Source organism: Adiantum capillus-veneris, chromosome 13 (assembly GCF_014529385.1).
Source record: "Adiantum capillus-veneris isolate H3 chromosome 13, ASM1452938v2, whole genome shotgun sequence".
Taxonomy (NCBI): Eukaryota; Viridiplantae; Streptophyta; class Polypodiopsida; order Polypodiales; family Pteridaceae; genus Adiantum; species Adiantum capillus-veneris.
Window position 1 is genome coordinate 21,034,194 of NC_140943.1, and position 72,089 is coordinate 21,106,282.

Here is a 72,089-nt window from a genome sequence, read left to right on the forward strand (position 1 = left end):
TGTGTGATGTTAGTCTTGCACCTGTGAACATCTGCAAGTACACTAGTACAAGTGGCCCGCCTTCCCTCGACATTTGATGGACGGGAATGGTCGTGCAGTGACTATTCCCTCAAATAAGGCCTCCATCGATCGGCCAGCCGGGTCATGCGGGCAAGCACTCAAAATTTGAATCCATGAGAGCCCATCATTGCTTGCCATCATGCAAGCATGTGAAATGTGTGATGTTAGCCTTGCACCTGCGAACATCTGCAAATACATTGGTACAGGTGGCCAGCCTTCCTCCGACATTTTATGGACGGGAGTGGTCGTGTAGTGACCATTCCCTGGAATAACGCCTCTGTCGATCGCCAACCTGGTCATGCAGGCAACATGTCAGCACTCAAAATCCAAAGCCATGAGAGCCAATCATTGCTTGCCATGCAAGCACGTGGAATGTGTGTTGTTAGCCTTGCACCTGCGAACATCTGCAAGTACTCTACTTTAGGTGGCCCGCCTTCCCCCAACATTTGACGTACGGGAATGGTCGTGCAGTTACTATTCTCTGGAATAAGGCCTCCGTAGGTCGCCAACCTTGTCATCTTTATTCTAGGGAACGGTCAATGCACATCCATTCCCAACTCCATACCATTCATAGAGATGCAAATATCCCACATAATGTGGCCATTGCTATATTATAAAAGAGAGAAGCGTGTGTTATAGTCATGAAAAATTCAATGATAAGGGATTTTAAAAATACTCCCTTGAATGCATAAATTAGTATCACAAAGAGCTAAACAACCCGATGTCATTATGGTTCCTCTCTCTAATTGATTTGTTTTGATTGATTTTTGGATCGCTCAAAAAATTGGGCTCGGTCTTGGAGTTTCCTCCATGCAAGCTAGAGCTCCCATAATACATCAACGTACATAATGCATTTATTGTTGGTCTATTCCAAACAATGTGTTCTGAACAATCATAGCTACAATCTCTCAATTTTGTAAATGATGGCCTGCCATACAAGCCAAACACCATCCTAAATGGGGACTTGTTTACAGATTACAAATTGGTTCCAAAAAAACACTTGATAGTTTTTTTGCTACCTTGTAATAATCACAATCCTACGGACGGAGAGAGAGAGAGAGAGAGAGAGAGAGAGAGAGAGAGACCTCTTCCATGTGTTGCCGCATCGCCTCTACAGGATGCCTTTCCCTGTGCTCTTATCACGTTTCTTCTTCCATCCCATCTGATTACAAATTGGTTCCAAAAAAAAACACTTGATAGTTTACAAATTACAAATTGGTTCCAAAAAAACATGTCATAAAATCTAATATCTAACCAACCCAAATGAGTTTCTCATATTAAAATGATCATTTAATGTGGGAGAATAAAAGGGAACAAGGGTTAGACTATAGACATGTGCTTTTGGGTCTATCTCGACATGAGCCAATGGTAAAGGGGCCCAAATGAGTGATGATATGTCAAAGAGCAAGGTTAACTAATGGAGCTTAAAGACCTCAGGGTTAGCTTCATTAAAGACCTCCAATGGCTAGCGTTAAAAGTCCTTTTACATTAGGTAAGCTAGGTCTGTGCTTGAGATGGGAACCTGGCCCAAGCTTGAGGTGCTTGTCGTGCTTGCTAACTAAGGTGCTTGTTGTGCTTGTTGTGCTTTCCAACTAGGGATCTTGAGGTGCTTGTGGGAACACTACCCAAGCTTGAGGTGCTTTGTGGTGCTTGTTGACTAAGGTGCTTGTGTTCCACAAAGTCAAAGTATCCTTATACACAAGGGAAGGGGGGGGGGGGGGGGGGGGGGAGCCCTAAAGGTAGGGGGATGAGAGAGAACGCACACACACACACACACACACACACACACAAGGTAAGCCCGAGCTTCAAAAGGCAGCAAGGACACATGTCAGGCCCCTACCCATGTTACCCTAAAGCCTATTGGTTGGCCTCCCAAGGGATCCAATGATAAATTCATTAAATGTTTTCGCATTTATCAAGTACTCTCTCTCAAAGGGGAAAGGGGGACACTTGTCCCAAGCCTACCCTTGTTTCTTGATATGCCTCTTGCATGTGATTAGCTAGGCCTGGAAGGGTCCAATGAGCTTCAAGCATAAGCTACAAGGGGGGGGTCGACCAAAGCAAGAAGGGGGGTTGCTTGGGTGTTAGGAAATAAGACGTAGCTAAATAGATAATTGAGTAGATTACTTAATGGAGAGAGACAGATTTATATACACGAGATTATAGAGTAGAGAGAGAGAGAGAGAGAGAGAGTACACATGATATACGTGGTTCACCCAATGTGGGCTACGTCAACGGGAAAGCAGCCACTCAATGGCTTTAGTACTTCAAAACAAGAAGTAGTTTACAAAGGGATTATACCCTTAATGGAGCTCCCGCCTTGCTTCACTCTCACCACCTCACACTCACCTTGTTGCATCAACTTCACACTATGAAATGTGTGTAGAAATGGCCTCCTTTTATAGGCCAAAAGGGTTGCACTCTCTTATGAGAGACAGCCATGTGTAGTCGCCCTTGTGCGAATAAGTCCAAATCGGACCCTCCAATCCGCCCATGTGTGGCCGCCCTTGAGAAGACAAGTCCGCTTTTGAATTCGGCCACCGGCCATTGACTTCCGACCACCGGCCAACCGACCGGTTGTTAACACATAGCCAGTAGTGCTCCTTCGAGTATCTTTGTCACCTGCAATATCTGCATCAGCATACCCTTCTAGAAAAATATCAGTTCCTTCAAAATACAAAGCATTTGTTGTTGTCCCTTTTAGATACCTAAGTATCCACTTCACAGCTTGCCAATGCTCTTTACCTGGGTTGTCCATGAACCTACTCACAACTCCCACTGTATGTGCAATGTCTGGCCTTGTCCAGACCATAGCATACATTAGAGAACCTACCGCTGCAGCATATGGAACTTTAGACATATAGGCTATCTCCTCTTGTGTCTTTGGACACATATCCTTCGTTAGTTTAAAACGACCAGCCAAAGGTGTAGAAACTGGTTTTGCATTTTGCATTGCAAACCTTTCTAGTACCTTCTTGATGTAATCTTCTTGAGATAGCTTTATTGTCTTCTTCGTCCTATCCCTTGATATTTTCATACCCAGTATCCTCTTTGCAGCACCTAAATCTTTCATTGAAAAATATTTGGACAGCTCCTCTTTTAGGTCTTTGATGTCCTGCATGTTAGCACTTGCAATCAACATGTCATCAACATACAACATTAGGATGATGAATTTCCCATCTCCCAAATTCTCCGTGTAGACGTAGTGATCCGAGTTGCATCTTGTGAATCCATGATCCAACATCCATCGATCAAACTTCAAGTACCATTGTCTTGATGCTTGCTTTAAACCATACAAGCTCTTCTTTAATCTGCAAATCATTTTCTCCGTACCTTTTACTTCATACCCCTTTGGTTGAAGCATGTAGATTTCCTCCTCTAAGTCACCGTGAGGGAATGCCGTATTTACATCCATTTGCTCGAGATTTAGATCATGAGCAGCCACAAGGCTTAAGACAAGCCTAATTGAGTTCATTTTTACAACAGGAGAAAATATTTCATTGAAGTCAATACCTTTCTTTTGAGAAAAACCTTTTACCACAAGCCTAGACTTGTACCTTTTCTTCCCACCTTCTTCTTCCTTTAGCTTGTACACCCATTTGTTTTGAAGTGCCCGCTTACCTTTAGGCAACTCAACCAACTCCCATGTTTGGTTGCGATGTAGTGAGTCCATCTCCACTTGCATGCTCTTCGTCCATTCTTCTTTGGATTCATGTTGCATAGCTTCTTCATATGATTCCGACTCTCCAGAATCTGAGATCAAGAGATGGTTGAAGGAAGGAACAAACCTTTCTGGAGGTCTACTTGCTCTTGTAGATCTTCGGGGAATAGGTTGAGGGTCCTCATTTGGTTGACGTTGTTGCACATTGTCACCGTTTGCAGTCCTTGAGTCTTCACCATCCTCAAGCTCCATGTACTCATCACCTATTTCTTTTGTTTGTTTTCTTTCCAAGTAATCTTTGTACATATTTTGTTCTTTAAAAATTACATCCCTACTCCTTAAGATTTTACCATCTTCAGGATTCCATAGGCGATACCCAAAGTCTCCTTCTCCATAGCCAATGAAGAAACACGTTTTGGACTTTGCATCTAACTTTGATCTTAGGCTTCTATCTATGTGCATGAAAGCCTCACACCCAAACACTTTGAGAAATGCATAATTCATTGGTTTACCTGTCCATGCCTATTCTGGAACACCCCCATCCAATGCCGTTGAGGGTGACCGATTGATTAAGTACACAGACGTACTTACAGCTTCCGCCCAAACCTCAAACGATAGGCCTGCATGTAGCCGCATGCTTTGTGCTCATTCCATGATTGTCCTGTTCATCCTTTCCGAAATCCCATTTTGTTGAGGTGTCCTTGGGGTTGTCCTTTGCCTCCGAATGCCATTGCTAGCACAAAAGCTTTCAAAAGCTTGGCTGCAATATTCGCCTCCATTGTCGGATCTGAGGCATTTAACCTTGGTACCTGTTTCATTCTCCACAAAGGCTTTCCACCTTTGAAATATGGAAAATACATCGGATTTATTCTTCATGACATAAGCCCATGTTTTTCTAGTCGCATCGTCTATGAATGTTACATAGTACAATGAGCCACCAAGTCATGGTGTACTTGCAGGACCCCAAACATCAGAATGAACCAACTCAAGTTTTTTATTTTTTCTTTCATTTCCTGATTTTTGAAATTTTATCCTCTTTTGTTTACCATAAACACAATCTTCACAGAACTCTAAGTCCACTTCTTTCAAACCTGGTAGAAGCTTCTTTGTTTGAAGGATTTGCATTCCTTTGGCACTCATATGCCCAAGTCGGTAGTGCCACACCGCACTGTCAACTTCTGTAGTTGTTGCACAAGCTGAAGGTTGCGTGCTAACAGTACACAAGTGAAGTGTACCGACTTTTTCACCCTTGGCAACCACCAAAGATCCCTTTGAGATCTTCCACCGTTTGTTTCGGAATGCAATGTTGTGACCTTCATCGTCCAATTGTCTTGTAGAGATCAAATTTTTGCGAAGAGAAGGAACATGCCTAACATCTTTAAGCTTCCATTCATTTCCGTTAGCAGTTTTGACAGAAACTGTACCTTTTCCGACAATCTCACAAGCTTCATCATCTCCCAAGTATACATACCCAAAATTACCTTTGGTGTAGTCTTGGAAATTTTGCTTGTGTGGTGTCGCATGGAATGAAGCCCCGGAATCTACTATCCAGGAATTAGACACATTGTCTAAAGAGAGAATTAGAGCATCGTGCTCTACTTTACCTGCCACATTGGCCTCCGATGTTGGCTTGTTTTCTTGAGACTCTGTCTCCTTCTTCTTCTTGGACCAGCAATCCTTCTTGACGTGGCCCTTCTTGCCGAAGTTCCAACATTCAAGAACTGACTTTGTGTGTGACTTGCTCCGCCTTGAGCGATCACGACCCTTTTGGTTTTTGAAGCTCTCCTTAAGCCTTCCTCTTGTTTCCACTGATAGTGCAGCACTTGATGATTCTCTTGTGCTTCTCCTTCGCATTTCCTCGCTTAGGAGAACACCCACAACATCATCAAACTTAAGAGTATTTGTGCCAGAGATAGAATTACTTAGAGCCATCACAAGGCTGTCCCAACTATCCTGTAGAGATGATAGTTTAAGGAGAGCTCGCACTTCATCATCGAAATTGATTTTCACTGATCGAAGTTGACTTATGTTTGTGTTAAAGTCATTTAGGTGAGCGATGATAAATGAGGAACTACTTCTTTCTCCTATAAATGTTTCTTCTTCCTCTTCCCTACCCTCATTCTCCACTAGCTCTCTCCACCTTCGAAGGTGTTTGAGGCCTTGGGACTGAGGCTTGGGATAGTTACTTCTTTTTGCAAATTTTATGTTATGCTCGTGATGCATAAATCTTTCCATCTTCATTGCATCACCTAGGTAACAAGGAGCACAAAGATTGTATTGTACCAAGTCTCTCTTGATGGGAGAATCTATAATACAAATGCCTATTGGAGGGGGGACCGGCTCCACATAAATCCGGTCCTCAAACCAAGTCTATCCATGGGAATACGAGAATATGGACAATAGTCAACAGGTTTAGCAAGCAAGCACACTTTATTCATGTCAAAAAGACTATCAAGACACACCAAATGGCAACTCTCTTCATATCTCTGATTTTCAAACACCATAGATTGCCAATATCCATCGTGTCAAATAGAGATCCTAGAATGACCATTAATTTTTGGAAAGGTCTCTTTGAAAATCTAGGTACAGGATTGAATTTATCTTCGTTGTATCACCCACAAACGGATGGCCAAAGTGAGTACTTACCTCTTGTAGAGTATGCGTACAATACTATTGTCCATATTTCTACGGGAAAAGCACCTTTTGAAATCATTGAGAGAAGACCTAAAAGACTCTTGCTACTTAGAGTACATAGAAAGATCTTCGTTGCCAATGAGTATAGCCGTGACCTACAAGAATTCGAAAGATTAAAGAGGCTATATCCATATATAATGGAAATGAGAATAGTAAAATTGAGAGAATTAGAGACAACATTTTTGTGAGACTACTTTGAGAGCATAGAGGGTGAACTTAATTGACAGTAGCAACATAATCATAGTACTTAAATAGCTTGGCATGAACAATACTTTTGCAAAAGAGAGAGAGTTTAGAGAACATTAGGCATTTGTATTATAGATTCTCCCATCAAGAGAGACTTGGTACAATACAATCTTTGTGTTCCTTGTGACCTAGGTGATGGAATGAATATGGAAAGCTTCATGCATCATGAGAATAACATAAACTTTGCAAAAAGCATTAACTATCCCAAGCCTCAGTCCCAAGGCCTCAAACACCTTCGAAGGGGGAGAGAGCTAGCGGGCAATGAGGGTAGGGAAGAGGAAGAAGAAACATTTCATAGGAGAAAGAAGTAGTTCCTCACTTATCATCACTCTTCTTGCTAGCATACATAATAGCATAGTAATAAAGATGGAGAAAATGGCAAGCTTAATCATTGAAGCATGGCTCTTGGTTGAATTTGCATTCCATAGCCAAGAGTGTTGGTGTAGGCTCTCAACTTCTCTACTAGCTTCGAGAAGGAGATGGAGCTCTTGCACTTTGCACTTCATAGTGCACACAATGAGTGTGTGTGTGTGTGTGGGGGGGGGGGGGGGGGGGGGAGTATACCCCCCAAGCAACCCGCCTTCTTGCTTTAGTCGACCCCCCTTGTAGCTAATGCTTGATGCTCATTGGAACCTTCCAAGCCTAGCCAATCACATGCAAGAGGCATATCAAGCAACAAGGGTAGGCTTGGGACGAGTGTCCCCCTTTCCCCTTTGAGAGAGAGGACTTGATAAATGATAAAATAATTAATTAAATTAACTAGTTTATCATTGGACCCCGGGGAGGCCAACCAATAGGTTTTAGGCACACCATGAGGGCAACATGGGTAGGGACTTGACATGTGTCCTTGTTGCCTCTTGAAGCTTGGGCTTACATTGTGTGTGTTTATGTTTGATTATCTAACAATAGTTTGATTTAACAAACTATTGAACCATACAATGGGACTCGAGACCAGACAAGGTTTGCATGAAAAATTACATCTTTATAGTAAAAAATGACAGAGACAAGATTGTACAAATGACAAAATTTTAGACTGGATGTATTGTATATGTATACTTATCAGAGAAGTGTTTACAAGTACAAAACCAAACACTGGATGATCTCCAACTATTACTGCATTTCCCTTCGTAATCCCAAGGAAGGAACCTCTTACCTGCCACCATCCAAGAACACAAGCACGTCAGTACTGGCATTACTTGGGAAGACAGGTGTCAATGACCCCTTCCTCTTGTTATCGGTGTCCAAAATTACAAAGACGCTAACAGCTAAGCAGAGATTAAAATTATAGCAAAAAGAAAATGAGCCATATTTTTTATATTCTTAAGATTGTGTATGCTTAGCTTGCAGTCTATGAAAAATCTTCTTTCTTCTATGTTATGAGGTCTCCTTATAAGCCAAGGTACCCACAACTATCAAATGTCAAGAGTTTACTAACATTTATGCATCATTCTATCTTCTAGTTTACCAATTTCTATAAAGTAAAAATTTGGGCAACATCTCCTTTGTATCACGGAAAATATTTCAAATTTCCAGTCAAAAGCCATCTCTGTCAAGACCCTCACATGAGGTTTAAGGCTCTAGAAACCAATGCAAATGTGTTATTTTCAAGTCAAAAAATCCATCAAGCCAAACTTGGTTAGTAGAAGTTAATTATGTTATTCAATAAATATTGTCATCATTTACAGTAAGTCAATAAATTTTTCTATCCAACCAAGGTATGCAACAAGGTTCTAGTCTTTTCACAATGTCCTTTCATTTTAATGGCAAACATTTAATGAAGATACTTTTACAATTGCAAGAGATTTTGACAACATTTATCCTATTTTTCGACTATATTTACATTACTCAAAAGCAAGCCAATTGAGTGGATCCCCTCACAAGAGGATTTAAGGCCATTGATGGTAATCAAAGTTACTATCTAAAGAGTTACATCAACATCTAATCAACCAAAGGTTCATCCATACAATTGTGAATTCTCAACTTACGAGCCCTTCATTAACCAAGATCGAGAACAAGTAGCATCAAATTCCCATGTACTGTATGATAAATATCATTGTATGTGGTTTATGTGCATAAAAATAGTCATGCATTTGTGAATTTTTTTATCAAGATACACCAATAAATTTTAGGTGCAAACAATTCAGGCACACTTTAATCAATGTCATCATCTATCACTCGTTCACATATCTGTGATTATACGAAAGGCTGCCATCATCCTTCTTTCAGAGTCAGCTACTTATGACTTCATCTAAGGCTTCAAGGCATGTGAATGTAAAGCTACATAGTAATTCATGTGGTTTTTTTATAAATCCAAAGCAATATTACAGAGAAACATATATAAAGATCACATTTTCAAAAAAAATCCATTATTACCACCTCATCCAAGATCCTCAGCAGAGGCCCAAGGTATATCTGTCATATAAATTGAGCCAAATATGTAAAAAGAGGTTGATTGCGGTAAAGCCAAAAAACCTATCTACTAGTAGCCCCATGCAAATTCAAAACCATGTGTTGATCAAATATTGGGCTAGCCTAAGCCAGTTTTGCCCATGACCAACTATTATTACTTTATACTTATCAGCATCAAAAATCAAAACTCAAAATAAAACCCATACCGATCATGAAAATCAATATGAAAGATGCCATGTGACCTCTTAATACATGCTCAAGATTGTAAACCCATATGGTAATGTTCATATGTGTGAATCTAAAAGAATAAGATCACTCTAGACCATGTTAGAGATCATGAGTTCATTCCAGTGCTAGCCCGTAAGGTCAAAAGACGAAGAAGTCCAGTATTTTTCATTCACATACAGCAATTCTGAAGTCTATTAAAACCCTCTTTTGGATGGAGTAGACTAGCTATGTATGTTCAATTATCACTTAGACCAGTCTTGAATAGTCAAGACAGCCCAATCCTCACACCTATTATGCTAACGATAATCATAAAAGATCCATACATTTTTTCTTACTTTTTCCAAGTCTCAAGAGCAAGCAGATACCTCTGTTTTAAGCTAAGCAGTATTTATCAAAAATAATACAGCCGATGTTTAGGATTGATTAACTCCAAGTCTAAAGGGTACTAGACGTGAAGCATATCACTATGAAGAACGGTCGAAATAAACATTGAACACTCAATTACTACTCATCATAGAAATTATTTTTTTAGGAGACAAACTTGTATAATACATACAACTCAAAAATATGACTCAATAAGCCAGTAATTAAATTGACAAGGTAATTGTACTGAGTAGGTGCCGATGCACCTACCTGTGTTGAGGTGCTCTCCTTTGCATATTTTTCCATGCACAAAAAATGGAAGGTGGCCATACGCCAATGATCATATTCCGTCTGCTTCTATGAAACAGGGGTTGTATTGTAGTTGAGCAAAGGTCAGGTTCTTGATCAGCATCGGGTCCAACTTCGGAATCCCCGTTGTCGCTGTTTTGTTTGTGTGTGTGTGTGTGTGTGTGTGTGTGTGTGTGTGTGTGTGTGTGTGTGTGTGTGTGTGTGTGTGTGTGTGTGTGTGTGTGTGTGCGTGCGTGCGTGCGTGCGTGCGTGCGTGCGTGCGTGCGTGTGTGTGTGTGTGTGTGTGTGTGTGTGTGTGAGCGAGAGAGAGAGAGAGAGAGAGAGAGAGAGAGAGAAGCGAAAGCAAAAGCGTGTAAAGTAATCGCCGCACGCACAAGAAGAAATACTACATGGTGCTCTGGGAGAGGCGAAGCTCCTCAGGCGCAAAAACAAACAAAAAAAGGCCTGACGGGTGGGGGGTAGCGAGTAAGCTTTATGTGGGAGGGTGAGATATTATGGAAAATACAATGATGCCAGCACTGAGAAAAAGAGGTGGGGTAGCACCAAAAACCTTAAGAAGGGATAGAGAAAGTATATGGCTGCACATGCATGGCCAATTAAAGAGACGAATTGCTTACATAGTTAAGTCACCAAAATTGTTGCTGATGTGTGATAAATGCATAAGATATCGTTGGTAGGAGATAATGGTGGGAGAGGGAGTAGGTAGAACCAACATTTAAATCTGGGTAGCTGTAGGTGCTACAATATTGCATGTTCCAGCTTTGAAACTATGTGGTCTACCTACTGTCAGATGGATCCATCAATTCTCACAAGAGGTTCATCAAATTCCTTAACTGTCAACTTGTTTAATAATGTATGACATCTTGGTGATATAAAGTAAACATCCACTAACCAAGTCTTCAGAAAAGATTACGAGCCTGCATTCATGTGTGTGTAGACCCTTAGGTAATTACGAACACGCAAGTGGGGACACGGTTAAAGCCTTAACTAGAGAGCATAGTCATCAAACAGTTGTGAAAGATAGTGGCCCGTGTAGCTGTGTGGGTGTAAGTTATGTGTTCATGATAATTATCACTTCTCCTAGCTATACTAGTGTGTGTGTGTGTGTGTGTGTGTGTGTGTGTGTGTGTGTGTGTGTTCTCTCTTATCCCCCTAGCTTTAGGGCTCACCTCCCCCTTGTGTAGGGATACTTTGACTTTGTGGAACACAAGCACCTTAGTCAGCAAGCATGACAAAGCACCTCAAGCTTGGGTAGTGTTCCCACAAGCACCTCAAGCTCCCTAGTTGGCAAGCACGACAACCACCTCAAGCATCTTAGTCAGCAAGCATGACAAGCACCTCAAGCACATTAGTCAACAAGCACGACAAGCACCTCAAACTTAGGCCGGGTTCCCACGTGAAGCACAGCCCTAACTTACCTAAGTTCAAAGGACTTTTTACACTAGCCATTGGAGGTCTTTAATGAAGCTAACCCTAAGGTAATTAAGCTCCATTAGTTAACCTTGCTCTTTGATAGATCATCTCTCATTTGGGTCCCTTTACCATTGGCTGCGTGTCGAAATAGACCGGAAAGCACATGTCTATATTCTAACCCTTGTTCCCCTGTATTCTCCCACATCAAATGATCAGTTTAATATGAGAAAATCATTTGAGTTGGTTAGATATTAGATTTTATGACATTACCTCTCTCTTGAAATCATAGTCGTCCTCGACTATGAAGTAGAAGAGATAAAGCCTTAGTCATTAGTCAGTCTTTCTTAGCGGGCTTTAAGACCTTAGGGTTAGCTTCAATGAAGACCTCTAATGGCTAGCGTTAAAAGTCCTTTGACATTAGGTAAGTTAGGGTTGTGCTTGAGGTGAGAACCAGGCCCAAGCTTGAGATCCTTGTCGTGCTTGCTGACTAAGATGCTTGAGGTGCTTGTCGTGCTTGCCGAATAGGAAACTTGAGGTGCTTGTGGGAACACTACCCAAACTTGAGGTGCTTTGTCGTACTTGCTGACTAAGGTGCTTGTGTACCAAAGTCAACATACTCCCTACTCATGAGGGGGCGAGCCCTAAAGCTAGGGGGATGAGAGAGAACACACACACACACACACACACACACACACACAAGGTAAGCCCAAGCCTCAAGAGGCAACAAGGACACATGTATGGCCCCTACCCATGTTGCCCACATGGTGTGCTTAAATCCTATTAATTGGCCTCCCAAGGGGTTTAATGATAATTTAGTTGATTTAAATAATTGTTTTTGCATTTATCAAGTCCTCTCTCTCAAAGGGGAAAGGGAGACACTTGTCCCAAGACTACCCTTGTTACTTGATATGCCTCTTGCATGTGATTGGCTAGGCCTGGAGCAGGCCTGGAGGGGTCCAATGAGCTTCAAGCATGAGCTACAAGGGGAGGTTGACCAAAGCAAGAAGGGGGTTAGCTTGGGGGGTATACTCTCCCACACTCACACACAAGCTCTTTGTGTTAAGTGCAAAGTGCAAGAGCTCCATCTCCTTCTCCAAGCCAGTAGAGAAGTTGAGAGCCTACACCAACACTCTTGGCTATGGAATGCAAATCCAACCAAGAGCCATGCTTTAATGCTTAAGCTTGTTATTTTCTCCAGCTTCATTACTATGCAATTATGTATGCTAGCAAGAAGAGTGATGATAAGTGAGGAACTATTTCTTTCTCCTATGAATGTTTCTTCTTCCTCTTCCCTACCATCGTTCTCGCTAGCTCTCTCCACCTCGAAGGTGTTTGAGGCATTGGGATTGAAGCTTGGGATAGTTAATGCTTTGTACAAATTTTATGTTATGCTCGTGATGCATGAAGCTTTCCATCTTCATGGCATCACCTACGTCACAAAGAACACATACATTGTATTGTACCAAATCTCTCTTGATGGAAGAATTTATAATACAAATGCCTATTGGAGGGGGGACCAACTCTACATACATCCGGTCCTCAACTATTGTCAAGTTCTCTAAACTCTCTCTCTTTTGCAAAAGTATTGTTCATGCCAAGTTAATTAAGTACTATGTTTATGTTGCTACCACCAATGAAGTTTGCCCTCTATGCTCTCAAAGTAGTCCCACAAGAATGTTCTCTCTAATTCTCTAATTCCGTTATACTCAAAGTTCATATGCCATTTCCATTACAAACACTTTATAGTTTTTTGCTACCTTGCAATAATCACAATTGCCTTGTCCTAGTAATAATCCAACACAAGGTATGTTGAGGTGACATGTAGGTGTCGTACTCAATTGATCTAGAAAGTTAGAAATTAAGCCAACGTCCAATCTCTTGTGACTACCTTCTTATCTATCCCAACCTTGCCCAAAACCTCATCACTAAGTTGTCCGAGCCAAATGAGCAAAAGTTCCCCAAACTCAACACAAGAAGACCACCATTTCAATGTGGCTTGCTCTCACAAGAAGTTCGACATTTTCCAATGTGAGAAAGGAGCTCTTTTCTTCATGATTTTTCACTGTATCATTCAACATCATGAGCTATTGTGAGTGAGGTAGTGCTCTTTTCTCATGATTATTCATTGTAGCATGCAATATTATGAGCTGCAACGCAGGAGGGAGTACATGCCTAGTCACGTCCGGTCAGGGGCATGGGAGTGCTTGCGAGCGATGGAGTGTGTGCCTAACTAGGTGCAATTTGGGACAAGGACCCCAGGCCAGCAACTATCATTTCCCCAACCACACTTGGCTAAGCACGTGCTCCTCCCCCTCGCAACTAGTGATGTTGCCATAGTCTTCATTGTGAGAATTATGATGCACATTTGTCTAAAACTTCTTGCGCCAAACTATGGAGACAATACGATGTCTTCCTACATGCACAAGTCTTCATCACTACGACAAAAACTATTGGAGCTTGAAACATATCCTGAAAGGTTTAACACATGAAAGTAACAATGCTGATTGTAATTTGATTCTAAACCATTGCACACATTAACACAAAAAACACTACCAATCTCAACTCGACTATGAACCCAAAGTACAAAGCAAATGCCGAAAGGAGGAAGACAAAGCAATCAACATCCAAAACCTACATGAGGCGTGCGTTCAGCCGGAACATTTGCCATTTACAACATGAAAAATTGCATAGCACCTACCCAGCACACACATAAACAAGCAGGGATATGGCTGGACATAAGAAAGGCTCAAAGCTCAAGCCTAAGTCACCCAGCAAAGGAGGAAGACAAAGCAATCAACATCCAAAACCTACATGAGGTGTATGTTCGGCCGAACATTTGCCACTTACAACATGAAAAATTGCATAGCACCTACCCAGCAGACACATAAACAAGCAGGGATATGGCTGGACATAAGAAAGGCTCAAAGCTCAAGCCTTAGTTTGCAACGCACTAGGTGTGATGATTAAGTTGGTGGATTTTTCCCTCTTTCTACTATAAGATGAAACTTTTGAGCCCCACTCAACCAACTTGCTCTTTCCTGCTTAGTACCACTTTTCATGCATGTCGAGAGTAAAGCACCCATGGAAAATGTGATACTATGTAGCAATCTGTAGTAAACAAAACCAAGAGCACAACAACAGCGGGAGACTCTCTTTGGCAAGCCAGGACTTAAAGGGTGACCTTTGCTTGAGCCAGAACAAAAGGGTGCTTCAAGCAAAGGCCGTCTTATACATGGAAGCCAAGGGGGCTTCACAGTCTCCCTTGAGAACTACATAGCCACTACTCTCGACTGTTCTCACAGAGGTGTTGTAGATCACAAACTAACACATTCCTTACATAACAATCCTGAGCTATTCAATGCGGTATAGTCTTCAAAGGGCATGTCAGCTGCAGGCAAAATTCAGCCTTTTTGTGCATTTCAGGCACAAGTAGCAGACAAACATGATATAAATGCAAAATTACAAGATCAAAGAATCCAATCGCATTCATTAGCAAGGGAGTTGGTCGCATGCTGCCCACCCTGTCTTCTCCAGAACATGACTCCATTTGTGTGAAGTATTCGGAGAACTGGGCTGGCCTTTCTGGTTGAGAGCACCATTCTGCCAATCAACCGTCCGATGCACGTGGAACAGTGCTCCGAACCAGATAGTCCACTTCCACTACAAGTTCTACTGCCACATTAAGTCGTCCAGCACTAGTATCACTCCATGCTCGGCCTGCTTTGACCACAATACAAAACAGGAAGAGATGGAAGTCCCTCTGGTGCTTATTGAGTTGGGTGGCCCATCATCCTTTTTGCTAGAATAGCTGTCAAAACCCACAAGCCAAAACAGTTGACAAACATTCAACTTGAAGACACTACTGTAGGAAAAACATTCAGAATGAATTTCACCTTGTATGTCCCTCCATCGCTTGGGCGACGAAAGCCACCACTCTCAATGTAAGGAGAAGAAAATAATTTTGATGTTGGACCACCACCAACCTCTTTTCTCCATGAGCTAGGCGACCTAGGCCGCATCATTTTTCTGTCTTGATTCAACTCACTCTCACCAACAAGTCGTGACTCTACCTCTGGATAAGAAGTAGCCCCCTCACCGGGAGTCTTGTAGGTCCACGAGGACACGGACAAGGCCGAGGAAGGACGAGCAAGCTTTGAACCAGAATCCTCTTCTCCCCATGTTATATCACCATCTCTATCAGGAACAGGAGCCATACCTTCTAACTCATATTGAGCATCACTTGGTATCTGCTCCACATCCTCTTGCTTCAGACCAACTGGTTCCACAGAGGCTTCTTTGCCTTTCTCCTCAACCTCCTCTTTCCTAGCCTCTGCTGCCCTCCTAGCGATCCGCTCTTCCAGTTCCATCAACTTCTGCTTGGCAGCCTCCTTTCTTCTTTCATCCTCAAATTCCAGTTGTTTCTTTGTATCTTCTCGTGTAGACCTCTCGTCATCGAGTTTCCTGTTGATACTTGTTGGAAATGCTCTTGTTCCAAATCCTGATGTTGATTCCCGTTTTATAGCAGGCGATTGCGCAGCAAGACTGGATCCGTGCAGCTCACTGCCTGCTACTTTCACATCCATCACCTTATCCTCGTATTTAGCTTGTCTATCCTCCTCATAAATCCTCTGTGGCCTATCAGAGTGAACTTCATGCACTTCCTTGATTGGATCAAAAGAGCTACTGCTCAGAGCTGGACTTCTAACTCTCCTGGACCCGAACATCTCTGGGTTGCTACTGTATAATTCTGTGTGTAAACTGCGAGGCGCTTTAAGATCATTACCAGAGCGCGCTTCCCTAGAAAAAAATTGGTCTCCCATTCCTGGTGATCCATATTGCTTACCATAGTGAGAATCATAGACTGAACCTGGATTGTGGGAAGGTGAAATGCCTGCAGGACTAGCAACCCCCCTGACATATGGAGGATCTGCATGACTTGAATGGCCTCTCCATGAATTATCACCATTGTTACTACTTGCATAGCCATAACCTACTTGCTTGCTTATGGCTGGATCCTGACTGTACACCTCCTTCACATCTCGGGTGTATACATTCCGATAGTCTCGGTTGTATGCCTCCTTCACATCTAGCTCATAAGTGTCTCCACTATCCCTGAAAAAAATTTCCCTGTTGTCCCTGACATCTCTGCTGTATGAGTCCCCATTGTCCTTGCTACTAGATTCCCTGTAAACTCTAGTATTTCCTTCCCTGGAATCTCTGTTGTAAACCTCCTTCACAAAAGAACGTTGGCTGTGAAACCCCTCTATACGAGGAACACCATCATGCACCAAACTAGATGATCGACCGAAAACCCTAACATCAGAACTATCTCTGGCAAGCACCCCTTGCTCCATGTAAGCATCTCCTCGTGTAATTCCACTGGTACTACTCCCTTCTCGATAGGACGAAGAGTCTCTGCTAAAATAGTTTTCCTTGGCATAAAGTGCATTTCTCATCTCTGAGTCTATCCTTCCCGCCTCTTCACCGTTGTTTGTATGAATATCCCCAGAATACTTCGGGTGGTTTATGTCTCGAGGTGCAGACACAGAGTCCCGGCGAGATGAAGCTAGCCATGTAGACTCTGAATTGGCCTGGAAACCAGATTGCCGTGCCTCAATACTGGAGCTACTCTGGCTTGCTGGCAAAGGACTTCTGTATTGAGGTCTGAAACTATGACCAGATTCTTTTGCATCATCCACCTTGCTGACATTGCCATGGCTTGGCATACCTCCAGTAGGGGGCAGCCGAAGGGCGTTGCTACCCTTATTGTTGGCACTACTCTGGGCAGAAACCCCTGCAGGAGACGACCAAGAGGGAGATCCATCAGGATTGGCATTGCTATTCAGGCCACCATATTGAGAAGGCAGCGTGGTGTGATCTGGGCCAGTGCCTCCTACATTCACTTTCTGGTATGTGCTTTCTGATTTCCCAAGTGGCCGTAAGGAGAGGGTTGGAGGCTGAGATTGAAGATTACCATCGCTGGATGGCAAGGAGTCAACTTGGACTTGCTTGTGCCCTTGTGATTGGGAGAGCTGCTGCAGCTTCAGATGCTGTTCCTTGGCATCCTGCTGCTTCTCGCGCTGCTTTTGCTGCAGATCTTTCTGCCTTGGATGCTGAGGGGGTGTGGGGGGACGAGCTACAGCTGCCTGGAGTGTAGGAAACTCTTCACCGCGAATTATAGCTAATGGCTTCTCGATCAGTAGCGGGGAAGTTGGGGGAAGCACGCGAGAAGTGGATCCAGTCTGCAGAGCAGCAGCTCTCATTGCTGGAGGTGCATATACGTCTGGTTTGCCTGTGGAGATGACCTTCAAACTTTCTCCCGCCGTATCCAGCGATCTGCTAAGCGCAGCTTTCTGATGCAAAGGAGACATATCGGTAGGGCTTTCCCCAGCTTTGGTCCAACCGGTCTGCAGGGGCGGGCTCTCCCCTTTGGTCCAGCCCACAATGGGAGGGCTACCAGCGAGGCAGCTATCTCCAGCGGAAGTCTCGCGCTTGAGGGATGGCAGATTGACAGGGCTGGGTATGCCCAGGCGAGCTTGACCTGGCTTTGGCGATGGCGGCTGAGTGCGACCGGGTCGAGAGAGTACGAGCATACCTCCAGGAGACGAAATGCGGGGCTTCCCGGAGCCGGAGGAGGTACCATTGTTACCGCTGCTGGCGGATCCGCCACGATCGGGCTTGCCGTAGGAGTCGTTGAGGTTGACAGAGGCGAACTTGTTGAGACGAGCCATCAGAGATGACAATGGAGAAGGTAGCAGAAAAACAGCATGAGCAGAAGGAGAGAAAGCCCGGCAGCTACAACGAGTGTGAGGAATGGGGTCTTCTTTACCAGTAGGGCTAGCCTAGGGTTTCTGCTGCAGAGCAAGCGCGCGCACACACACACACAGAGAGAGAGAGAGAGAGAGAGAGAGAGTTGATGTGATATTTCTGAGGATGAAGCAACATTTCTTCTGATTTTCTACTACTTTTTCATTTTTTTTGACTCACATTTCTGTGTTTTGCTTTCTGATATTCCTCTCTCCTTTCACCTTTTCGTTGACGGATGCCTTGACGGCCCCGTCAACTTTTGACGCTCATTCATCTGCATCTGAGTCGAAGATGTATACATAGCGATGAAAGAAAGAGTTACAAAGAGCTCTTAAGTTTAAGGAATGGTCATACACATGACCATTCCCGTAAAACGGGTAACCACATGTCAATCACATAGGCCAAAAACCATGGGCATAACCATTTTGCGGCTATCACATTCGGAGGGAAGGGACCCAAGACTCAACGATGACATATGTTCATGTTGACGGATGCATGTTGCATGAGGGTTTTTTTATTATAGTTGTTGACGTGTTGGAAATAGATGGAATTTTGATAGCTGAAGTGGCACACTGTTGTGTTGGGATGTTGTTTTTCATGACAATAGCAGAGCCATCATGCATCTGTCACTTGCAGCTCCTTTTTCCACCTTAGAATGCTAAGAGATTGGAGGGCCAAGATCTTCTATCCTCCAACTCTCTACCATGACAAAAGGTATATACTAGTCTTGCTCACGTATCTTGGTTTCTAGAAGTTTCTCATGTGTCTTGGTTGCAAATGGAAAATCAAGATTGTGATTCATTAGATCTTAATCAAGAACTAGGCACTTAGCTATAAATCTTAATGAATACTAGCGATTGTAGGTAGTGCTCCATACGCAAGTTGTGCTGATCTTCTCCTCAATTTCTCACCCTTCCAATGATGCACCTTTCGTGCCGTGGGGTCGACCTTAAATTAAAACTAGTCGACCCCACGACACGAAAGGTGCATCATTGGAAGGGTGAGAAATTGAGGAGAAGATCGGCACAACTTGCGTATGGAGCACTACCTACAATCGTGCCAACATTGAATAGAGCTCCTTAGTCACGATTGAGATAATGAATGAATCAGTGAATGGTTAATATATCAATAGGTGATCTAACATAAATTGGTTGGGGTACCTTGACCCCTTACCCACGGCACGAAAGGTGTATCACTGGGAGGGTGAGAAATTGAGGAGAAGATTGGCACAAGTTATGTATGGAGCACTACCTACAATCGCGGCAACATCGAATAGAGCTCCTTAGTCACGATTGAAATAATAAATGAATAGTAAATGGTTAATTTGTGAATAGGTGATCTAACATAAATTGATCGGGGTACCTTGATTCCTTACCCAACAACCCCCACTTAAAGGCCAATGTGCCTTTAAGTAAGCTAGTACATGATATGTAGAGTCATGATCTCTACCCAAAGACCATAAGCTCTCACTAGTGTGCAAACTTGTAATGGAAATGGCCTATGAACTTTGAGAATAGCGGAATTAAGAGAATTAGAGTGAGCATTTTCGTGAGACTACTTTGAGAACATAGAGGGTGAACTTAATTAGCGGTAGCAACATAATTGTAATGGAAATGGCCTATGAACTTTGAGAATAGCGGAATTAAGAGAATTCGAGTGAGCATTTTTGTGAGATTACTTTGAGAACATAGAGGGTGAACTTAATTGATGGTAGTAACATAAACATAGTACTTAATTAACTTGGCATGAACAATACTTTTGCAAGAGAGAGAGTATTAGAGAACATGACAATAGTTGAGGACCGGATTTACTTGGAGCCGGTCCCCCCTCCAAAAGGCGTTTGTTTCATAGATTCTCCCATCACGAGAGATTTGATACAATACAATTTGTGTGTTCCTTGTGACCTAGGTGATGCAATGAAGATAGAAAGCTTCATGCATCACAAGCATACCATAAACTTTGCAAAAAGCCTTAACTATCCCAAGCCTTAGTCCCAAGGCCTCAAACACCTTCGAAGGTGGAGAGAGCTAGCGGGGAATGAGGGTAGGGAAGAGAAAGAAGAATCGTCCATAGCAGAAAGAAATAGTTCCTCACTTATCATCACTCTTCTTGTTTAGCATAGCATAATAGCATAGTAATGGAAATGAAGAAGATGACAAGCTTAAGCATTGAAGCATGGCTCTTGGTTGGATTTGCATTCCATAGCCAAGAGTGTTGGTGTAGGCTCTCCACTTCTCAACAAGCTTGGAGAAGGAGATGGAGCTCTTGCACTTTGCACTCCCCACAATGAGAGAATGTGTGTGTGTGTGTGTGTGTGTGTGGGAGAGTATACCCCCCTCTCATGCTTGGTCCACACCTCTCTCTCTCTCTCTCTCTCTCTCTCTCTCTCTCTCGTATTATTTAATTATTTCATTTAGACATGTGTCTTCTTTTTCCTCTTTGAGAGAAAAAACTTAATTATTTATTTTTATGCATCTAAATTCTCATTGGATCCCTTTAAAACCTATCCAATAGGATGCAAGCACATCATGACGGCCACATGTTGAGGATCATTTGAACATGTGTCTTTTATGCTTCTTAAGTCATTTGGTTTGAATTGAATACTTCAAGAACTTAGTCAATCAAGCATGGAAACCGTTGATGCTTCTTGAGAGTTTATCTTTGAATTGAACACTTCAAGAACCGTAGTCATTTTAAGCATAAAAATCACCTCAAACTTTGGGCAAGGTTCCCACAAACATTTTAAGCACTTTAGTTAGCAAGCCGACAAGCACCTCATGCTTGGGTAGGGTTCCCACCTCAAGGTCAGCCCTAGCTTGCCTAAGGTCAAAGGACTTTTTAACACTAAAGTCTTTAATGAAGCTAGCCCTAAGGTTTTTTAAGCTCCATTAGGTAGCATTGCTCTTTAACATACCATCTCTCATTTGGACCCCTTTAACCTTGGCCCCGTGTTGAGACAAATCCATAAGCACATGTCTATATTCTAACCCTTGTTTTCGTTTCTCCCACATTAAATGATCAGTTTAATCATTTGGGTTCATTAGATATTAGATTTTATAATAATAACCATAGTACTTAATTAACTTGGCATGAACAATACTTTTGCAAGAGAGAGTGTTTAGAGAACTTGACAACATTTGAGGACCGGATTTATGTGGAGTCGGTCCCTCCTCCAATAGGATTTTGTATTATAGATTCTCCCATCAAGTGAGACTTGATATAGTGCAATCTTTACTTGGTGAGCCAAAGGCTCTTTTTCCACTATCTGCAAACAGAGGCCACCACGTGGCATGATTAAGAAATAACAATTTACAAAAAATAAGTAGGAGCGTTGAAAACTGAAAACCAGCGCCATGAAAAGCTTTTTATTTCTTGCGCTGTCTGCAGCATCGAAAAAAAAGCAGCACTCGCTCGTATATAAACCAGTAAAAATTATTACTTGTGTTATTTGCAGTGGCAATTCGCAGCTTTGCACAGATTCGCACACGTTCCCAGAGCCAGTTCGCAGAGGTGTGTGTCTTGTCTACAATCTATTTTCAAGCCTTTAGTTTCATATTGTTGCAGTGCCTTCTATGGCTCATCAGCATGTATGCAACACATGATGTATTTGACTCTCTCTATTCAAAAATGGGCCGCTCTCTTTCTGACCTCCTTGCCTCCTCTAATTCTCTCCACATATGCACCATAGACGAAGGTCTTCTATGTCTTCTCTCCTCTCTAGTCCCTGATGACCATGTCATTGATGAGTCCCCTGTTGTTCATGATCTCACAGAAAGGATGCATCAAGTGTCGAAACAGTATGTAAAACAGCAAGGGCAAGTAATTCGGCTTCACGAGCTTGCCTTTCCATTGTTGTGATCATCTCTTGACACGCTCTACCACAGATTCAGGAACTCTTAGTTTGTGGAAATCTCCATTTGGCCGAGGTTGTGGACCATTGCCTGACGCTTGTCCTACCCTCACAAAGTTACAACTGGGGGAATGCCCGGAGCTAAAGCACGTCCCAGACCTCAATTCACTAAGCAGGTTACTCACGCTTGATCTTTCTCACTATGTAGAGCTGAGACTGTAGCGAGAAGCTTTTCCTCTCTCACAACTTTAAGACGGTTGAAGTTGAGAGATTGTGGCAATCTAGAGAGCATTCCAGACCTAGATCACAACTTTCTAAGCGTGGAATGGATTGATACTCGGGGATGTTCTTCCTTGACATATTTGATCCGAGTAGAGCAACAAATTACTGCAAGCAAGCACCTAGAAGTGATCGAGGAGGAGTTTGGCTTCGTCATGCCCTTCTTGGGACACAATCTTGAGCAAGTGTTGAATTGCTAATATTGTTGTCAACAAGCTTAAGCATGAATATATCCCTCGACCACTTTATTCCAATTACGTGGTGATAAATGTCGGGCTTATCCCATTTGCAACGCCTCTCTGGAAATGTCATGGATCTAAGAGGTCTGCCGCGTCTAGAAAACATGAACTTGACAAGCTTGGAGGGGGTGCAAAAGCTGACCCTCTCGTTTTCACATAACTTGCGGCATTCTGACAAGATTCTCTTCCTTGGAAGAGATCAGTGGCCTTGGAGCACATCATTCGCAGCTCTAGAGTATCGTGATAAGAGAGTGTCCCTTGCTGGTGCTGGTAAAGGCTTTTAAAAGTAGGGAAAATTATGACAAACTATTGGGGTTATTTTGGGAATTTATCACAAAATATGAGTATTTTGGGAATTTCCACAAATTAGAGGGGAATTTTGGTAATTTTCCCTTAAAAGTATGAGTACTCAACCAACTATTATTTTATTGTTCATGGTGACTGATCATGCATTGACATCATCTGTCTGACCATATGTTTATAAACGAGACTAGTGTTGTTAATTAATATTCTAATGCGTAGGTAAAAATTGTGGATGTAGATGGGACTGAAGTAAACAAGTACAAAGTTCGCCAGATCCTCATTTTCAATAGTGATGAGCGGACTAAATATGGTGTCTTCCTCTATGGGGATGCCGAACTCAACATGCTCGTTACTATGCGACCTTGCATAGGGAAAGCAGTAGGTGAACATATTGTTTGGCCGATGCAAGTTTGCAACCTGGAGTTCTCTTTCCAAGGTCAGATTCAAGAATTGGCCCGTCTCATGAACAGAATCCTGTAATTCGAAAGACTACTAGACTTCTTGAGGACAGACCCCACGTATGATAGCATACTACTGCATGGCCGACGAGTTGCATTATTGAGAAGAAGCCCTGCTTGGTCTACAAGGAGAGGACGCACTACAAATAGGAAACTGACTACAGCATAAGGTAGGAGAAAGAGTTGACGGCGGAGCAGAGGGGATAGTGCAAATTTCAGAAGGGAAAATATATCAAAAAGCACCTATAACTCTATATAGCGAGCCTTCGACATAGAATATAAAATAGGTCTAGATTTGCTTCTCTTTATGTAACATTTAATGGCCTAGTAACTTGTGTGTAGCAGAAAATAACATGAACATAGTGAGCATTTCATTAGAATAGGTTCCTAATGTAACATTTAATGGCCTAAATACTTGTGTGTAGCGGAAATTAGCATGAACATAGTGGGCATTTCATTAGAATAGATTCCTAATGAGAATTACAAGAGTGCTTGGGTGGACAGAGCAACAAAAAGCATAACACCTAGTTAGATAGCATGAACAATACTTTCAAAAGAGAGAGAAATTAAGCTATTGACAACAGTTGAGGACCGGATTTGCATGGAGCCGGTCCCCCCTCCAAAAGGCTTTGTATTATGGTTTCTCCCATCAAGAGAGACATTGTACAATACAATTCTTTGTGTTCCTTCAAGACTAGCTAGTGCAATAAAGATGAAAGCTTCATGCACTAAGCGAAACACTTAGCAAACACAACATCAATTATCCCCGGTCTCAGACCCAAGACCTCACACACCTTCAAAGATGGTGAGAGCTAGCAGGGTATGAGAGTAGATTGAGAGGAAGTAGGAGTATTCTTACAAGAAAGATGTACATCTCCTCACATAATCACTCATATTAGCATAGCTTAGCTTAGTAATTAGCATGGTAGAGGAGATGAGCATGCATTGAAGCTTGGCTCTTGGTTGGATTTGCATCACAAAGCCAAGAGTTGTTGGTGTAGGCCTCCCTTCTCACAAGCTTGGAGTAGGTGATAAGCTTTCCATCAAAGCTTGAGAGGGAGAGAGAGTCTTCTTTACTTCACACATGAGATTGTGTGAGTGTGTGTGATATAATGCCTTCCAAAAATCAGCCCTCTCTCTTGGGTGACCCCTCTTGCTATTTGCTCTTGCTATCCTCTCATTGGACCTCCCTAGGGCTAGCCAATGACAATTAAGCAGCATAAGTGATATCCTTTTGACATGTGTCCCCCTTTCCCCTTTTGTGAGAGCTTTAGGTAATTCAATAGTTCAACTAAACTCTCATTGGACCCCTTTTCCTCCTGGCCAATAGGAATCAGGCAAGCCATTGGGTTGCTGAATGCTCATTGGACCCCTTGGGAGACTGTCCAATAGTCTTCTAGAGGACTTAATTCTCATTGGTTCTTTTATTAAGTGTTTTTAAATTAATTAAACTAGATTTACTCTAGCCTAATTCTCATTGGTCCACCTCCAAGGTCATCCAATAGGAATTGGGTACACCTTGTGGGCATCTAGGCTAGGGAGCTGACAAGTGCCCCTCATTCCCTTTGTGTAAAGGGAGCTTGTGTGTGTGTGGATTTCCCTCTCATCCCCTACAAGATAGGCTCGCCCCCTCCTATGTAGGGATTTGAAAAGACTTTTGGGACACACAGAAAGCATACAAGTCCCCCCATGGTTGACCTTTGGACACAACCGTTGAATTTTGGAACCTTAGCATTTTGGAAGTCTTAATGGGCTGAACCATAGGGTCTTTTTAGCCCATTTTTGCACATGGCTCTTTTGCAGATGGCCCCCCTTTGGATCCTTATTTTCCCTCCTTTGGATCCCTACTGTGGCCGGTCTTGCTAGCTTAACCAATATTCTAGCTTTTTCTCCCCTGGCACTTCCCCATATTAAATGATCAGTTTAACATGAGAAAATAATTTAGGAGAATTAGATATTGATTATTATGACACCTAATGAACATGACAAGAGTGCTTGGGTGGAGAGAGCAACAAAAAGCATAACACCTAGTTAGATAGGCATGAACGATACTACAAAAGAGAGAGAAATGAAGCTATCGACAACAGTTGAGGACCGGATTTACATGGAGCCGGTCCCCTCTCCAAAAGGCTTTGTATTGTAGGTTTCCCCCATCAAGAGAGACATTTTACAATACAATTCTTTGTGTTCCTTCAATAACTAGCTAGTGCAATGAAGATGGAGGATTCAAGCACTAAGCAAAACACTTATAAAACACAACATCAATTCCCTCGCGGTCTCAGACCCAAGACCTCACACACCTTCGAAGATGGTGAGAGCTAGCGGGGTATGAGAGTAGATTGAGAGGAAGAAGGAGTAGTCTTACAAGAAAGATGTACATCTCCTCACATAATCACTCATATTAGCATAGCATAGCTTAATAATTAGCATGGTAGAGGAGATGAGCATGCATTGAAGCTTGGCTCTTGGTTGGATTTGCATCACAAAGCCAAGATTTGTCGGTGTAGGCCTCCCTTCTCACAAGCTTGGAGTAGGTGATAAGCTTTCCATTAAAGCTTGAGACGGCGAGAGAGAGTCTTCTTGCTTCACACATGAGATTGTGTGAGTGTGTGTGGAATAATGTCTTGAGAAATTCAGCCCCCTCTCTCTGTTGGACCCCTCATGCAAATTACTCATGTTGACACCCCATTGGACCCCTCTAAGCTTAGCCAATGAGAATTAAGTAGCATAAGTGATAGCCTTTTTACATGTGTCCCCCTTTCCCATTTTGTGAGAGCTTTAGGTAAATAATTAATGCAACTAAACTCTCATTGGACCCTTTGTCTTCTGGCCAATAGGAATCAGGCAAGCCATTGGGCTGTTGAATGCTCATTGGACCCCTTGGGAGACTGTCCAATAATCTTCTAGAGAGCTTAATTCTTATTGGTTCTTTTACTAAGTGTTTTTAAATTAAACTAGATTTACTCTAGCCTAATTCTCATTGGTCCACCTCTATGGCCATCCAATAGGATTTGTGTGCACCTTGTGGGCATCTGGGCTAGGGATCTAACATGTGTACCTCATTCCCTTTGCGTAAAGGAAGCTTGTGAGTGTGTGTGTGTGTGTGTGTGTGTGTGTGTGTTTCTCTCTCATTCCCTACTTACAGGGCTCGCCCCCTCCTATGTAGGAATCATGAAGACTTTTTTGCACACACACAGAGCATCCAATTTTTATAAGCTTGACCATTGGACACAACCTTTGATTTTTGGAATCTTAGCATTTTGGAAGTCATATGGGCTGAACCTTAGGGTCTTTAAAGCCCATTGTTGGAGATGCCCCCCCTTTGGATCCCTATTTTCCCTCCTTTGGATCCCTACTGTGGCCGGTCTGCCAGCTTAACCAATATTCTAGCTTTTTGTCCCCTGGTACTTCCCCATATTAAATGATCAATTTAACATAAGAAAATCATTTAGGAGAATTAGATATTAGTTATTATGACATTACCTCTCTCTTGAAATCATAATCATCCTCGACTATGGGGTAGAGAAGATAAGTCCTATTCATTAGTCCTTTTTGTAGCGGGTAGAGGATCCCTATGTTACCCTACGACATCGTTCCAGAATGGATGACTAATCCATTTGGTGCTGAGAGCCTAAGCTGCCGCAAGTATGTCTGCACATTAGTCCTATCAATCTTCCATAGTAGAGTGACAAGTTCTACTTGGTGTTTGGGAGATGTCGTTGTTAGGAAATAAGACGCAGTTAAATAGATAATTGAGTAGATTACTTAATGGAGAGAGACAGATTTATATACATGAGATTATAGAGTAGAGAGAGAGAGAGAGAGAGAGAGAGAGTACACACGATATACGTGGTTCACCCAATGTGGGCTACGTCCACGGGAAAGCAGCCACTCAATGGCTTTAGTACTTAAAAATAAGAAGTAGTTTACAAAGGGATTATACCCTTAATGGAGCTCCCGCCTTGCTTCATTCTCACCACCTCACACTCACCTTGTTGCATCAACTTCACACTATGAAATGTGTGTAGAAATGGCCTCCTTTTATAGGCCAAAAGGGCTGCCCTCTCTTATGAGAGACAGCCATGTGTAGCCGCCCTCGTGCGAATAAGTCCAAATCGGACCCTCCAATCCGCCCATGTGTGGCCGCCCTTGAGAAGACAAGTCCGCTTTTGAATTCGGCCACAGGCCACCGGCCATTGACTTCCGGCCACCGGCCAACCGACCGGTTGTTTTCCGACCACTTTCCTGCCGCCGTCCGGCCATAATATTCCGACGAAAAAGAATATTCCGACGAAAAAAAATCTCGGGGGCCTCCGTCCCCGAGGCCTTTAAAGTTGCCCCTGATTCTTGTCCGTGAAAATTTTGGTTTCCGATGAGTGATTTTCCTTCACGCACGATGGCTTCTCCTCATAATGGGGGCCTTACAAATGTGCGCTTTTACCACAGAAAATTACAAGGGTAAATCAGGCTCCATACTTAACAATCTCCCACTTGGAGACTGATCTCCAAACCAAACCTGTGGCTGCTTTCCATTCTGGCTTCTTATCCTTGAATGCCGATTGAAGATGAGCAAAAGCTCAACTTCTCCTTGTTGACCACCTTTGTAAACATGTCTGCAGGATTTTCACTTGTATGCACCTTTCCTAGCTTTAGTTGTCCCTCTTCCAAAAGAGTGCGTATGAAGTGATATCTCACCTCAATGTGCTTTGTCCTTGAATGAAAGGCTGAGTTCTTCGCAAGATGGATAGCGCTTTGGCTATCACTGTATAAGACACAATTGTCTTGTTTGAATCCAAGCTCTTCTAAGAATCTGTGCAGCCACAGAATTTCTTTGCTTGCCTCCGTCATTGCTACATACTCTGCTTCCGTGGTAGAAAGTGAAACCACTTTCTGCAGCTTTGAAGCCCAGCTTACTGCTGTGCCTCCAACCGTGAACACATAGCCAATAGTGCTCCTTCGAGTATCTTTGTCACCTGCCATATCTGCATCAGCATACGCTTCTAGAAAAATATCAGTTCCTCCAAAATACAAAGCATTTGTTGTTGTCCCTTTTAGATACCTAAGTATCCACTTCACAGCTTGCCAATGCTCTTTACCTGGGTTGTCCATGAACCTACTCACAACTCCCACTGCATGTGCAATGTCTGGCCTTGTCCAGACCATAGCATACATTAGAGAACCTACCGCTGCAGCAAATGGAACTTTAGACATATAGGCTATCTCCTCTTGTGTCTTTGGACACATATCCTTCGTTAGTTTAAAACGACCAGCCAAAGGTGTAGCAACTGGTTTTGCATTTTGCATTGCAAACCTTTCTAGTACCTTCTTGATGTAATCTTATTGAGATAGCTTTATTGTCTTCTTCGTACTGTCCCTTGATATTTTCATACCAAGTATCCTCTTTGCAGCACCTAAATCTTTCATTGAAAAAGATTTGGACAGCTCCTCTTTTAGGTCTTTGATGTCCTGCATGTTAGCACTTGCAATCAACATGTCATCAACATACAACATTAGGATGATGAATTTCCCATCTCCCAAATTCTCCGTGTAGACGTAGTGATCCGAGTTGCATCTTGTGAATCCATGATCCAACATCCATCGATCAAACTTCAAGTACCATTGTCTTGATGCTTGCTTTAAACCATACAAGCTCTTCTTTAATCTGCAAACCATTTTCTCCTTACCTTTTACTTCATACCCCTTTGGTTGAAGCATGTAGATTTCCTCCTCTAAGTCACCGTGAGGGAATGCCGTATTTACATCCATTTGCTCGAGATTTAGATCATGAGCAGCCACAAGGCTTAAGACAAGCCTAATTGAGTTCATTTTTACAAAAAGAGAAAATATTTCATTGAAGTTAATACCTTTCTTTTTAGAAAAACCTTTTACCACAAGCCTAGACTTGTACCTTTTCTTCCCACCTTCTTCTTCCTTTAGCTTTTATACCCATTTGTTTTGAAGTGCCCGCTTACCTTTAGGCAACTCAACCAACTCCCATGTTTGGTTGTGATGTAGTGAGTCCATCTCCACTTGCATGCTCTTCGTCCATTCTTCTTTGGATTCATGTTGCATAGCTTCTTCATATGATTCCGGCTCTCCAGAATCTGAGATCAAGAGATGGTTGAAGGAAGGAACAAACCTTTCTGGAGGTCTACTTGCTCTTGTAGATCTTCGGGGAATAGGTTGAGGCTCCTCATTTGGTTGACGTTGTTGCACATTGTAGCCGCCCAAAGCTCAAGCGGTAGGCCTGCATGTAGCCGCATGCTTTGTGCTCGTTCCATGATTGTCCTGTTCATCCTTTCCGAAATCCCATTTTGTTGAGGTGTCCTTGGGGTTGTCCTTTGCCTCCGAATGCCATTGCTAGCACAAAATCTTTCAAAAGCTTGGCTGCAATATTCGCCTCCATTGTCGGATCTGAGGCATTTAACCTTGGTACCTGTTTCATTCTCCACAAAGGCTTTCCACCTTTGAAATATGGAAAATACATCGGATTTATTCTTCATGACATAAACCCATGTTTTTCTAGTCGCATCGTCTATGAATGTTACATAGTACAATGAGCCACCAAGTGATGGTGTACTTGCAGGACCCCAAACATCAGAATGAACCAACTCAAGTTTTTTATTTTTTCTTTCATTTCCTGATTTTTGAAATTTTACCCTCTTTTGTTTACCATAAACACAATCTTCACAGAACTCTAAGTCCACTTCTTTCAAACCTGGTAGAAGCTTCTTTGTTTGAAGGATTTGCATTCCTTTGGCACTCATATGCCCAAGTCGATAGTGCCACACCGCACACGTCAACTTATGTAGTTGTTGCACAAGCTAAAGGTTGCGTGCTAATAGTACACAAGTAAAGTGTACCGACTTTTTCACCCTTGGTAACCACCAAAGATCCCTTTGAGATCTTCCACCGTTTGTTTCCGAATGCAATGTTGTGACCTTCATCGTCCAATTGTCCTGTAGAGATCAAATTTTTGCGAAGAGAAGGAACATGCCTAACATCTTTAAGCTTCCATTCATTTCCATTAGCAGTTTTGATAGAAACTGTACCTTTTCCGACAATCTCACAAGCTTCATCATCTCCCAAGTATACATACCCAAAATTACCTTTGGTGTAGTCTTGGAAATGTTGCTTGTGTGGTGTCGCATGGAATGAAGCCCCGGAATCTACTATCCGGGAATTAGACACATTGTCTAATGAGAGAATTAGAGCATCTTTCTCTACTTTACCTGCCACATTGGCCTCCGATGTTGGCTTGTTGTCTTGAGACTCTGTCTCCTTCTTCTTCTTCTTGGACCAGCAATCCTTCTTTACGTGGCCCTTCTTGCCGCAGTTCCAACATTCAAGAACTGACTTTGTGCGTGACTTGCTCCGCCTTGAGCGATCACGACCCTTTTGGTTTTTGAAGCTCTCCTTAAGCCTTCCTCTTGTTTCCACTGATAGTGCAGCACTTGATGATTCTCCTGTGCTTCTCCTTCGCATTTCCTCGCTTAGGAGAACACCCACAACATCATCAAACTTAAGAGTATTTGTGGCAGAGATAGAATTACTTAGAGCCATCACAAGGCTGTCCCAACTATCCGGTAGAGATGATAGTATAAGGAGAGCTCGTACTTCGTCATCGAAATTGATTTTCACTGATCGAAGTTGACTTATGTTTGTGTTAAATTCATTTAGGTGTTCTGCAACTGAACCATTCTCTGCCATCTTTAGATTGAACAAGCGCTTCATAAGAAATACTTTATTGGATGCCGATGGTTTCTCGTAGAAGTCGTCAAGTGACTTCATCAAGTCCTCCGTGGTCTTCATCTCCGAAACATTGAAGGCCACCGTTGACCCCAAGCTTAACCGGATTGTTCCCAGTGCCTTTCGATCAAGGACAATCTATGCTTCATGTGCCATTGTTGCGGGCTTCTTCGCAAGACCACATAGTGGCAAATAGAGGTCCTTCTGGTAGAGATAGTCTTCAATCTGCATCTTCCAATGTTGGTAGTTTTTGCCGTTGAACTTCTCAATCTTGAGCTTCCCTTTCTTTGCCATAACTCCCACTCAATTCAAGGAATCCTTTCCTTGAGATAATTTAGCTACGAGCAAACCTTGCTCTGATACCAGTTGTTAGGAAATAAGACGTAGCTAAATAGATAATTGAGTAGATTACTTAATGGAGAGAGACATATTTATATACACGAGATTATAGAGTAGAGAGAGAGAGAGAGAGAGAGAGAGAGAGAGAGAGAGAGAGAGAGAGAGAGAGAGAGTACACACGATATACGTGGTTCACCCAATGTGGGCTACGTCCACGGGAAAGCAGCCACTCAATGGCTTTAGTACTTCAAAATAAGAAGTAGTTTACAAAGGGATTATACCCTTAATGGAGCTCCCGCCTTGCTTCATTCTCACCACGTCACACTCACCTTGTTGCATCAACTTCACACTATGAAACGTGTGTAGAAATGGCCTCCTTTTATAGGCCAAAAGGGCTGCCCTCTCTTATGAGAGACAGCCATGTGTAGTCGCCCTTGTGCGAATAAGTCCAAATCGGACCCTCCAATCCGCCCATGTGTGGCTGCCCTTGAGAAGACAAGTCCGCTTTTGAATTCGGCCACCGGCCACCGGCCATTGACTTCCGACCACCAGCCACCGGCCATTGACTTTCGACCACCGGCCATCGGCCATTGACTACCGGCCACCGGCCAACCGACCGGTTGTTTTCCGACCACTTTCCGGCCGCCGTCCGGCCATAATATTCCGGCGAAAAAGAATATTCCGGCAAAAAAAAATCTCAAGGGCCTCCGCCCCCGAGGCCTTTAAAGTTTCCCCTGATTCATGTCCGTGAAAATTTTGGTGTACAGTGAGTGATTTTCCTTCACGCACGATGGATTCTCCTCATAATGGGGGCCTTACAAATGTGCGCTTTTACCAAAGAAAATTACAAGGGTAAATCAGGCTCCATACTTAACAGTCGTCTCTGCAAACTTGATTCTAAGCATGCATACTACTTCTCATTTGTGCACAATAAAGAAAAAGAGAGTCTTATAAGACAAAAACTATGTTCATTTTAAACATTTGTATGTTTGCTTACTCTAGGGAAGCATTGTAAGCATTGACAAGGTTTAGGTTATCCTTTAATTGTATGCCTTGCATCCATCTAGCATCTTCGAAAAGAATAATTCTTAAACTTAATAAGATATCGTCGGATAGTCTTATCGCCTCTTAATACCTTGTCTTCATGTTGGAGAATGGACTCGGGCTGCAACACCTCTTCTTGGTCCTCAATCTCCGATGGGTCTTCAATAGTTGGTTCTTGAGGTGGCTCTCCTTTGTAAGGCTTTAGTAGGCTCACATGGAAAGCATTGTGTATGAGTCAATGGCTGGGCAAATTGAGTTGATAGGCAATCTCATTGATTGGTCTACGAATCTGGAAGGGACATAGTACCTTTTAGCTAACTTAGCATAGTACTTTTGGTGTCCCGTAGGATTCTTGCCCGTCGTGTGCCTTAATCGAGCCTTGGAAAATTTAAGTAAGACCCAATCATTTTCTTTAAAGGCTTGGGCTCCTCTGTGCTTATCAGCAGCAGCCTTTTGCCTTTGTTGTGAGATAGAGATAGCATCCTTAATCATTTGGAAAGATTCTTGTATGTCTCGGCTATACTCATTTGCAACAAAGATCTTCCCGTGTACCTTAAGTAGCAGGGGACTTTTTGATCTTCCCTCAATTACCTCGAAAGGTGTTTTTCCCGTGGAAGTATGTACAATGTTATTATAGGCATACTCCACTAAGGGTAAGTACTTCTCCCATTGGGACCTTTGATCTACTTCCGTTACATAGGCTTTTAGTAGATCAAGAATTGTTCGGTTAGCTATCCATGGATATGCTCTCCCATGGTGAATTAGGGATTGGCAATGGTTGAAGCAATCCAAGTTGCTTCCCTCTATCAAACTTCTTCTTTTGGCATACCACACATTTAGAAACATACTCTTGCATGTTTGCTTTCATGGTAGGCCAATAGAAATATGTTTCAATCCCTTTTAGGGTAGACTCAATCCCTCTATGCCCCGCATAAGGAGGAGCATGAGATTCATACATTACTTTCTCACGTAGTGAGTTGGTAACGCATAGTCTATAGCCATAGAGAAGATAACCATCTTGTAATGTAAATGGGGGATGATAAAAATGTGAGCTTTTGATTTAGAGTTTTTTGTTAGAAATTTAGAGCTAGTTTGATTGCGAGCTTCATTTTACTTTTTTTACCTGTGTAAAGTACTTTTCTTCCATAAAAACAACTTTTCATTTTAAGATTCCATTCACTTTTTTACACGTGTAAGGTATTAATTTCCAATAACATTAATTGATGTAGCTACATGTTTATTTGTTTTTGTTTACAAAATTGTGATAGAGAGACATACAAATTTTATCCAAGAAAATTGAACCATGTCATACTACAGATGACGGTTTGATCTCGTAAGAGACAATTACAGTCTGTTTGATCTCAATGTCTATAGTTAAACTTACGTTTGTGTTACAACAAGAAGCTCATTGGATAATTTAAAGACACAAAATTGAGTGGAATTTTGAAGGTTTTACTCTTCGAACATAAGTAGAATTTTTTAATTTTCAATACCTTGCGCTCTAAACTTTCTTTAATCGCTCAACATACAGTTATAAAAAGATTCATTCACTCAATATTTGTAGTATTCACATTGAGGGGAATTTCTTGCCCATTTTTATTAGTGATGAAGATTAAGCCATGATGCAAAGGCCATACCCATTAGCTAGTGATGAAGATTGAGCCATGATGTAAAGACCATACCTATTAGTTAGGTATATTTTGAGAATAAGCATGCCAGAGCTCCTAAAAGTGATATTAGAAGTCACTATAGGACTAAAGACCATCTCATATCTGAGAGATTTTTTAGAATTGGATAGCGATGGGTTTTCACTAGCTAGTTAGAGGTAAATCTAGGACCGATCAAGAAATCTGGGGACCAACTAATTAAGGGTCAATACACGAGTGAAGGGAATTCTACTAATTGAGAGGTTGTGGGGATTGAATGGGGATGGGCTTTTAATGTTGAGCTAGAAGCAACCCCTATGAATGAATAGGGATGGGCTTTTAATGTTTAGCTAAAAGCAACCCATATGAATGGCTACTATGAGAGTAAAGGGCCAATACAAAAATAAAGAGTATTCTACTAATTGAGAGGTTGTTGGGATTGAATAGGGATGGGCTTTCAATGTTTAGTTAGAAGAAACCCCTATGAATGGCTATGTGAGTAAGGGACCAACTTATAAGACCAAAGTTTTAGAACTTCTAAGGCCTTGCATAGTTGTATAAGGCCTTGCGTAATTACATGTAAGATAAATGTAATGGTGCACGTGTGACAATGCATGGGGCACAATTATCTCAAAAATAACAAACATTGAAAGACCATAGCTAAAGGGGTGGGGTGCTAGCCTCGAGGAAAAGTACAAGGGAATGGGCCAAAGTGTGTGTGATTGCTAAGGAGGATAACACGAATCATTACGGTAAACAAATCCTCAAAACATCACTTCGTTAACATTAGACACATTCTCTAAACATTAATTTGTAAATTTTAATAAACCCTCTACTAGTAGTTCTTAAGAAGAACACTACTTATTATAAAACTACTCATAGATTCATACAATACTATAGGAAGTCACTTCACCTTCGATCTTACTTAGTTATATTTAAGTGGCATTCAATGATATCACAAAGGTTGCAAAATGGTATTAATTATGTGGTTTTTTTTGCAATCTGATGCTTCACATCCACTAGATTTTTTGGGATTCCACCCACACACCTCTCATACACCCACACCCCCATGTCACACAAGTTGAACCATAGCAAGCATGCTTAAAGCCACTCTCTTTTACTGCCTAGTACACATCGTTGTCCCTGTGTCACACTATTTGAAGCATAGTAGGCATTCTTAAAGCCCCTCTCTTTTACTGCTAGGCCAACCCCCCTTGGACCTTGGCTAGGTATCAATTAACACTAGCACTCTCGAGTGTTTTTTTTACCAGAAGCCTATGCTACTGCAATCTCTCTCTCTCTCTCTCTCTCTCTCTCTCTCTCACACACACACACACACACACACACACACACACACACACACACACGAAGGTTATACACAATATTGTTATGATCATAGTTTTAGGTTTCCTTGCAATTAGTAATGCGCACGCGTGTGTGTGCGCATGTGCGTGCACTTCATGCACACACACACACACACACACACACACAAATCCACGTGACGATAGGACAATGATGATGGTAGAGAAAGAAATAGTCTAGAGGCAAGGGGAAGCTTGCCCGAGAAGCATCCGTAGTGAAGAGGGAAACAACGGGTCTTGGTCACGTTGGTGAGGTGGTGAGCACACATACCCTCTCTCTCTCTCTCTCTCTCTCTCTCTCTCTCTCTCTCTCTCTCTCTCTTTATATGAGGCTTTTGCATTCATAATCATGTGCTTCTTTGAATTATGCTGCCATCTGACCTAGATTATGTTTGTTTTGTGTGCTTGCCTGCATGGCAAGGTATTGCTTCCATGATCGACAACGGCAGCGTGTCTTTTAATGGTAACATTGTCGTCCCAAATTCTCTCTCTCTCTCTCTCTCTCTCTCTCTCTCTCTCTCTCTCTCTCTCTCTTAAGTGGTATAACCATTTTTATCACCCAAGTGTGGTACATTGGCTATGCCATTTCCCTGTCGAAATAACATGTCTTGAGTTCAAATCCTCGTCCGATAGATCTTTAAGGTCTCTTGGGATAGTTTCTTACGACGTTAAAAATATCTTCTTCTCGGGTGTGTGTGTGTGTGTGTGTGTGTGTGTGTGTGTGTGTGTGAGAGAGAGAGAGAGAGAGAGAGAGAGATAATAAAAAGAGGAAAATGGTATAACCTTTCTATCACCCAAGTGTGGTAGATTGGCTATGCCATTTCCCTCTTGAATAATAGGTCTTGAGTTCAACTCTCCTCGTCGGATAGATCTTTAAGGTCTCTTGGGATAGTTTCCTACGGCAAAACGATGCTCTCTCTCTCTCTCTCTCTCTCTCTCTCTCATTGATTTCAATGCATAGTTGATGACGATATTGTTGCATGCGCTAAAGTGCTCTTAATGAGTCCTAGAAGAGTGCCAATGATTTTCTCTTAATGAAGCCCCAGCCTTCACAGATAGCGTGACTCTCATTCGCTTGCCCTTCAAGCTTCCATAGGAGCGAGGACAGACATCTCTCTCTCTCTCTCTCTCTCTGTCTCTCTCTCTCTCTCTCCCCACTTTTTCGTTCTCTCTCTACATACGGTCCGTGACTATCCTGCATATCTAAAACACAGCTCACCATCACAGCTCTCCATGTGTCATTGTCTTTCTGTGTTCCTGTTCCGGCTTTCTTGTTGATTGACTGTATGTGCTCCACAACATGACGAGAGAGGTAGAGCAGCTTGTAGGAGCACACAGTTTGGGGAAAAGTGAGCACAGTAGCGGCAATAATTGCCCCTCTGATCCGGCCTCTCTCTTTTATTGCTGAGACTTGACCCTAATCAGTACCGCGGTGGTGCAAGAGGGTTAAGGGATAAGCCATGTTGTGTGTGTCGGTCCACCTCCCTTCTGTCTATCCAGTCCAAGAGCTTATATGGACGCCAACCATATTGCTTCTTACGCGCAGCCGCCAGTGCACCATGGCTAATTCCTCTCGCTAAATCTTCTTGTGTAAGGCTTCCTTGAAGCTCCTACAATTTGTCTTCTTGGCCGAGCATAGAGCAAGCTGCCCGGTGTACTATAGAGCATGCATGGATGCGCTTCTGCTGCTGCAGACTCTGAGATTAACTGATCAGGACGCACCAAGAGTTGCGACTGGTAGGAAGGTAGTTGCAAGCCTGCTCATTGTTTCCATTGCAACCCCAATTACGCTCGAGTAGCTACCTCAGAAAAAAAGCATGCGATGCCGAGGCGATGCCCATGAATGTCTGCACCCGAAAATAGTCAGGTCGTCTTGCGCGTCTCTCTCTCTCTCTCTCTCTCTCTCTCTCTCTCTCTCTCTCTCTCTCTCTCTCTCTCTCTCTCTCTCTCTCTCTCTCTCTCTCTCTCTCGCGCGCGCCAAATCCCTGATATTGAATCCTGATCAGCCATTACAAACCTTCGAGGGTGACTTGGGGAGCTCGCTGACCGTCAGCGCGCGCGCAGACGATCACCGAGCTTATTTTATGGGCTTTTATAGTGCTTAGCAGAGTCATTTTTTTTACAATTCTAAGCCCACACAACTTCTATTTTCATTTGATAATGATATAGGGTAGATACTACATACTACATACTCGTAGGTTTCTAATTCTATTCATGGGAATCTTCTCGAGTACCTTCACTGAGGATTCACGATTCCTACGACATTCAATAAAACTTCGATTGCTTGCGAAAAGGATTGAAGTTCAGACATAATGCGCTTCAAGCCTCCTCCCTTAACCCCCAAAGCAATGCCTCAAGGTGCTCCCATTCTCACACTTGCAAATAAAAAAAAGGGCATCTCTGTCCGTCATTTGCAGGACCTTCTGCAGCGCGATGATGGAGGCGAAGGTCTTGATGGAGTGCATCCTGCAGCAACGACCACACACACACACACACACACCCCCCCCCTCCCCCCCTTTCACTTCCCTCTGCAAGGTCGACTGGGTCTTTCCTTCTTTATTAATAAGGCATCTCCAAAGATTCGTACTTCTTTTCTTTTATAAAAACCATATGGACATACTTCAAAAAATGAGATCAAGAGCTGGTAAACCGTTCGTGTGCTCTCATGGGCTCTTCTTTTTATCAGCAAAAAAGAGTCTTTTTCTATATATTTTTCTTAAGCCAAAAATTAAGGACGATCGCCCTATGCGTGTGGCATATTGTGCTAGCAAGATACATGTTTGTCTAATTTAACCTCTCCTTGTTGATGCCTTCAAGAGCCCAAGTCCCTCTGCGTGCACGTTGACGGAATGTGACCTCGTGAAGACATCAACAAAATTTTGACTTCGCACTATTTATATCTATTTCCATTGCAATAAGCCCCATAATTTAAAAAAAAAAAGTTTCACCAATTGTGTCCTCTTGTAGTGAGCCCCGCAACAACAATATTGTTTTACTCATTATGTCTTTGAGAGCTCGTAGCTCGTCCGCGCGCGCACGGACGAATTGCGAGCTCTTTCCCTATAATTTTATGGTGGATATATTATATAATGTTGGTCAATTTGCGTGCGTGAGCTCTTCTCCTACAATTTTAAGGTTGATATGTTAGATAATGATAGCCCGTGTTGGTGAGTGAGCTCTTCTCTTACAATTTTAAGCCTGGTATGTTAGATAATGATTTGACCAAAGTTAGGACAATCCTATTCTTTTGACTTTGGAAACCTTCAGGAATGGTGTTGCAACTTGCGAGTGGAAGGATTTGAAGTTGGATAATAGGTTTGGATGCCAAGATGGTGAGAAGCAATTGAGTATGGAGTTGGTGATACACAACTCATAGAAAAATGAATTGGATTAAGCTGCACAATAGCAAAGAATCTAGCACAACCATGGTAGGTTTGGACACACCCCTAAATATGAGTAGCCAATGACATCGTGAATGAACACAACTGCAAAGGCTCCTAGCTAGCATACTCTCATTGTAATCAAAGCCTTAAATATTATGTCTTGACTCACAGACTCTAAACATTTTGACCCAAGTCTTTACTATTATTTCTTGTTCAGCAGTTATGCAATATATTTTTGAGGTCTCTTGGAAGTGCTCCTACAATGTAAAAATTGTTATTTTTCTAAGAGAACTTGTTATATATATAGAGACCACTTGATTTGTACTTGTTTAAATGATTTTAGGATTGTTTTGACCAAATTTCTCTACACTTGCTTATAACAAGGCTATTCTTATGCTTGTCCACTATGTGCATTTCAAGTATGCCCAATTACCCTTTTAATTTGTAAACAATGTGATGAGAGGTATGAGGCCTGATAACATGTGTCACACTCTCGAGGGATGCATTATATTAACACCAAGTTTCTATAGTATCTTCTCTAAATTGTTTGAAATTTGAAAAACAGAAAACCCTTTCTATCAAATTCACTTGGTAGATTAACATGAACATACAGTGGAACCCACCAAGGTCACACTTGGTAATTCTTTTAATTAGGTGCGACACTAGATAGTGCTCCTATATATAGGTATACCTTCTTTTAATGCCTCTAGTACCTTAGGAGAATTTTGTTGTTATTACAATGTTGTTTTTTATGATGCATTACATGTGTAGGGTATGCACTAGGAGGTATTTATTTTTTTGAGCTAAGATAGCATATGTACAATGTATTTTCAAATGTATAAATATCCTCTAGAGTGTTGTAGGCCCCACTCCTGACCTTTATATACACTCAAAATCTAGTAAAATATTCTTGTATTTATTTTGATTTTGTTGTATGTAAAGAGGACCTTGCTCAACCCCCAACTTGTGCACACTTGCCAATAGTCAAAACTCTACATTCAACCCCCAAGGACATGTGCTTGATGATAGTACATTTCTATTGTATTTTTGTGCAACATAGCTTTACAATTTCTATTTATCCAAGGCTTGGGCTACTGCTAAATCACATGGAAAAATACAAAGCTTGTTGATATCACATGTACTAAGATTTTAAGAAATGCTTGTTGATATCACATGTACTAAGATTTTACGAAAAAATTTCTAAGATTTTACTTTCCAAACCATGTTCTGTATGCACTCTTTTTAATCCATATGGTTTAAGGAAAATATATATTGTTCAATGGTTTTTATCACATAAGATAGGTAAAGTCTTTCTCTACGATCAAGGTTTCTATAAGATAGGCTAAAATAGATTACTATCAATTTGGTACCTCCCTAGGATAATGGTGTCAAAAGTTCCTAATATCCTTATTGAAATGAATGTTGACTCATATATGAGAGATGAAATAAAATGAACAAATAAAGGTAGTAAACAATAAAGGGGCTCCTATTTTTTTAAAGGGTTGTGATTTTTCCTCAGTGTGTTCACCACTTTTGTTGGAAACTTGAATTAATTGAGTAGTTTTATTAAGGGTATGTAGCATCAAGACAAGTCTCCACATACCATGTATGGGTAAGACTTGTTGTTGAGACAAGAGAGCTCACATTTGTGCATCTTGCTAGAGGGGAGTTGAAAGAAATAAAGAGTGTAGAGAGAGATGAAGATAGAAACACCACAAAATGTTGCATGCACATTATCTCTTATAGTGAACAAAACTCGCTCCCATCTCTCAATTTTGGGTCCTATCTCCAAAGTCACTAAGTTCCCTTTATGTCATAGTTCCTAACAAGTTTGGCTTTATTTAGTACACTCACAACCTAGTGCATAGCATGGAGAACATAGAGTGAACTTCCATGGTATATAATAAGGGATAGCTTGGTTGTGAATGACACAATAGAGGTGATGTTTGGACCACTACTAGTCCAAGGTGTTCTCCTTCTAAGCGTGGTAAATGCACATGTAGTTACAATTGCATCTTAGTAGTTTTCCCTTGCTTATTTCAAAGGTAGTATCTTGGTCATGTGAATACTAATTTAATAGAGTGTACAACTAAGCACTGACAACAATGGTTTATGACATTTAATTTGCTAATCATAACACATGTCTGGTGCCAATCCTTGTATGGTCAAAGATGACTGTAAAAAGTTTTGTTATAAGAATAATAGATAAGATTAGTTAAGGTTTTTTGACTTGAATCCAACTGTATCTGTGTATAATGATTAACACTCCATTGAGTGCAAATTCTTTTAGGTATCATAAGAACTTCTTTGCCATGAAATTTTCTATTTGAATAGCATTCCTTATGAATGCAACTAATTGTCTATACATGGTCTAAAATGGATTCGACGGGTCTAAAATGGATTCGACGAAGGTGTGCTTTTTTTGCAAGTGAAAGCTCAAAAGTTAATGGGTGCTATAATGGAAAATAATCATCACAAAAAAAAGCTCTAAATTCTCCTAAAAAGCTCTAAATTAGAAGCTTGCAAAAAATAAGCACTCAAGTAAATGGTTCCTCTTTCTTCCCTAATGCAAGGGCTGAAATCACATCTCTAAAATCAGGGTCAATAGCATACTCATCTATCATGGAAGGATATCATTGTGAGTTGCTATGGAAACCATATTCACTCTCTGTCGTCTTGAGAGTGCATCGGCTACTTGATTATGCTTGCTAGCAATGTGAGCAATAAAATGAAATTGCAAAAGGAAAATTTGCCACCTCATTTGTTTGTCGGAGAGCTTGGTCTGCGTCATGAAGTACTTAAGGCTTTGGTGATCCATCCGCAGAATGAAAGGAGTCCCCGATAAATAGTGCTTCCATGAGTCTAAGGCATGTAGAACTGCAAGGAGCTCCTTTTCATATATGCCTAGAGCTTGCTCAAATAGGGTCGAGCCTTCAACTTTCATAGGCTATGACGTGCCCTTCTTGGAGCAAAACAACTCCAAGGAAATCACCACAAGCGTCACATTGGACCTCATATGGATTTTAGAGATCCAACAGTGTAAGCACAGGTTGAGAGATAAGCTGTTCTTTAAGATTTTTGATAGCATTTTTCTCCTTGGCAGACCATGTATACCTAACGTTTTTCTTTGTTGAGTCATGTAATGGCCCCGTGATTTGTGAGAACTTTTCTATGAAGCATCTATAGTATGCACACATACCTATAAAGCTTCTTAGTTCATGAAGATTCCTTGGGTTAGGCCATCCTTTTATTACCTCAAACTTTGATGAATCCATGTGGATGCCATCTTAAGAGATAATGTGACCTAAATACTCAATCTCTTGCAAGAAAAACTCACTTTTCTTTCGATTGACATAAAGTTTATTCTCTCTTAAAACTTGAAATATTACCTAGAGTGTTGCTTGTGTTCATCTAGTGAATTAGAGTAGATGATAATATCATCAAAGAACACTCCAGTAAACGTTTGGTGAGGCCTGAATAGCTTCTCCATCAAGCGGTTGAATGTGGCTGGTACATTGGTCAAGCCAAAAGGCATGACAATGTATTCGTAAAGACCAAACGTAGTGCGAAATGCGGTCTTTACAATGTCTTGATCAACTATCCTTATTTAATGGTAGACACTTTTTAGGTCAATCCTATTGAAGTAGGTCGACCCTTGTAGCTTATCAAATAGGTCTTCTACCCGTGGAACGGGAAACCTATTTTTGATAATGATCCTATTTAGTTCTCTATAGTCGACACACATATGATATTTTCCATCTTTCTTTTGCACTAATAACATGGGTGAGCAAAATGGAGATGAGCTAGGCCTAACCATGCCCTTCTCAACTAACTCATGCACTTGCCGCATTATCTCCTCTTGTTGAGCTTGAGAAACTTTATAAGGATGTTTATTAGGCGGTGAACTTCCTGGAAGGAGTTCAATTGCATGGTCATCATTGCCTCGTTTAGGAGGTAGTTCACAAGGGCTGTTGTCATTAAAGACACCTTGAAACCCCTTGAGAAAATTGGATAACTCTAATTCCTTGTGATTGTTTATATTTTCTTTTGCTAAAGCATTAGGTTCACTTTGAGAATCTTTAAAAAAAAATTCATGTACACAGAAATGGAGTTTTTTATTGACTTATTGGAAACTTGTGTATGTACAATGGGTATGGTTTTACCCATTTCCTTAGCATCTATGTACATATCTTTTTCCCTGTACTTCAAGTAGATTTTCCTTTCAAGGAATTTAACATTGGCAGCTATGCGATCAAACCATGGTGCCCCTAGGATTACATCCTCGTGACAGGAGAGATAAAGAAGTCCTCTTTGTCCACATAGCTTTGGACATGGAGCCTCAATTTCCCGATTAAGGGAGTGGCTGAAGCTTCTTGCCCCTTGAAAGCACCATCTGTGGGTAGGACATCTCCCATCTCATAGGCTTAGATGCCTAGCTTGGTGGCCAACTCTGTGGATATGAAATTGTGAGTAGAACCAGGGTCAAAGAGAATAAAAGCATCATGTTCTCTTACCTCCCCAAGCATGGCATAGAGGAGATCTTTTGTGGTGAGCTTCCTCTTCTTGGATTTTGACCAAGGTAGCTCTAGGAGGCTCATGGCGGGTGTTCTTTTGGGGACAAGCGCGGTACACATGCCCTTGCTCACTTCACTTGAAACAACGGTTATCCTTGCGATAACGCTCAAGTTCTTCAGGAGAGAGTTTGTTTTTGCCTTTGTAAACTCCCTTCTCCTTAGCTTTGTTGTTATTGGAATTGCCCTTAGGAGACTTTTGGACATTGTCCTTCCCCTTAGGCTCATTGGAACCCTTGTTTTCCATGGGCTTAGAATTTCTCTTAGCCCCTATTTGGAAATTGATTCGAGAAGCCACCATAGTATGGTGTATAACCGCAGATATGGTGCGTGGCCTTTGGGATTTGACAAACTCAGTCATTTCTTCAGTTAAGCCCGCACAAAATTGTTGTTTTTTCTCTCCAAAATCCATCTTTTTGAAGATAGTGGCTTTGAGATGTAAGTCCCAAAACTTGTCTATATATTTATGAATGGATTCGTAGGGAGAGAGCTTCAAGCTTCACCATTTGGTGAATACTTTGTCTTTGGCATCGGTGGCCAAAAACTGCTTCATAATGGAACCTCTTAAAGCTTTCCATGTTCGTGGAGCTTCACCGTTTTCCCATAGGCTAGACCACCATTGCCTGGCGGACTTTTGAAAGTGCATACCTACATGGTGTAGCTTAGAGGACTCTGTGAAGCCCTCATCTCCAAACACCGCATCGAATTGTTGGATGAAAGCCAAGACTTTGTCCGTAGCACCAAAGGTGCCATCGTAGGTAAGGAAAGAGATGCTCTTTCCTCTCTCTTTGAACTTCTTGAGCTTGGATGATCTCTTCCACGCGGCATAGGATTTCCTATGGTCTCTTCTTTTTGATGGTTCAAAAGTTGCACCATTGCTTTCTTCAAAAGATGAAGAATTTGAGGAAGATGGAGAAGAGGGTGACCTCTTTCTCGCCTTTTTTTGGCCTTTGTCCTCCTTGTTTGCACCATCACTTTCTTCATAAGAGGAAGAGGATGAAGAAGATGGAGAAGAGGGTGACCTCTCTCTTGCCTTTTTCTTCTCTTGATTTTTGTCATCCTCTTTGAATTATGGTGTGGAGAAGTGTGCGATGGTCTTCTCCGCTTAGGAGGTGATGGAGAGCATTTTGCCCACCATCTTCGTGGAGCCATCTCCGCTGAGGTGGCAGGAGACTCACTTCTTTCCTGTTCCTTTGGTGGAAGCTCTTGAGATGTGTCATCAAGAAGAAAATTTTTGAGCCCTTCGTATGGATCCTCTTCTTCTTCCCGAATCGGAGAGAGGCCTCTTTTGGAAGTCTCACAAGGAGGCTTCCTAGGTACTCTCTTGTCATGGTGGGGAGCTTGGAGAATTCCATGAGCACGAAGTTGCCGTTGCACTTCACTTTGGAGGGATGGATTGCCCATGGCTTGTTGAAGCTTAGAAACAAGGTAGTTAACAAGCATAGGGGCATCATTAGTAGCCTGCTCATTAGCAAAATCAAAGCTATCAGCATTAATTTCACTCTCTTTACTATTGTCAGCCATTCTAACAACTTTTAGGTGTAAACTTTTTTTAGGTGTACTTTGGCACTTCAACCCCTAGTTGCTACTCCTCTTTACCCCTTTAGAAAAGCACTCAAGCTACTGTACCCGTGGCTCGAATACCATTAATTGCAAGGAATAGAAGAGAGGGCCTTTCAACACCAAAATAGCACCGGCTCCTATCAAGCTTCTAATAGCTCAATAGTGGTTAAGCCGTAGGCAAGCCCCGTAGGACTCCACTATTAAGACCATAGCTCTCGACGGTGATGCCCCGTTATCTGCATGAAGGCAGGCACACTGCAAGGCTGAAAAATCCCTATTCTACTTACTCAATTGCAATTAATAATACCAACCATTTATAGCTAGCTTGAGGACCTCCCTTCTTGAGCAAGAAAAGAGAAACCTTGTGCTCTAATACCAATGTAACATTTAATGGCCTAAATACTTGTGTGTAGCGGAAATTAGCATGAACATAGTGGGAATTTCATTAGAATAGATTCTTAATGAGAATTACAAGAGTGCTTGGGTGGAGAGAGCAACAAAAAGCATAACACCTAGTTAGATAGGCATGAAAAATACTTCAAAAGAGAGAGAAATTAAGCTATTGACAACAGTTGAGGCCCGATTTAAATGGAGCCAGTCCCCCCTCCAAAAGGCTTTGTATTATAGGTTTTCCCCATCAAGAGAGACATTTTACAATACAATCCTTTGTGTTCCTTCAATAACTAGCTAGTTCAATGAAGATGTAAGCTTCAGGCACTAAGCAAAACACTTATAAAACACAACACGAATTCCCTCACGGTCTCAGACCCAAGATCTCACACACCTTCGAAGATGGTGAGAGCTAGCAGGGTATGAGAGTAGATTGACAGGAAGAAGGAGTAGTCTTACGAGAAAGATGTACATCTCCTCACATAATCACTCATATTAGCATAGCATAGCTTAGTAATTAGCATGGTAGAGGAGATGAGCATGCATTGAAACTTGGCTCTTGGTTGGATTTGCATCAGAAAACCAAGAGTTGTGGGTGTAGGCCTCCCTTCTCACAAGCTTGGAGTAGGTGATAAGCTTTCCATTAAAGCTTGAGAAGGAGAGAGAGAGTCTTCTTGCTTCACACATGAGCTAGTGTGAGTGTGTGTGGAATAATGCCTTGAGAAATTCAGCCCCCTCTCTCTCTTGGTCGACCCCTCATGCAAATTACTCATGCTGACACCCCATTGGACCTCTCCAAGCTTAGCCAATGAGAATTAAGTAGCATAAGTGATAGCCTTCTGACATGTGTCCCCCTTTTCCCTTTTGTGAGAGATTTAGGTAATTAATTAATGCAACTAAACTCGCATTGGACCCCTTTGTCTTCTGGCCAATAGGAATCAGGCAAGCCATTGGGTTGCTGAATGCTCATTGGATCCCTTGGGAGACTGTTCAATAGTCTTCTAGAGAGCTTAATTCTTATTGGTTCTTTTACTAAGTGTTTTTAAATTAATTAAACTAGATTTACTCTAGCCTAATTCTCATTGGTCCACCTCTATGGCCATCCAATAGGATTTGTGTGCACCTTGTGGGCATCTGGGCTAGGGAGCTGACATGTGTACCTCATTCCCTTTGCGTAAAGGAAGCTTGTGTGTGTGTGTGTGTGTGTGTGTGTGTGTGTGTGTTTCTCTCTCATTCCCTACTTACAGTGCTCGCCCCCTCCTATGTAGGAATCATGAAGATTTTTTTGTACACACACAAAGCATCCAATTTTTATAAGCTTGACCATTGGACACAACCTTTGATTTTTGGAACCTTAGCATTTTGGACGTGTTAATGGCCTGAACCTTAGGGTCTTTAAAGCCCATTGTTGCACATTGCTCTTTTGCAGATGCCCCCTCCTTTGGATCCCTATTTTCCCTCCTTTGGATCCCTACTGTGGCCGGTCTGCCAACTTAAACAATATTCTAGCTTTTTCTCCCCCTGGTACTTCCCATATGTGGGCTTCTGTCACATGTATCGAAGCAAGGGCCTTGCCTAGCATTGTGTGTGAGCCACAGATGGCTCCAAGCACGCAACTAGCCTAAACTAGTGAGCTCAAAGATGACGATGGTGTGTCACTCACTGCTCTACGCTTGTTGTCGTGGAGGATTCCTCGCCGCGAAGAAGAAGGAGACACCACTTGTTAACGGAGTCAACTTCAGTTAACAGAAGCTGCTAAAGACCGAAGACGTACGGATGCACATCGAGGATAAATAGGAAGAAGCAGTAAAGATTGGAATTACACATTTTCCACGTTTTCCAAAAATGATCACGTAGTGTAAATTCCCGATTTATTTCAAGGCATTGTAATATTTCTAATGTGTTACGGGCTCAATGGGAGTTCCAAGCTGTAAAAAGTAGGTCAGTTACTGTGCCTCGGTAGCATATTCTGTAAGTGGTGAGCCCTAAAGGCCTTGGGCAGTCGGACATTGCATATTTTTACCCTAGGTACATAAGACAGTGTGTAAATGAAATTAGGGTTCTCATGCTCATTTGTTGAGAGCACTCTTTGGTGAGAGCTCTTGAGGTGCGTGGCTATGGAGTCCTTGAGCTTCTCCTTGCTCATGAGATTTGATTAACACTAATTAATGATTCATTCTCTTTCACTATGCCTCTCTCATGCTTCTTATGATTGCCTATGATGCTTAGATTAACTAGATCTTAACTAATTAGTGGTTAATCCCTCTCTAATCTTGTGTGATTGCCCTCTTTTGCTTGTGTGTGCATGTAGGTTTGATTGGAGTGTGGTGCTCGATAGATCTCTGTGTGTGTGTGGTCGCTTGCGATCTGTGTGTTGCATGATAGGATTAGTGTTGTGTGCGTCTTGCAATCGTAGTGTGTGTGATTGGGTCGATTAGAGGTGAAGAAAAGTGGATGTGGAGGTTGCCCTTCATTGCAGCTTAGCTCCTCCATAGGCCGAGAAGCTCATCTCATAGAGGTAACCATTTGTGTTGCCATGATTAGCTCACTAACCGTGTGAGTGTTTCCATGCCCTAGCCGGGTAGCTCATCCCTCCGGATTGATAATTTTGTTGGTCATTGGAGCTATGCAACGATGGGACCCCCAACACCACTGCGCCGCACTCAACCGCCTCGCCGCCTCGTGCCGCAGCAGTGCTCTCTCTCTCTCTCTCTCTCTCTCTCTCTCTCTCTCTCTCTCTCTGTGAAGCACACACACACACACACACACACACACACACACACACACACATTTGGCGCCGTCGCCAGGGACGATGGCCTACGCTAGTGTAATTGTGGCATAAACGAATGTGTTCCCTCATTAACTTCACTACTAATTTCACTTATGTGTTTATGTTTTTGTGGATTTTAAATGTGTGTGCATGAAGCATTGTGTTCATAATTCCCTAATTTGACACCATATCTTGCCAATTGTGTGTTTACACACTCTAATTTCACACTAACCCGTTGCTAATTTGACTATTTTTTTCTAATATACTAATTTGCTATGAAGGATTAGAGCATTCGGCCATTCAATTGATCTTCAATGGAAAGGTAATGAAGATGATAATCTCAACCTCCCTAGAATCTAAGGATGTGTAGAATTGTGTAGAAATCTGACCATGATGCAATGTAATGCTATGCTATGTTGATGCAATGCAATGTTGATGTTATGGATTGAAAATTTTGCGATTATTCATTTTTACGTCGTCGTAATGCCGAAATTTTTAAGAATTGGTGTCGCATGAATTTGACAAGTTTCAATTGCTTATTGGTGATTGTGTGTTGCTAATTGGGTGCCTAATTGAGTTAAGTGCATGTTTGGATGGTCATTTTCAAATGTGTGTTCACTAAAATCAAGTGTATGTGCATTCTAATTGAGTGTGTATGCTAATTTTAGGTGTGTGTGCACTATTTTGCGCATGTTTGAGCACTTAGAAATCAATGTGTGCGTTATGATTTTTCAATTGTGATGATTGATATGTGTTGTGCTCATGCGCAACTAATGATTTGTGAAGTCACATTGCAAATCCGACAGTTTAACCCTTTTGTGTGCGCACCTAAAAATTGGTAAAAACTGCCAATTTTTTAGTGCGTGTGTGCCTAAAACGTGTGTAATTTGCAAGGTTAATTCAATGTTTTGATTGCATAATTGATGTGTGTAATGATTAAATTTTGCGCTTTTGTGCTCGTTAATTTTGCCGGTTTAATGGCCTAGTCTTGATTTTATTGATGAAATAATTGGCAATTGAATTGATGTGATTTTGGCAATTTTAATTGGCTGCACTATTCCCCATGTGTGAAGAATTTGCAATTTTTTTTTGGGTATTTTTCGGATAATTTTTGTAATTTTTGATAATTTTTTGCTAATTTTTGCATTTATTTTGGATAATTCCATAAAAAATTGATTTTGCAATCTTTACGAGCCATTTTGTGTGTGCGTATTTACGGCATCATTTTGTTTGCATTCGTGCCCTTCGTGGTCGAGTTTTGAGCTTTTGCTATTTTCGGGGACTGGCGTATCGAAAATGTTCGGTTGTGAATATCGGTGATTTTCTAAGATTCCTAGCATTTTCCAGGAAATGTTTGGACTTTTATTGGCAAATTTTGGGATTTTTTGACAATTTTTGAAGTTTACGACTAATTTCAGCCCATTTTTGGCGTTTTTGGAAATAAAAAATTAATAAAATACGGGTTTCGGCTCCCACCGTGCCTAGCGACGCTTAAAATACTTCTCTTCTTCTTCCTCCCGCTCCGTGTGAACCAACCCCACACCCTTACTCTCTCTCTCTCTCTCTCTCTCTTCCCGTTACACTTCCGCTCTCGTCTCGCTGCCAGTGCGTGATCAATATATATTTTTACCGGCTGAAATCATAAAATCTCGGTTAGATTTTGAGCTTGCCTTGAAGAAAACCGGAAAATTTTCACAAGTTTAGTGTAATTACCGGCAAAAGCTTCAAATTTTGACCTAAAAACTGGGAGAATTTCGAGTTTGCCCTTACTTTCTTTGGTTGGCGCGTGAACACCATTAAACACACCCACACACACACACACTCATATTCTTTCTCCCACCCCCTCTCTTTTTCTCTCTCTTCCCCTACTCTCTTTTTCTCTCTCTTTGTCTTATTCTCTCGCTCTCTCTCTTCTCTCTCTCCTTCTCTCTCTCTCTCTCTCTCTCTCTCTCTCTCTCTCTCTCTCTCTCTCTCTCTCTCTACTCCCGCTGTCAACGCACACACACACACACACACACACACACACACACACTCTCTCTACATCGTATTGACCCGACCCGACTTTTCTGTTGATTGCATCCCTGCCCTGTTGCCCAAGCGTGCGCCATTAAATCTCCTCCTGCACGCGCTCAGTGGCGCTGCCCCATTAATGGCCTGCTTCGTGCTGCAGCTGCCTTCGCACGTGCGCTGTCAGCACCGCGACAGCTTTCCACGCAGTGGAGCCAGGCCCAGGTGCCTTTCAATTAAATCAAAAACGGTTTTTTAAAAAAAAAACATATAGAAACATAAAAAAATCAAAGGCTCACAAAAATCCAATTTTAAAAAAAGGGCTTTTAAAAATCACAAAAAACATTAAAAAACCATAAAAAGAATAAAAAATCAAGAAATCCAATAATTTTTTAATAGAAAAGATAGAAGAATCAAATAAATCACAAAAAGGAATAAAAAATTCAAAAAAACCAAAAATAAATTTAAAAAATCAAAAGAAACATTAAAAAATTCACAAATAAAATAGAAAAGCATAAAAAATTTACTAAAAAATAAAACATCTTTGGAAATTCTATAAAATAAAAATAAGAATAAAAAAATTGACAGAAAAAATCATAAAAAGAGTTAAAAACTCAAAAAATCCATTAAAAATCTTAAAATTCACAAAAAATAAAAAACACTCACAGATAAATCATAAAAAAACATTAAAAATTCAAAAAAATCACCCAAAAAAAAGAAAAATTCAAAAATTCAAAAAAAAGGAAATAATAAAAATACTAATTTTTTTAAAAGAAAATTCAAAATTTCACAAAAAAATAAAGAAAAATAAAAAGAAAGTCGCAAAAAGTGTCGGAAGTACTAGAAATAGTCAGAACGAGGCCGAACAGTAAAAATAGCACCGCCGGAAAAAGTCACACACCACACAAAAGCGAACAAGTTGAAAAGGCAAAGCCGAAAAGAGTATCGCACACCGAACAAACCGCAAAAAAGCCAGAAGAGCAGTAAACCGAGACCTTGCAAAGTGAACCAGGAATCAGTCGAAAAAAGTGAAAAGGTCAACTCGAAGCCGTGGGCGGCAGACAAATTTCTAAATTTATCAAAATCAAGCTGAAAATCGACAAATCACGGGTGATTGCAGATTAATCTGTTCAAGTCCCAGTTTTTCATCGTTTCAAAAGGTTGCAACTAATTTTGACACAGTCGAGCTAGAGTTAATCAACTCTTATGAGATTGAAGAGCAGTCAACTGCAAAAGTGCTTTGCCACAAGCAGATTTATCAAGCCGGGCAGGAGAAATTCTGTTAAGCAACGACAAATCTGCCAATTGACAATTTATGTAGATTGAGCCAACATGGACTCAAATCGAGCCGAGAATTCAAGTACAACAGAGCAATCTAGTAGCAATGGCAACACACTACGGGATAAATTTTTGTACACAAATACAGAAGGTCATAGGTATCTTATGAGTAGTAAAAGCAGCACAAGAGCCAAGGTCCTGTTGATGAGAGTAAAGCCAGATTTAGAGAACTCCCAGATGTTCACAGACTTCAGTGGAGCCACGTATTGCAAGATTAAAGATGAAGTGCCAAAAATTGACCCAAGTGGTTATCTAGAAATCTGCACAAGTCCACAAAGCATCCATTTGGTGCATATGCAATCAGGGTCATTGTACATGGATTACAGTGGTCAGATCTATAGTCGAGAGCCAATAATGGAAGATCCAACAGATCAACCAATAGAAGCCAATCTAATTGGAGAACCGAGCCAAAGATAGTACAAAGGTCAAGACGGAGCAGTCTACAGCTTGATGCTCAGTGTTTTAAAAGAAGATGCCGACAACTTGGAAAGCATAGAAACAGAAGCACCTCAGCTAGAGCTTGACATGATAGATCCAATTGACATACCACCAGTCATGGCGTATTGCTCAGATTGTGGACGAAAAGGTGGACATTTTTCTGAAGATTGTCCAAGAAATCCAGACAACAGAGACATATCAACTGCCAAGCAAGGTACAGAGAAGTTTGAAAATGCGAATCTTGATGTAAGTGCATCTAACTTGTTGCTTTTAATGCAATCAGATGATTATGCATTACCATTAGAAGCACCAATAAAAACACTGCAAATTCAAAATCAACATAAGGATGCACATGCACCTGAAAAGCTTAAAATTGATTCTTTGAACAACAAAATCTTGCATGAATTTAGTAAAGGTGTCGAGATATCACCAAAGGGTGAAAAAACTATTAGGTTTGCAAACGATTTTGCATCCACTACCACAAATGTGCAATCATTCACGAGTCTAAGGGACACATCAAACAAAATGATGTTAGCATTGTATGACACACATAATTCATATGCACACTATGTAGACCAAAAAGGGAAACTATACAAAAAGGATCAACCTATGTTTGAACGGCCCACATACCAGCTCATAGAAGTGCGTCCAGTGATAGATAAAAAAGGATGGTTCATTTCAGAGGAAAAAATATATTATAGCCCATTCTCTCTAGAGCTGAAGGATATTAACCGAGTGAACCCAGAAACCTGTTCAGAGCCAAACTCTCCTCCATCGGAAATCAAGCTTCGACATTGTGACCAAACGCACATATACTTTGACCAAAACAGTCGTAGATATAGACGAAAGTCTAGCATCTATGATGCCTTGGGTCCTGAAACCACAGAAGCTCATATCATAGGAGACCCATGGGATAGACAATATCAGGGCAAAGATAATGCTATTTACAGCTTGACTTGGGAAATAATTTGTCATGTTTCACGGAGATACACCGGAAACTATGCAGAAGGCTTACAGATGCCAAACATTAACAATGCTACCCAAAGTGTACCTTCACAGTACCAAAAGGTGAGATTGAATCAGAGCCAAACAATTTTGAACTCTTACAATGAAGCAGGCTATAGTGATCACCCTAGGAAGGGGGGAGTTGTAAATCCATCAAGCTCAGCTTATGTATCAGGAAATGCTACACCAGCTAGAAGCCCTAGAGCTTCTAGCCAACAAACCTCTTCAAAGCAAAAACCATTGAAAGATCATATGGTTGTTGGAAGTTTCCAATTGAGCCAGATTCCATTGGAGTCTACAGACAAATGCTTCTATGAAGATCATAAAGGACAAAAGTTTCAGCTGATCTCCACAAGTCAGAGTCAAAAGCCAACAAAGCCCATAGTGTTCAAATAGCTACATGTGATCAAGCTCACATATGCATATCAAGATGCACATGGTAACGAATATCAGCAAGGTCATGACCTTGTACAAACCCATATGGATGGCCCGACTGAAGTCCAAGACTATCTAAAGATGATGCAAAGCCTCAAGTTGCCAGAACAGGTGATGGAAAAGTCAAAGTCAATGAAATCTAAAGTTCAGAAGGCTACACAAAGGACACCACCAAAATCTCCTCCAAAGAGACAGATTCTGCCAGACAGTACAATGGATCTATTAAGATCAATGGTTACTCAGATGAAGGCGGACAATGCTCAACAATTGCAAAAAAGTGCAATATCACAGTCATACGAGTCGACATCAACGGAAGCAGTTGGTCAAAGCAAAGAGAATGCAGATAAAGCTCAACCAAAGGACGCTACCACAACAAAAGCAGTCAATTCAGACACAAATCCTGAGACGATCAAGTGCAACATTGTTGGTGAGAACGAAGAAAAGATGTCAAGAGAAGTAAAGCTAGATTTTCAGCTAGACAAGAACCTCATGTCTTTTCGCACTTGGAAAAGATGTGGCCAACCACAGCTAGAAAATGCTCCTGAATTTTTGACCATATCTGGAGACAAACAAGCAGAATGCTGGGGAATCATCTCCACCACCATTGAAGTAAGTTCACAGATCATCATAGCTCAATTGCATGTGATCACAGTAAAAGATATGCCAGACAACATCATAATGGGAATGCCAATGGCCCAGAAGATGTTAGAGATACATAATGCAAACATGACGGAGTCATCTCCTACAACAAAAAATGAAGACCAAGACTGGTCACCCGTGGACGACAACACAAAGTCCTCAAGCACAATTCAAATGGAAAAGCTTATTGAAGATGATTCATCTCCATCAAGCAGAACTTCAGAAGAGATTAAAGAAAATAAGGCAATAGCAAGTGCAGATCAAACAGAACAAAGAGCAACCACGGAAGCTATTGAGCAGAGAATGCCACCAAAGCAAGAAGTTAAGAAGAACGAGGTTTCTGACAACCAAGAAGCAATAGGAAGTCCAAAGATCAATCACTCATTGCTAGCTAAATCTGCTGATGAAATTCAGATTGGAAAACAGAGTCTCAAGCCACCTTCCATAAAGACACAGCTAGATCAAGATGAGACCATGGAAAAAGCAGGACAGAAATCTTCACTCTCTTTTCCAAGAGGTAGCCAGCAACAGTTTACAGAATTAGGTATACAATGGAACAAAATCAAAAGATGCTAAAGTCAACCACAACTCTCAAGAGGATACAGAAAAAAGACGGATCTCAAAGAATCTTCCTCTTGGACAAGGATTCTACACAGGCTATACAAAGGTTTGGTTACCAATCAACCGTAAGCCAACTGCAACTACATCAAACTTGCATGAAGATCTCAAGAGCTCAACAAGACCTAGAGCTCAACAAAGTCAACAAAGGAAATACAAAGGTCCTCAAGAGATTTGGATTCCTAAGTCTTACAATGCTCCTAGTCAAAAGCCAAATTTCAACAGCCAACAGAGGCCTACAACAACATCAAAGACTCCTATCAATAGGCCCAATTGGAGAATCAAACATGTCATGGAATCTTCAAAGTCAAAGAAGGACCACCCAACTAACGTGAATGCAGATTCAAAGATGATAAAACATGTATGGCAAAAGAAACCTTCAATGCCAACTTGGTCCTTCACTAATCCTCTTTTTAAGGATTCAAACTTACTTTTACCTGAAGAAATGTTTGTAGTAAGATCACAAATGTAAAAATTCAAGTCGTCAGGGTGCAAAAAACACTCTTTGGCATAGTCAGGGTCGGGCTGCTGAGCCATAAAATGAGCAAAGCATTAGTCTCAAAGCTTCAAGTCATATTAAACTCTGTGCTAAGATTCGTAGTTATTAGACTTACGCTCAAGCTAGAAGAGTTGAGCATATCTAAGTCATGTCGTTCATGCTGATGAGATGAGCATAAGAGTCGAAGTCTATTAACTAACAATTGGTGGAGTGTCGTAGAGTCCAACACTCATGCAGAGTGCACATATCCTCGTCAATGAAAACCATTCTTAAAGGGGTGCCAGCTTGCAAAGCCATGTCATATGCTTTTATAGCTACACCATCTTTCTGAAGAACCTCTCAAAATCTTTCTTGCACAACATATTGCTTTCCATGCATTTTTGTGTATACATGAAAAGGATGTGCCATCACTGGACATATGATTTAGACACTCTTTTTGCTTCCACCTATGCACCTTGAGTGGACTACAACAGGATACATACCAATGTCATGCTAACCAACAAAGCCATGCAATTGAGTCACAGTTGGGCGAATAGTCCGCTTGGGGACTGCCCAACGTTCCCAATCGCTTGGTGTTGACCTAGGTGTTAAAGCCATTACAGATGACAACAAAGACCTTGGGGCATGATAATTGACAACAGAAAGACAAGGCATGCACTAAGTCACTACTGAGCGCATAGGACGCTTGGGAACTGCCCAACACTCCCTATCGCTTGGTGTTGGCCCTGTTGTTAAAGCCCTTACATATGCCAGCAAAGACCTTGGGGCATGATAAGCAAAAACAAAAAGACAAAATTCAGTGAAGTCAATACTGAGCGAGTAGGAAGCTTGGGGACTGCCCAATGCTCCCTATCGCTTGGTGCTGACCTTGGTGTAACCGACAATGAAGACCATGGCGATGTGATAACCAAAATACAGTTGAGTCACTACTGGGCGAATAGGAAGCTTAGGGACTGCCCAACGTTCCCTATCGCTTGGTGTTGACCTTGCTCTTAAAGTCATTACATACGAGTCAATACAAGGCAAATAGGATGCTTGGTGTTGACCTTGCTCTTAAAGTCCTTACATACGACAATTGAGTCAATACAAGGCAAATAGGATGCTTGGGGACTGCCCAACGTTCTTATCGCTTGGTACTGACCTTGGGGTTGAAATCATTACATGCAACAGTGGAGTCAGCATCGAGCGAATAGGAGACTTCGTGACTGCCCAACGCTCCCCATCGCTTGGTGCTGACCTTAGCAAATTGACGTCGACCCAATACACTTCCACGGATATCATATTTTTTAATCCCATATTTATCAGTGAATAATCCCTTGAGTACTTCATTAATATTTCCCATGCTAATAAGTACTCCAATAATGTGCGTATCCCAAAGGCACTTTTTTTCCACGGGGTTTTTTCCCTTTGGTCATCCAAATATTAGACCCTAATTTAGAACCTCATCATTCTACTTCCATTGTACATACTTTTCATAAATAAACATCAGCCTCATCATTATGCTATTACAACGGACAAATACAACATCATCTCTCACAAACCAGACATATTTGGACCAATGAAGATGCTGTAGTAGATTGACCTCATCAACAAATTCAACAATAAATGAAGACAATCAGCCCATCAACAACCAATCGAAAACCTTCCATAGCCTCCACGGACACTTCTCAACAGTGCCCGAGGACGAGCACTAAAATCGGAAGGGGGGAATGTTAACTGAGTCAATGTCAGTTAACAAAAGCTTCTAAAGGCCGAAGATGTATGGATGTACATCGAGGATGAATACAAAGAAGCAGTAAAGATTGGAATTACACATTTTCTACGTTTTCCCAAAATGGTCACGTATTGTAAATTCTCGATTTATTTCAAGCCACTGTAATATTTCTAATGTATTATGGGCTCAATGGGAGTTGCAACCTGTAAAAAATAGGTCAGATACTGTGCCTCGGTAGCAGATTCAGTAAGTGGTGAGACCTAAAGGCCTTGGGCGGGCCGGACATTGCATATTTTTACCCTAGGTACATAAGATAGTGTGTAAATGAAATTAGGGTTCTCAAGCTCATTTGTTTTCAGAGCACTCTTTGGTGAAAGCTCTTGAGGTGTGTGGCTATGGAGTCCTTGAGCTTCTCCTTGCTCATGAGACTTAATTAACACTAATCAATGATTCATTCTCTTTCACTATGCCTCTCTCATGCTTCTTATGATTGCCTATGATGCTTAGATTAACTAGATCTTAACTAATTAGTGGTTAATCCCTCTCTAATCTTGTGTGATTGCCCTCTTTTGCTTGTGTGTGCATGTAGGTTTGATTGGAGTGTGGTGCTTGATAGATCTCTGTGTGTGTGTGTGTGTGTGTGTGTGTGTGTGCGCTTGCGATCTGTGTGTTGCATTAAAGGATAAGTGTTGTGTGCGTCTTGCAATCGTAGTGTGTGTGATTGGGTCGATTAGGGGTGAAGAAAAGTGGATGTGGAGATTGCACTTCATTGCGGCTTAGCTCTTCCATAGGCCGAGAAGCTCATCTCATAGAGTTAACCATTTGTGTTGCCATGATTAGCTCACTAACCGTGTGAGTGTTTCCATGCCCTAACCGGGTAGCTCATCCCTCCTGATTGATAATTTTGTTAGTCATTGGAGCTATGCAACGATGGGACCCCCAACACCATTGCGCCACGCTCAATTGCCTCACCGCCACAATGCTCTCTCTCTCTCTCTCTCTCTCTCTCTCTCTCTCTCTCTCTCTCTCTCTCTCAAGCGCGCGCGCGCGCGCACACACACACACACACACACACACACACACACACACACACACACACACACACACACACACACACACACTAGTACACAAGGGAGACGAAGAAGGAGATGAGCAAGAGTACTCTTCTTGCATTGCACAAATGAGAGAATGAATGATTTTTAGGTTTAGGTGACTTTTATATGAACTTGCCCCATTCACACTTGGGCACCCATACTTAGCCAACTAACCCTTGAATGTTCCTATTAGAGTGTGCCTCTCATCAGCGATCACTCTTACCGTTTTCTTATTGGAGCGACAAGCCCAACCCACGACTACTAGAAGTGGACGCCAGTGGTTAACATGTCCCCCTTCCTGATGTAGATTCCGTCCTGGAATATAAAAGTGCAGCATTGGGATCCATGATAGAAGTACCTGTGTCAGAAGAAAAACAACATTGTTGTTTTCTTTTTTGTTGTTGTCATAGTTGCTACAAATAGCTGGGGGACTCGAGGTCTCAAATACCAGCAGCTGGGAGACTCAAGGTCTCAAATACCAGCTTGAGCATAAACTAGCCGGGAGACTCGAGGTCTCAAATACCATCTTAACACATGGGCTTCCATAACACAAGTCACACTTAGGTGGAATAAACTAGAGAGAACTATATCCTCATAGCCTAAAACATTACTAAAGTTACTACAATTAATAGACTATTTATGAATTAAAGTCAGCAATTAAGTGGCCTAGTTTAGCCTAAGGTCCTGATACCTACTTAAAGCCAACTAATAGACCAAACTCAAAGAGAAGAACAAGGTACTAGAAGTTTGAAAAAATTATAGCATCAAAATTGGCAATGTCACAACTTCATAAATTTTATGCATTGTTAGAATTCAAATGACAAGATGCAAACATGTAAATGTGGAAGCATAGATAAAAGGAAGTAGTACATCTGATATAATGGAGAACATCCGTTGTAACATGTAAACATCCACTGTCGTTGTCCTTCAAAGGCATCCTTATGTAGTCTCAAACTGCACAATAGTCACCACCAAACATCCACCTTCTAGAGGCACATCAATGGGAAAAGGTACCAACACTTATTGAACACCATTAAAAAACATAAGGAACCCTAACCTAATTATCTACACTCCCCCTAGAGAGTCAAGGGAATGGGGGGAATCCTAAGGCTAAACCCATATCCTCGTCATCGAGAAAAACAAAGTCATCATCCATGAGACCATATGTGGCATCCATCTAATCATGTAAATCTTCTTCATCATCAGAGGCACCAATGTTTACTAAGAAGGTCACTAGACGCCTATAGTCATCTTGGTCAAAAGGATAGGCTTGTGCAATGGGAGAGACACTCTCTACTAAGTATGGATCAGTCGTGGTCAAGAGACATATCAGCCATTCTAACTCCTTGAAATTCCTCTCACATGCTAGCATACCTACCAAATCCCATTCACAGACAAGCATCGGAAAGACCATGTGAAACACTTGTGAAAAGTAATGAGGGTACCTCTCACCCAAGGTAGGAGTGGATGACTCTAACGTACTATCCATATCTGTACACATCGATAGATGATGGTTAATGTGCAAATATTACAAGGGTCGTGTTCTTGTGCATAATGTATTTTTATGATTTTGTGTTTCCACATTATTTTTTGGTGGTTTTTGTGAGTATAAGGTTTTATATATACATTCCCTAGGATTGGAGATTGAGAGGTCAGGGAGAAGGTTAAGAGGGAATCAAGTGAATGATGGATGTCAGCAAACACTCCCCCCTTCCTTGGGTAGATCATACCTTTTGGAATGATGTTGTTACCTTTTGAAACCAATTGTTCCAAGCTGTTATGGGTGAAGGCTTTAACCAATAGTTTTGACCACCCTAGCATCTCATCTAGTTGCAAGGGTGGTAAGGTACTCTCCCATGATTTTATTTGCAACATTGTTGTAGGTGGTGAGCTTACAACGGGAGGTGCAAACTCTTCCTTGTTTGTATGGATATGTACAATGGTAGGTGGAGGTTGTGTCAAAGCTTCTATTTTTGTATAGGAACTACATGAAGAGCAAGAGTTCCCGAGCTAGGTGGAACAAATCATATTTTCTTTGGTACCCAAACTAGCTCTGGAGCGGGTGTGTAACATTCCGTGATTTTTTCCTTTCCGTGATCTCCAATTCGTTTTGGAGCCATAGGATTGGGCTCACATGGGCCAACTGACAAGTAAGAGCACAATTACGTTTTGGAACCCAGATTTGATCATTTTTTTCATAGTATCCTTGGGCTTCCAATAGTTTTTTGGAATCCAACGCTGTTTCTTTACATTTCTTGGGGCAAGTGGGACGTCTCTCACCAGGCTTCTGTCTTTTAGCACTAGGTGTGGTCGCTAAAGAAGCTTTAGGGACCCACTTGTATGTTTTTATTGTTTTATTGGGATGGGTCTTGTGTGTCTCAAGCTTTATTTCAACTACATCAGTTGAAGCTCTAGAGAGTTCGGCTATGGAGACATAGGTTCAACCTCTTGGACATGCAATGTTTTGGGTTTTATTTCCTTAAGAGGCAAGATCTTAGGGTTTAAGGCTTGAATGGCAGGGCTAAGAGTTGGTTTCTGGGTTGTGACACCCCCAGTCCCCCAATCAATAGTGCATTTGGTGGCTATCATCCACGTGCATCCTAGGTTTATATTACCCTCCATAGTTCCAACAGGCATGGCCAAAAAGTCTTGAGCTACAACCGCATCTCATAACTGATAGAAGTGTGCCAGATTCCAAGAATCGCAGTTTTTTTTCTTGTTGAGACCCTTGACTTGGATAATACTCTCAGATAGAGGTGGCTTCCCTAACTGACACCACACTCCATATGACAATAGATTATACTTAGCACCCGTGTCCAATAAGGCGTTATATGACACTTTTCCATAGGCATTGTTTAGCTCAATAGGGTTTCCTAGAGATGTGTCAGAGTCCAACCAATCCTCATCGGTTTCAACGTGGAATGCATGTGTAACTCCAAGGTTGGCCTCTCATTGGCGTCTTATGTGTTGTTGTCGCTCTTTCGCCTCAGCTTGAGCTTGTACTTTTTCAATTCTGTTTGTGCCTTGACTACCTTTTCTTTATTGATGGCACGTAGTTCCTCTTGGCTTAAAGGATCTTAGTACCTTTTGAATTTACTCCCATTGAGGAATCCAATGGTTTCAACTCCATCTAGAGTCTCCACACGAATGGTCCTTTGTGGGGTGATTTCACATACTCTATATGGTCCTTTTCCTGCATATTTCAACTTTTTCTTTTTGTTACACACTCCATACATAAGAACTTTATCACCAACATTGATATCCTTGTTCTTTAGATGACGGTCAAACCATTTCTTCCTTCTATCTTTCTCCACAAGTGCATTTTGCACAGCTAATTGCCTCTCTTCATCTAGCCTTTCAAGGATATATAATCGCTCAACTAAAGGGTTACAATCCTAACCTTCTTATGAAGCTACTCGAAGACTAGGAACAACAAACTCCCATGGCATAACTGCTGCTTGGCCATACACCATCTTAAATGGTGTGCAGTTAATGGCAGCTTTGTACATAGTATGATAAGCCCATACAACTGATGTAAGCTTTAAATCCCAGTCTGTACAATGACCCTCAACTATCTTTGTCAAAATGGAGATGAGAGTTTTGTTGGTAGAAGTAAATAATTGCGATTATTTACATCTATCCCATTTTTCAACTTTTTTGACTAAGTCAGTATACCACTAGTTTTAACATGTTGTAATAAGCCCACAAACCAAATTTCATAAGAATTGGATCACTTAGATTGAAAATTGTGACTAAAATTGCAAAGTTAGTCTACTCAGTTTTACAATTTGCTTGTGGATAATAACGTGTGGACTTATGGTGAGCTATCATGAAGTTGGTAGTGAGTTTTTTTATCACTCCATCTATAAAATGAGTGCCATTATCACTCACAATCTCAAAGGGACAACCAAATCTTGTAATAATGTTCTGAAAGAGAAACTTGGCAGCAGTTGACCTTGCATCAGCCTTGCATGTCGCTCTAGCTTCCGCCCACTTTGTTACATAGTCAGTGGTGGCAACGATAATATATTGAGATTGAGTGCTACAAGCTACAGGACTAAATGGGCCTACAAAGTCCAAATCCCACTTTTCAAATGGTTGAGGCACTTTAACAAGATGTAAGGGCATCCATCCTTTCATTGCATGATCTTGTAACGTTGGCATTCATCACATCCTTTTGCAAAAAGTGATGCATCCTTGAATAAGGTAGGCCACCAATAGCCTGATTGCAACACCTTTCTAGCTGTTAGTTCCCCTAAGAAATGTCCTCCGGCTTCTTGCAGTATGTATAAATACTTATCCTCACACGCACAACGTCTAAGAATATCATCCTTCTCTAGCCTGTAGAGAGTTCCTGCAATGAGAGAGTAAGATTCACATTCTTTTAACAGTTTTCAAGCTATGTCCTTACGAAGCTCTTTGGGTATTTTCTAAAAAGCTCACAATCTTCTGACTCCATTCAGGTATGGTTTTGACTAGGAATAGAGAAGTATCAAGAAATTTATCATCGACTCCAGTAGGGGCTTCACCATTGGGTATGCGAGACAAATGATCCGCCATGACCTGTCTTTTACTAGGTCTCACCAAAATAGTAAAATAAAACTCAAGGAGAATTAAAAATCATCGTGTAATTCTTCCCATGGAACAAGGTTTATTTACTAGATACAACAAGGCATAGAAACAAACTTGTTGGCCAGAAGGTAGTAGCAAAATTTCTTCATTGCATAAATCATACCTAAATCTTCTTGCTTTGTAGTGGTGTAGTTTCTCTTGGCATCATTCAATTGACGACTTGCAAAGCTAATGGGGTAGTCCAATTTATGTTCTCCTGGTTGAGCTAGAACACACCCAATAGAAAAGTTTGATGCATCAATATGCACATGGAAAATTACATTCCAATCGGGCACTCATAGAATAGGAGCGCTATTCAAGGTCTTTTTCGATGACTCATAAGCATGGTCACACTCCGCAGTCCAGTGGAACTCAATAAGAAGCTTGTACAAAGGACAAGCTATCTCGGCAAAGTTTAAAATAAGCCGACGGTAATAACCAACATGGCCCATGAACCTTTGAACTCCTTTATAGTTTGTAGATGGTGGCAATTTAGCAATGGCTTTAATTTTGCTCTCATCTGTGGAAATCCCATTTTGGACACTATATGCCGTAAAATGACTCCATGTTTAACCCAAAATTGGCATTTGAAAGGGTTTAAGGAGGTGTGATACAATTTGCACTTCTCAAACACTTTTGATAGATGTTCTTTCCAAGAGGAATAAACACAAAGGTCATCTAAGAAAGCTTTGCAAAACTACCTCAAATATTCTCTAAAAGCGGTGTTTATTAATCTTTGAAAGGTAGCAGGGGCATTGGTTAAGCCAAAAGCCATAACACGAAATGCGAACACTCCAAATTTGGTTATAAAGGTTGTTTTAGCTTGGTCCTCTAGCACAATTGTGATTTGATTGTAGCTAGAGTATCCATCTAAAAAACTATAAGCTTCCTTCCCTGCAAGTCTTTCAAGCACATGTTCTGAATATGGCAAGGGGTAATGGTCCCTCCTAGTGGCGGCATTGACCTCTTGAGATCCACGCACACTCTGCGTTTCCCATTCTTTTTTGGCACAATCACTATTGGAGACACCCATTTTGAGTGCTCAATAGGGTATATGAATCCGCAGTTCACAAGCTTTTCAATTTCTTCTTGAATGATCATTGCGTATTTAGGATTCATTGGGTAGGGTCGTTGATGAACTGGTTTAGCCATGCTATTCATGGGGATTGTGTGTTGCACCATAGAAGGTGGAACACCTTTCATATCATGATATGTCCAAGCAAATATATCCGTGAATTCCTTGAGAAGTTCTCTAAGTACACACTCTTCAGTCTCTGTCATATCTTGGGAAATGAAAACAACTTTGGACTCTTCTCCTGGGTCTGCTAACTCTATTTCCTTAACTATCACTGGACCATCATAGACTCCATTGCTTCCATCAATAGGTTTTCTTTGAGCCTTTGTATACACAACCTTACGTTCCTTTGTGGTGTAGGATTTGAAATGTTCAGGTGCAGGGTGTAAGTCTGTGGAGTCCTTTTGTTCTGTGGACTGTGATTTCACTTTTGTTGTTGAGATAACTCTCGGTTTTGTCATCTCCTTACGGTATGGCTCAACTTTGGCTTCTTTGAAGCCTCTAGTTGTGAAATGTCAATGGGTTGTGGACTATACCACATAACGCTTTGAAGGTATTCACCCCAGTTATCTACCAACTTCCGATGAGCATCACATGCCCCTATATAATTAAGCATTTTGTGGTAGATTTATTTTCATTTATTCTAGCACGCACATTTGCTCGACATTGTCGCCTCTTATATCTCTTACTCTTCTTATCTAATTTTTTATTACGGCCGATCTCTAGTGAAGAGTCACTAGATGAATCGCTACTTGTGTCTTCTGATCCCTTGGATAGATTGTCATCTAGGGCACCAATGGGCCCTGAATGGTTTGTCCCCACATTTGCACTAATTTTTAACTCAATTTTTTTGTCCTCAAAGTCAATTTCAAATGATGATTCTGACCCCAAATCATGTGGGCTATAGTCTTGTGAGATGCTACTGGTTCCAATGCCAATCAAATCTTCATCTTGTAGGTCATCAGAAGATATATGCATTGCTTCGAGCATATTTAAGGGTACGAGTGGTGGCATTTAATCCCCCTCAGGTGTTACCCAGGTCGTCGCCCTGTTTCCCCAAGTGTCTATGGTTGCTGCTAGGTGGACCCAATCCACATTGTTTGACTCAGTCATCCCAGAAAGTACATCCATATAAGGAGAATCTTCCCCAACATCAGTGTCCGCTTTACACGTGTACAATACTGCAATGGGGATGAGTGAATTGTGGTGTCAGATCTATGGTCAATTATAAACCTATTTCCTAGGGGATGTGCTCGACCAGTTACAAGATCCACTCGAATGACAGAATCTTGGAACTGCAAGTAGACATGGTTTTTAGACCAGTCATTCACCATTTTTGCTTCCCTCATGAAAGGATGTCCTAAGATCATCTCCGATGCCATAGAGTGCTTGGAGAAATCCATAACAATGAAGGTAATTCTTATTTATGTCCAAAGACCTTGATCTTGAGATCTTCTAGCATCCCAATAGGTTTAACAATAGACCCATTGGCCATCTTCACTACTATGGTTGTGGTCGCAAGGTGAGGTCTTCCCATAGTTTCCCAGTAATTTTTAATCACATGCTAATCCCAACGCCACCATCAAGGATTCCCTTCATAGTTAATCCCTTGGTAGTGATTGGTATGGTTGCATTGGATTCATCACCCTCAAAGTATTGTCCCAACTTGTTAACATGTATTTCTACAACAAGGTTCTCATCTAGGTTGGGTTGTGGATCTAAGTGTTCCTCCTCTATTGGCATCTCCTCATCTCCATCCATCTGTGCAAATTGTGGTAGCCCAACCTTCAGTTCTCCATTGAGGAAAGCTCAAAGAGCTGAGACTAGCTCAGGGTCTTTATATAGTGTGGACATGATGGTGGTTCTAACTTCCGAAGACATGAAATCCATCAATTTGGCAATGTTTAACACCACCTTTTGGGCTTCAGCCCCTTGACATGGGGAAGATGGGATCTCCATTTCTTCAATAGGGTTAGGTAGTCCCTCTGTAAACATTCTTTCCATCAAGAAGTGAGTACGCTAACTTTCCCATGACTTTAAGTCACTTTATTTTTGGATGACACTAGGTATGGCTAAGGGTTTAGGGACTTGGTGAGGTTGTTGTTGCATAGGGAACACCGTGTCTGTAATCTGGATCTGCCTAGGTGCTGGCTTTAGATCCCTTTGGGTATCTTCTACCAAACTCTTTGATTGCTTGACTCGCTCGATCTCCTCTGTAGGGTTTGGATAAGTTCCTATCTTCTTCTTGGATCCTGGCCATTGTGGCTCATGAAGATCTTCCTTGTTGGTTTCTATCTTAGTGGTCGTTTTGGTCTCCATGGTTTCACCTGAATCAGAATCCTCTTCAATGTCGTTCGTATATACGGGGTCGTCACTAGTCCCTATGTTGGTCTTTGAACTGGGGTTTGACTCTTTTGTGATCTCCTCCTTTTTCTTCGTTTTTTGAGATTGGGCAATTGATGCCGTGTCTCTTTCCTCAAGAATATAATATTATTTTTGGAGCAACGATGGTGTGAGTACGTTTACTGGTACACAGGTGTACTTTGTGATGGCTCCTCGGTAACCTCAATCAAGTTTAATGGCGTGATCTTTGGTGCATTTGGATTATTTGGACATTGGGCAATCAAATAATCTATGCCACATCGATTACACACGAGTATCGGCATTGTAGACGTGGTCGCTTGATTGGTTTGCATTAGTGTGGCGTTCTTTTGTAGCCTAATAGGACACTCGGCCACACGATGTGGACCTCCACACTCATAGCATTGAAGAGGGGGTCTCTTAGCAGTGTAATTGATATTCTGGCCTGTTGCAGTAAGAGCAGCTACTTGATAGACAGGTTTGACTTGTCCCCAATAGTCCTCCATGTAGTATTGTGGACTTTCTTCAAGCGCATCAATCCCATAGGCAATATTAGGGTCTATATCTTCCTCACAACCTTCCAAACAAGCAATAGATGAATCAAAACCCACTTGATTCACTGAAGTGATTCTCAGATATGGTGGTTGCGGTCCTAGCACTGGAGGTGGTAAGGGTGTTGTTTGAACAACATTCGGGGCCCTAGGTACCATGTGTTGTGACATTTGTTCAAGAGGTGGGGCCGGCATCAATGCAGACACTCAAGGTGTGTCTGTCCATGCTAAGGTTGGTCTATTGGCCATCACGCGCTTAAATACTATGCAATCCTTAGCTTGATGGCATTGCAATTTCCATTGAATTTTACTCTAAAAGTAGGACATTCATTGGTACTATGCGGTCCATAGCATACCGAGCACCATTGTTGCTCCCTTCTTGGATACATATGACTGTTTTGCAAAGCACGATTGTCTCTAAGACTCTCTTGAATGGCCTTGGTGAGATCTGCTAAAGCCATCTTAGATATCTTTGGCTCCTTAGAAATAGGCTTTAGGGTCATTGACTGATGCCCCGATGCTTGCGAGCTAATAGATTTAGGATCAACAGACACTCTTTGTCCTTGAATCATTAAATTATCCTCCAATTGGATCGCATTGGTGGTGACTGATTCCCAAGTGGTGATACCTCTAATGACTAGGCATTGTAGATATTCTCATGTTGTTGTCCCCTAATGAATCTATTAAGAAATTGATTATTATTGAAGCACTCATTTGGATAACAACGAGAATTCAAATGCTTTAAGCGACTAACAAAGTCTCTCACCGACTCTCCTTCCTCTCGTTGGGCTTTCTGGAGCTGAGAGGCTATACCCCAAAGCACTCCCTCTAGTATGTATTCTTTTAAGAACAATCTCCTAAGAGTAGGGTAAATCGTTTTTTCTTCCACCCTTAAGGTTCTATACCAATCCCCAGCCTTCCCACTTAAGGTTAAGCTTAAAGCATTAATCTTATGTAGGTCATTGTGTTCTCCTAGAGAATTGCATATTTGTTTAAACACTTCGATATGCTTTCTCAAATCCCCGTCCCCACTAAATTTTTGTGTGAGCTTGGCTATTTGTATTGCCTTACTTTTAGGTTCTCTATTAGGCGTGTTATGCAAATTCTCAACAATAGATCGACCGATAGCTTGAGCAAATGTTGCCAAGTCACCTAAGTGAGCAGTCACCGTGGGTGAAGGCTCTCCAGAGACTACATGTGGAGTAGGTATTGGCATTGGGCTTTGCGCATAGAAAGCCCTTGGGTTCCACGTTTGGTACGGTGTCATGCCATGTGGCGGACCAAAGTTCATATGTGTGGCCCTAAGCATAGCAAACGTCGGATGTGACATGCTAATGCTAGCCAGTATGGTCCCATGGAAATAAGAACTTGGGTGTTGTGGTTGTGGAGCATAGGTTGTTGAAACAGGAGGGGTAGGGGCTACATGAGTGCGATGAGTCATAGGTGCATACGATTGGTACACACTTGTAGGGGCCGTTGTCGGAATTGAGCTACCATGTAGTGGTGCTTTACTAACAAATGAGGTATCCAAGAATCTCATGAGACCCGTTGAAGGCATGTGGATCCCCTTGTTCTGTCTCTCTAGCTCAATAACCCTACGGATGACCTCACAAACTCTTTGTTGTTGATCCTCCACACTAGTAGCACCCATTGTGGATTGTAGGACATCTAACAAACCCACGTGATAGGTGTGACCTGTGTATAGGTCAGTTAGAGTTTTCGTTTGTAGTTTGTACTTCCAGTTCATTTAGGAACGCTCCATCTAGGATTGAGGTGCTAGGGGTGTCTTTTGAACTAGATGCAATGTGACTCTCTATGGGTTGACCCTTAGTTTGTACTTCCAGTTCATTTAGGAACGCTCCATCTAGGATTGAGGTGCTAGGGGTGTCTTTTGAACTAGATGCAATGTGACTCTCTATGGGTTGACCCTTAGTGGTCGCTAATTGAGGAGCACTCGATTTCTCTCCTGGCAAAGATATTGACATAGGGGCTTTCGCTTTAACTCTCTTCGTTGCTCCACCTTGCGTAAGCTCTCAATTTCCTTTTTCCTAGCCGCGATGATATACCGCTCAACTTCTTGTACTTCGGCAAGGCTTCTACCATCAGGTAATATAACCTCGAAGGGGAATATCTTTGAAGAGTCAGGGGGTGCAGTGAATGGAGTATTCACGTGCACATTCTCTAAGGGTATAGGGTCTACGTTCGTCATGAATGGAGAATTTACTCCCCCCCCCCCTCATTTACATCATTAGCTCCATGTTCGGAGCGAGTGGCTCTACTAAAGGTTTCCTTCAAGCGGCTAAGCACGCTCGGCCCGAACCGTGGACCCATGGCATGCATGTCTTGGCTTGAGCTATCAGGATTAGGTATTGGGTAATCCTCCATGAAGTCATAGTCAGAGGAAGAGTCACTAGATGCTATATGCGGGCCCTGAGTGGTACTACCTTGGGCTCCTGCTGAGGACCTAGACCCTAAGGTAGAGGAATAATGAGTGCCCGCATAAACGGAGACACTCTTGATGTGCTTGTCCTCTAGCACACAACTAGATCGTAGGTGCATGTGACCTTGACACTCTAGAGGTGTTGGTGAGTGCCCGTGGAGGCCGCTCACCTAGTTTTTTAGGTGTTTATAACCCAAATTTTTTGTATTTTTGGTCCCCTTTTTTAACCAAGCATAGAATATGGTGTGCAATAGCTCAAAACGAGCGTCTTGGCTAGAGGGACGTGCTGTGATTTATAGCACCCGTTTCGGTTACGTACAACCCTCATAATCTTAAAACTAGTCTTTTCCTAGGTGGGAGAGGGCTAGAATTAGTAAGTCCAAAGGGTGAGTGTGAAGGGGATGGTGGAGGACTTGAGGAACGTGTCCCACATGCCCTCATTCCCTCTTGTGAGGGTAGGGTATATATATAAGAGTGAGTCTAGTATATATCATAGGACTGAGGCCTTGCTGGGCTTGGGCTTGGGAAATGATCCCGATCCAAAATTTTTGTAGAGCACTCTCACACCTCATGCCGCTTAAATATGTTTTCCACCAAGCGTTCACCGCGCGTGGTTTTGGTGGCATTTTTGGGCCACAGACACACAAAACGTTTTGCCTACTCTCCTAACTAACGTAACCTTATCTCTTCTGCAGCTAACTACTCTGCTAACTAAGCTTATCTACTTTGCTAACTACTAACTCACAGTACAGCTTCTTACTCTGTTAACTGCTTACTCTTTCACTACCTAACACACTAACTATTAGCTCTGCAAATAAAAAACTGTGTAAAAGCAGACATTCATAGAAAACAACCTATTCACTAACTATGTAAAGACTGTGTGCAATCAGACATTGGCAGAAAACACTCATTCACTACTAAATACTAACTACTAACTGTGAAAATTATAAAAAATTGTGTAAAAGTAGACATTGGAAGAAAACAAAGATTATGCAGGAAATTAAATCTTGCACAAAATAACTTATTCTTCTTCCTCTTCCTTCCTAACACAAACACTCACAGAAGAAGCACAGAGTGCCTCTTGAGCTTAGTGCAGGGTGATTCCCTGGAAACGACGCCAAAAATGTGGGATTCTGCCACACGTATCAAAGCAAGGGCCTTGCCTAGCACTGTGTGCGAGCCACAGATGACTCCAAGAACGCAACTAGCCTAAACTAGTAATCTCAAAGATGACAACGGTGTGTCACTCACCGCTCTACACTTGCTGTCGTGGAGGATTCCTCGCCGTGAAGAAGAAGGAGCCGTCATTGCACCGCGCTCAACCGCCTCGCCGCCGTCGTGCCGCTGCAATGCTCGGTCACACTCTCTCTCTCTCTCTCTCTCTCTCTCTCTCTCTCTCTCAAGCACACACACACACACACTAGTACACAAGGGAGACGGAGAAGGAGATGGATCAAGAGCACTCTTCTTGCATTTCACAAATGAGAGAATGAATGATTTTTAGGTTTAGGTGACTTTTATATGAGCTCGCCCCATTCACACTTGGGTGCCCATACTTAGCCAACTAACCCTTGAATGTTCCTGTTAGAGTGCACCTCTCATCGGCGATCACTCTTACCCTTTTCCTATTGGACAGACAAGCCCGGCCCATGATTACTAGAAGTGGATGCCAGTGGTTAACACCATATTAAATGATCAATTTAACATGAGAAAATAATTTAGGAGAATTAAATATTAGTTATTATGACAAATTAAGCTTAATCAATATGCCATGTCTCCTGTATTTGTCTTAATACGTGTTTTGTGTATGGCAGGGAGGACATATGTTCACAACATTGGACGTTTCAATTGCACAAGTGTGACTCCATCTCGACAACACTACAAGGCTCGTCATCTGTATCCAACACCCCATGACTATGCGTTTGCTTGGCGCAACACATAAACGCTACGGGACAGGGCACGGATTTCGTTTCTTATAATTTTTGGAGAGACCACAATGCCAGCTCTCCACCATACTTTTGTATGGCACCTTTGCATGGCATGCATTGTATACTTTGTAGTTTTAGTCTGTGACATTTCATTGCAAGATGATATGTTTTAACTATTCACATTGCTTTTTTGTAGCTTGACTCAAGCATTGTCCTCCGACTTGCACAATTGGATGACATTTGTACATGATTATCAGGTCGGTAGTGTAGTTCAGTTTTTATACTTTGTTGATGTTTTTTGTATTTTTGAGTTTGTCAAGCTTCCTTAAGTTAGTTTAGCCATATGTTTTTCTCATGAGTGCATGCTCAATTTCGATCATCGTATCTATATATCAAATAGACATGCATTTATTTTCTCACACTAGCAATTCAACCTATATATTGAAATAAAGGAAAATTGACTACGCTTGATTGAGAATAAGATGAGTGTCTCAAAGATGGCTCCACGGTTTAGAGACTAAATGGTCGATATTACTAGGTTGAATGGTGCAATCTACAAACAACTATCAAAGTAGGTTAAGTTGCAACCCTTTTGCTCGATTCAATTACCCTATTTAGTATCCCTTTGTCATATATGGAGCACTAAGGGACACAACTTGCTTCTTCCCTAAATGGTCGATATTACTAGGTCGAATGGTGCAATCTGCAAACAACTATCAAAGTAGGTTAAGTTGCAACCCTTTTTCTCGATTCAATTACCCTATTTAGTAGCCCTTTGTCATATATGGAGCACTAAGAGACACAACTTGCTCATCAAGTCCTAAGATGAGCTATTATTGGTGCATATCAATTAGCTCTACTCATTTTTTCATGTCACCAGAACAAAACGGCAAAAACAACCACAACCAACTAACCAGCTGCGCTCCAAAATCTATGAGATTATGTACGGCAAAGGCCCACCAAGCAAGACTAGTCATGTTCCTTGTGACCTAGGTGATGCAATGAAGATGGAAAGCTTCATGCACCACGAGCATAACATAGACTTTGTAGAAAGCATTAACCATCCCCGGCCTCAGTCCCAAGGCCTCAAACACCTTCAAAGGTGGAAAGAGCTAGTGGGGAATGAGGGTAGGGAAGAGGAAGAAGAAACATTCATATGAGAAAGAAATAGTTCCTCACTTATCATTACTCTTCTTGCTTA

The 72,089-nt window shown here is 41.7% G+C and overlaps 1 protein-coding gene across 1 annotated transcript; it reads right to left on the minus strand.

Moving 5' to 3' along the window:
* Positions 1-14,465: 14,465 nt before the first annotated feature.
* LOC147443684 (uncharacterized) lies at positions 14,466-18,332 on the minus strand. The gene is made up of 2 exons (XM_086526490.1): positions 15,277-18,332; positions 14,466-15,191 (listed from the first exon to the last, which is right to left on the minus strand). Exons 1-2 carry the CDS (start codon positions 18,112-18,114, stop codon positions 15,183-15,185), a joined length of 2,847 nt encoding a protein of 948 aa, XP_086382616.1. The 5' UTR covers positions 18,115-18,332; the 3' UTR covers positions 14,466-15,182.
* Positions 18,333-72,089: the final 53,757 nt, after the last annotated feature.

What these genes read in the sequence shown, in the direction of transcription:
- LOC147443684 (XM_086526490.1), bottom strand. Translation starts at nt 18,114, where the DNA reads ATGGCTCGTCTCAACAAGTTCGCCTCTGTCAACCTCAACGACTCCTAC.